Source organism: Heterocephalus glaber, unplaced genomic scaffold (genome assembly GCF_053883595.1).
Source record: "Heterocephalus glaber isolate CG9 unplaced genomic scaffold, H.glaber_assembly_v1.0 deba00001497, whole genome shotgun sequence".
Taxonomy (NCBI): domain Eukaryota; kingdom Metazoa; phylum Chordata; class Mammalia; order Rodentia; family Bathyergidae; genus Heterocephalus; species Heterocephalus glaber.
The window spans coordinates 63,583,700-63,655,788 of NW_028258320.1; the positions used below are offsets into that span (position 1 = coordinate 63,583,700).

The 72,089-nt window shown below is 36.6% G+C and overlaps 1 protein-coding gene and 1 long non-coding RNA gene across 4 annotated transcripts; both read right to left on the reverse strand.

The window, feature by feature from the left end:
• Window positions 1-1,679: 1,679 nt before the first annotated feature.
• On the reverse strand, window positions 1,680-57,530 carry Wdr11 (WD repeat domain 11). Of its 3 annotated transcripts, none has more exons than XM_087185209.1 (29): window positions 57,324-57,530; window positions 56,199-56,310; window positions 51,100-51,253; window positions 49,649-49,822; window positions 47,107-47,293; window positions 44,568-44,733; window positions 44,034-44,148; window positions 41,954-42,149; window positions 41,567-41,667; window positions 38,357-38,533; window positions 35,780-35,864; window positions 28,453-28,559; window positions 27,078-27,153; window positions 23,012-23,120; window positions 21,230-21,354; window positions 20,428-20,575; window positions 16,412-16,518; window positions 15,911-16,025; window positions 15,194-15,365; window positions 10,962-11,070; window positions 9,912-9,974; window positions 8,372-8,437; window positions 7,488-7,665; window positions 6,694-6,789; window positions 6,076-6,241; window positions 5,143-5,240; window positions 4,564-4,709; window positions 3,720-3,800; window positions 1,680-2,570 (listed from the first exon to the last, which is right to left on the reverse strand). In XM_087185209.1, exons 1-29 carry the CDS (start codon window positions 57,407-57,409, stop codon window positions 2,414-2,416), a joined length of 3,672 nt encoding a protein of 1,223 aa, XP_087041335.1. In that variant the 5' UTR covers window positions 57,410-57,530; the 3' UTR covers window positions 1,680-2,413. The 3 variants fall into 3 exon arrangements, 2 of the variants coding, with proteins under 2 accessions (XP_087041335.1, XP_087041334.1); XM_087185208.1 differs by having other exon boundaries at window positions 41,567-41,670; XR_002392667.2 differs by lacking the exons at window positions 1,680-2,570; window positions 3,720-3,800 and adding an exon at window positions 5,818-5,901 and having other exon boundaries at window positions 4,690-4,709; window positions 41,567-41,670.
• On the reverse strand, window positions 13,560-15,187 carry LOC147825723 (uncharacterized). The gene is made up of 2 exons (XR_015440443.1): window positions 14,129-15,187; window positions 13,560-14,029 (listed from the first exon to the last, which is right to left on the reverse strand). It is a non-coding gene; the product is annotated as an uncharacterized LOC147825723 (long non-coding RNA).
• Window positions 57,531-72,089: the final 14,559 nt, after the last annotated feature.

The following is a 72,089-nucleotide window of genomic DNA, read 5'->3' on the forward strand; positions in this document are numbered from 1 at the left end:
ATTATTTTAGAAGAATGAAATGTCCTGCTGCCACCTCCAAAGCAATGGGAAAACCTAAAGCAAACTCGGGTGAGACACCTCATCTTTGGCAGAATCATTCCCCAGCAACACAGCAGGGAAAACATCGCAGGAGCGACTGGCAGGAATGGCTCCGACAAGACCAGGCAAGAGGAGCACCTGGTGCTGGGCCTCTCTCCTGCAGGTGCCCCCACCTGCTGTTCCAGGTCTCCCAGCCTCCACCCAGGCTGTGGCAGAGGGAAGGGCTGCTGCCCTGAAGCCACTCTCCCTGTTCTCATTCTCAGTGCCAGCAGCTGGCATCGCATGAGAAGCCTTTTCTACTAATGCGTTGATGACAATGTTCTTAAAGATTCTTCCTGAGAAAATAAACTATGCTCAGAAAGACTGAATGTGAAAATAATTTGGCTTTGTTCTGCTCTTGACTTCTAATGCTTCAAACAGCTGAGTATAGCAACTTCAGCTTCATGCCCAAGATCATAAGGAGAGGAGCCACACGTTCCGGCTGAAGGGAACTTTCAGCTGTATCTTGACACAGACTTGGCTCTGATTACTACACTACCCAGCTGGCCTGGGACACAAACCAAGGCTCTTGGCCTTGTCTGCCCACTAGGTTCCTACCCAGCTGCTGTGTCTGATCCCACTTCTTCGTGTTCATGATCAGGCCATGAGGCATTCCAATTCAAAAAATGTGTAATTTTCAAGATACACTACTTTGGAATAAAACATTTTCTTTTCTCTCTCTGCTCCTTAAGCTTGGCATTTTGTTTCTTTAGCTAGTTGATGGTGGTTTACTGCTGATAGTATTTGGAGCTAGGGCTTTGGGAAATGATTAGGCTTAAATCAGTTTCGATTTACATTAGTTTAGATGAGGGTGTGAAATACATGATGAGGTCTGTACCTTTTAAGGATGGGAAGACACAGAAATCTCACTCTCTTCATGTGCATGCAGAGAAAGGCCAAGTGAAGACACAGCAAGAAGTAAACCTTTTATAAGCCAGGAAACAGGCCCTCCCTCAGAAATCAAATCTGCCCATACCTCGATTAGACTTCCAGCATCCAGAAATATAAGAAATAAATGTCTGTTACTTAAGCCACCCAGTCTATGGTATCTGGCTATAGCACCATGAGCTAAGACAATGGCTGAATAAACAAAATACACCTAAACACTCATTTAAAATAATACACAATATAAAGAGAGTTTTTCCCATAGCCTTTAGAAATTCCAATGTAACATGGTTGGTGATGAAAAGAACTAGTGAAGTGAGCCAGGTACAGGATCAAGGAATGAATCTTAGATTTTTTTCTAGAGCTCTTAGCCAAAGCACTGGGCTGGAAACAAGCATTCCTGGGGAGGTCCTTCCTCTCTGTGCAGCTGTTTCTTGGCAGAGGGGTCAGACTGACCAATTTCTAAGAGTAGAAAGAGGCTGTAATTCTATCTAAAAATCATTTTTTCTGGTGGCCATGAGGCTATGTGTCACCCTGCAGGCCCAGGCCCTCACCTCCAAGAGCCATATTCGGAGTTACATGCCCCTCAGGACCTTGGGCAGCTGTGCCCTGGGTCAGTCTTGCTCTGTGCTGATGCTGGAGGCTGGGGAGCAGTATGACACCTTAGCAGCCAGCCCTTTACCCAGCCTCATGAACAACTCAGAGAATACAAAGGCCTCAGTGGAATTTTCTTTTTATTTATCATTTTTGTTAAGTTATAGACATTTAAATTTTCAGCAATAATTTATAACAGTTATATTCCATATATTCCAGCTACTGGAAAAACAGAAAGACAGAAAAATTAAAGTACAAAGAGAGACTTCAAAAATGAGGTTGCTATAATGCATCATAGAAGTTAAAATTTAAAACAGCAAAGACTCCACAAACTGTAACTCAAGATAAAGTTTAAAACCTTCCCATGGGCCTGCATCCCTAAAATTACAAAATTGGGCAACTTTCTACACTAACGAATCAACTATTTTCACGGTAAGAAAACAAAAAATGCTTTGGTAAGCTATCTTTAAATATTTCTCCCCATTTGTCCATTTGTATCTCGAATGATTGTATATAAACACAGGCACATCACATATTTGAGAATCAGCCTCACAAACTTTTCACTCTAGATTTCTCAAACATCTTTACATTTGGTCAATGACAAAAGAAATTCAGTTTCTTGGATTCTAGTTTAAAAAAATTATAAGTATTTCCAGAGATCTTAAAGCTCTCTCTTGCAAAGTATATAAAATAGTTCATACACTTTCAAACTCTGAAGCACTCACATTTTCTCTGACTTAATGCAGGATACAGACCTTCTGCATCAGTCTGGATCTTGACCATGACCATAACTACAGCCAGGTCAGTTCCCCCTCACACACTGCTTCCAACCTCAGATTCCCTGGCACATAACCTGTCACTCCTCAGTCAGTGACACCTTGGGGAATTCACGCTCCTTCAATAAATCTTTGCCAGCGTCACCAGCTTTTGATGCAAAAAGAACTGCTCCCTGTTTAAAACCGAGATTCTTCAAGCTTTGGGCATAGTCTGCATATATGGCAGTGATGAGTTTCTGTACACAGCAGTTAGGGAAAAGAGTGAACAGAAAGGGTGAGGTCAGTGCTCGACACAGGCTCTGGGGCCAGAAGAGCCTGCTCTGCTCCAGGGACCTGTGGGCAGTGTGGGATGAGTTCAGGTTCTCTGCTGGGCAAGTGCGGTCTCAATCTATGACACCATGGCACTTTGCACCAGCTGAGGCCAAAGCTGCTCCTCCCACAAGACCCAACCACCATCTTCCCAGAGTCCCCTACCACCTACACTCACCTGAAAACTGGAAAGAGAAAGACGGAGAAGAGAAACTTAACACAATCCACTCCACATGAAAGTCTCTGAGAGGGCAGGGGCTTAGGGGCAGATGTTTATTTTCTCAAGGAAAGAGCTCTACATATGTGGGTGCTGAGTTTTTAGATAGCTCTGTTCGTTATAGTCTCATATCTGAATTGGGCGCTTTGAACCAGTCAATTTCACCAGTAACTAGGAACATGATTTTGAGGAAACTCAGGCTTTAATTTAAAAAAAACTGTTTTGGTTTTTAGTTTTGAAAAGATATATACACAGAACCACATACCAGATATGCAGAAATGAGGCCAAATGTAGCAATTCAACAAAAAGTGCAATGATAAAAAGCAGGCTATGCAAACACATGGAACTGGGAAGAAAAAAGTGTGATGTGAGTGACACCTAAAAGAATCAAATGATCTTAGTTGTGGGTGGTCCACGGTGGCCTATCTATGTGACAACTCCCTTTGAAGGACTCCATCTTGTTCCATATCGCACTGTCACTATGGATAAATATATACAATTTACTGCATGGAATGCTTTGCTTTGAAAGAACACTATTTTAAAGTACTAGGCCTTTTTACCTCTCCCAAATTATTTCCTTCATCTTCCTTTTAAGTTCAAGGGAACATTACTAACCTTGGGCTCCTCCCTCTGCCACCCTCCCACCTCCTCTCCGTCCAGTCAGGGCTGACACCGAAGATGCAGTGACCTCCGCTGACTACTTCGCTACCCATTTCTCCTTCTCTCCTGGCTTTGGTGAAACAGAACTTGAGCTTTTCTCAGTACTATATGTTCCTGTCTTGTAGCACAACCAAGAGAAATTTCAAACCTCAATGATGTCACTTTCTTCCCCCTCATCATAAATGTCCTTGCAAAGGATATCTGTGTCTTCGCTGACTTCAAAAGCACCATACTGGAGACAAGCTTCCACAAACAAGGCCGCTCTATCAAAGTACCTCATGCTGCTCAACAGAACAAAGTAGGAGTTATTTATCCTTTGTGATTTATGTCCTTTTGGCCAGAATCAATTAAAGGTATATTTCAGTCTGAAGACTTGTACACATTTTCCCTGGAAACTGAGTGCTATGTGAGTCACTCTAGCATCTCTCTAAGCCCTGGTTTACAAAGGAAAGGAGAATACACATGTCCCCAACCCCAAGCTGTGTTACTGATACTTAAAAACACTATCAAATAACTGAAATACACAGAAATCCACGGCAGCATGACAAGGGCCACATACCGCTATCCAGATTTAACAAGTAACCTTTAGACCTATTGGCCTCAACCTTCCTCCTTTGGTCTCAACAAGTATGTTCCATGAGAAGCAATGGGTCCCCTTCTTCGAAAAGTTCAGATGGAACTTGCCACCGTACCATACTTTTGGTTCCCTCTTAGTACTCTGGGCTTCCTCTCTCAGTTGTTCTGCTCAAAGCTTAATTCTTCCCAATTCTCTGAAAACTTCTTTTATTTTCCTTTTAAATAGGCGCCTATTAGGTCTGACCAGTATACTGGTAAGAAAATACCATAACTCCTAGACCAAATGAAGAATGAATGAATACAGGCAGCTCAATTCTCCTTTAGGTTATTTTTCTTTTTTCAAGTAAACCTACAATATATACTCTTTTCCCTCTGCCTATTGAGTATTACCATTCATTAAAGCCTCAGCAAAGCTGAAGTGATTAATCCTGGGCAATACTGACTAGCCCATAGGCTCTCAGGGTATACCTGTGAAGCATCTCTGCCACGCTGGAAAAGCTGCCCAGGGATAGAAGGACCAGGAGCGCCTTTGACTTCTGATTAACTTGTGGAGAACAAAGGTGGTCAACCCACCGCTTCAGAACATCAGCACATTCTTCAGAATTTAAACGGACCTAAGAAAGATACCCATGTTAAAAACAAAACATCCCACACTCTAAAGAAACATAATTAAATCAAATTAAGATCTGTCCCTCTGAAATAAACACTCTGCTTTGCTTTGCTAACACACTGCCCCAAAACTACTGCTTACTGTGAATGTGAAGATGACTTGCGCCTGCAGGACTGTGAGGCCTAGCAACACGTCTGGGCTGCAGGCTGGATTAGACCCCAGCAGAGAGGAGACAGCTGCTTTCACGTACTTACTACTAATGTGAGCTCCACTTTTCAATAAGAAACATGGCTTGCAAAACACTGGAGGCAGGATAGTTTCAAGAAAACATTTGCAAAACAGCTTTGCAGGCCAAAAAAGGTTTCCAGATCATGGGTCAGAGGCTCAAGATCAAGCCATCTACCCCAAATGCTCAAGACACCTACTACATCACCAACCTTTGCAAGCCATGCCGCTCGATTCCACTCGCCATACGTCTGCAGGTAGCGGCAGGCATCTGCAGCTTTGTCTATCAGGCAGAGCAACTGAACGCCCTCTGGAAGACAGAAGCACAAGCCCCTCACAGGGTACCGCAGCACTCTCTTCGACAAGTCATTAGAAAGTAAAACGGCCACTTGACTTCATCTAGCCTTGTGCATTTTATAGAAGTTGAGCATTCTAATCTGAAAATCTAAAATCCAAAATGCTCCAAAGTTTGAAACTTCCTGGGCACTAACACGATACCACAAGTGAAATATTTCATATCAAGAAACTTTTTATTTCATGCACAAAGTTATTAAAAACACTTTGTAAAATGATCTTCAGGCTCTACGTATAGGTATATATGGAACACAAATTAATTTCATGGTCAGATTTAGGGGCTATTCCCCAAATATCTTATTATACATATGCAAATATTCCAAAATCTGAAAAAATCCACAATCTGAGATACTTGTGGTCCTAAGCATTTCAGATAAGGAACACTCAATCTGAATCAAAAAAAGTTATTTTTGACTTGAATTTAACAATAAAATATTAAAACAGAGTTCTATAACATTATCACTCAAATAGCCAGGGTAAAATAAGCACAAACACAGCCCAGAAAATAAGCAGGTAGAGCACATCTTACTCACAAGCTTTATCATTCTATTTTGTCCAGGATTGTCCGACTTATGCCCACTGTCTTGGCAATTATTAATAGTGTCTTCAAACATGTTCTGGTTTAAATTAATAAATTACAGTCATCTTATAAATAAGCTAGTAATAGCTTTTTTAGTTTTCTTCAACATACATAAGACAGAAAGACATGTCCTCAAGAATCAAGTATTTTGCTGAACACAATTCTGATTTTTCCATAGCATGGACAGATGCAGCCACAACATGTACCTTACCTGCCAACTTGCCATTGGCAATCATATTAGTTGCCACCAGCTTAATGGTGCTCTGAGAGGGGCCTGAGGAGGTGACAGTGGTGACCAAACAGGCTTTCAGTGAGTCACAATAATAATGCTGGTTGTCTGCACTTGTTTCTAGTAGCAACTGCACAGCTCTGTCTGTCTAATACAGAAACAGTTTTTATAATTACAAAACCACTTTCTATCAATAAAACCTTTTAAAATTTATAACATGGAACAACAGTCTATAGCTTAAGGAAGGTGTTCATTTAAAAAAATCCTCATGGATGTTTTGTTTACATAAAAATTAAATAAAGCATTGCACTTAACTGAGGCAAACAGAAAAACAGTCTGGTGGATAGGTGCTCAAGTAACTGCCTACTTTAGCATTGTACCAGTCACTTTAGAGACAAAAACCAAAGCAAACAGCCGCGTTTCATCCAACATTATGGAAGCCAAAATTACAAGCTGGCTAAGGGTATATTTGCACTTTCTCATAATGTATGTTGGTTTTATTTTTAAAGGAAGCCTAAATCTACAGGGAAGGAGATATAGTAAAGAGGGAAATACCAAGATAGAGAGACAACATGAAAAAAATTATAAAAACTGACATACTTGACCCAAGAGTAGTAGCTGGTCTGTACATTTCCTTGTGTGATCATAAGTTGACCGTTTTATTTCCTGCAGATTAACCCTTTCCAGTTGAAATTTCTAAAAGGGTGGGGGGGAGAAAAGTTGAGCCTGGATTTTAAGATTTTTGAATTATTTAAATTTGATTATCCTTAATAAAGTCATCTTAAGTATCATTGTTTTGAAACATATAGTTACTATATAAGGATGGAAATTCAACAATTTACTAAAAATTTGAAAGGAAAAAGTGTTGAAATGTACTCTCATTTGTGTGCATGTTTATCTGCTTACAGAAGCTGGGACCTGAATAGAACTGGATAAAAAATGCTTCTGGAGGTTAAAAAAAATTATGAAGCTACTTTTACATATTTTGAATAATAAATTTAAACCAAAGGAGTAAAATAATTTTTACTAACAGAAAATTGAGAGAACTAAAACTCTCTAAGTCAAAAACTAAGATTTTTTTTTTTTTTTTTTTTTTGGTACCGGAGATCAAACTTGGGTCCTTGTGCTTGCACAGCAGGCGGTGAAACCACTGAGCTAAATCCCTGGCCCAAAACTAAGATTTTAATAATAAAAATTTAATGTCTATTAAAAACTCAGTAAGTGTTTAAGAGCTTTGTAAGTCCAGAATCAGATATTTTTTAATGCAAATGTGCCATGGGATTTATTTCTATGATGTGGACTTTAACTTAGCGTGAAAGCTTCCCAAGTTTAAGGCATGCAAAAGACACAATCAAGATGGTAGCTTTTAAGACTACAGTACCTAGCAGTAATACCTGAAAATAGGCATTTTCACAGAGTACATCATAACACATATCCAGTGGATTGTTCAGCTTGTCCCAAGGTGTAGCTTCTTTGGTTGCCACCATGCTCCCTGACTTGGCCTGGGACAAGCTGTGCAAGTAGTGAGCTGCCACGGTCCAGAAGTGCAGCTCCGACTCATCACCATAAAGCCTGAGAAGGGTGAAACCCAGATTACAACTCACCGAGCAAGCCTGGGCCTAGACAGGATTCTGCAGGTGGCCTAAAGTATTGGGAATACAATACTCTCACCTCAATGTCCATCGGGACACTGTCATGGATCCTGGCAGGGGAGGGACAAATTCTCCAGCTACTGGGTCTCCAATAGACTCCAGTATCTCTGCTCTGTGTTAAGATCAATTTTATACCTGGTTTGCCATGAGCACACCATTTAGGCCATGGCTTTACAGTAGGAAGTTCCTTTGGAATACCTTGGTAGATAAAGTGTGAAAATCATTTTTTATTTACTCTCTAGAGCATGGAGGAAAAGGTCTTTTTTTTTTTCAAGATGTGACAACTCTACTGTCCAGTAAGAAAGTACAGGTTACTGCTTCTGAATATAACTTACCAGTATATTTAAGTACCTGCTATATGTATCTGACATTTTAAAACATTTTAGAAAGCTGTTAGAAAAGAGTCCTTTCAATACATTAGGCCTACATCTCATGATTAAAATGTAGTTTGATTTTCCCTTGTTTGTATTATTACTCTTAAACTCTAAGTCAATTCTAAAGCAGGATCTCATTGTTCTTTTATATCATATGAGTTCGGTCATAACTTTTACAAAGTTCTTTAAGTAGAGAAATCAGTTTATTTGAAATTCTCTGTCTCTTACATAAAATACTTCAAACAGTGTTACCTGGAAATAAGGAGGCATCTCTGCAAGAGAGTGAATTCTGGATCAAGCAAGAGTTTCTTTATGTCACTGCAGACAGAATCCAGAGAGGTAAGACAAACATTGAATCAAACAATACAGCAAGGAGATAATATATGTTTGAAATGGAAAATTCTACTCAAAGGATATGTTTACATCTCACAAAAGGAGAGTTACTTTGTCATGACTGAGATTACAAAAGCTGAACAAACTAAGAATGCTCCTAGGCCTGAATAAGCAGTACCTCGGGCTGGGGTCTCTGATTCTACTTCGGAGGTTTGTCATAGTTCAACTTACGCTTTCAAAAATATGAACAGTTGTCTAATGTTATGGATTGTATCTAGATGTCCCCCCAGAGTTTCATGTGCTCACAGGTGGGGCTTTTCGGAGCTGGCTGGATCTAGGCAGATGACACTGGGATTGAGGGTGTGCAGTACTAAATTAGTCCACTGATTGGTTTAGCATAACTCTGAGTGTCAATAATGGGAAGGTCCATCCTAGGTTGTAGGCCCACTCGAAGGGCTTGTAGCCTGGATGGGATAAAAAGGAAAGGGAAGCTTGCTGTTGCCGCTTTCTGTCTGTCACCCCATGGACTGTTTCTCCTCTGCCTTGCCACCGTCTTGGAGCCAGCTAACTATGGACTGAAACCTCTACGAACTGTGAGCTGAAATAAACCTTTCCTTCTCCAACTTTGAGTGTTGAATATTTTGTCTCAGCAATGAGAAAAGTAACCAAGACACCTAATTATAGGAAGAAGAGTGGCATTGTTGATAAAAATTATTTTGCTAATCATCAGAAATAGTGTATACTTTAGAGAAGGCATTTAGAATTTATTTTGAAACTATATTTAAGAAAGAATGGCTACCATTTTTATAAATCGATGTTTTTAAAATGGCCAAATATGGAAATGTTTAAAATCAAGAGAAAGATTAAAGATAAATGTTCATCTTTGGATAGAGGAAACAATAAATAATTGTTTTATTTTGCTACCAAAACATTCTTTAATGCATAATTTGTTAAAATTATCTTTTGAATTACATCATACCAAAAACTCCTTGTAAACCTATATATATCTCCTTCCTTTGAAATATTATTCTCAATACATATGGGATCCCAGGGAACATATGACTTTCTTAACCAGTACTGTATACACCCAATACCTGATCACAGAACTCATTTTTGAAGAGGAAAGCGGATACTAAAGAACTGCTTGTGCGTGTTCACAGCATGCAGCTTCACAGGGAATTTGTGGTGGAGATAGGTAAACTAGAAAGATCTTGTACTGCTGATCTTAGTTCTTGCCCTAATATGAGATCAGAACACTCTGGTAAACTTGGTGAAGAAAGATGCTCTATTCCTATGACTATTAAATAGCTCCTGTTACTACAAAACAAAAATTCTAAAGGGAAATAAACCTCTGAACAGAATGGTCTCTTTTTGGGCCGTTAATATTTTCTAAAACAAATTATTTTGATTTTTAAAATTCTCAATTAGTTTTTTTTTCTTCTAGTAAAAGAGCACTTACTTTGACAGTGAATTCAACTGCTCTTGAAGGAGATTCTTTATTTCTTCATTTTCTGGATAATCACTGTAAAAAATTTTTTGGAATGAATTCATTATTTCTTCATTTACAACCATGTTATTTTCTTCCCCCCGCCAAAAAATCTGTTTTAATCTAGAAATAACCTCTTTGTGGCCCTTGGTTAAAAACCTGGCTATAGACCAAAACAGCAACAAAGCCCTGAGGACTCACCAATCATCTTTAAGGTCTGCTTATTGAGTCAAAACAGAGAAATGAGTAAACAAAGTCTTTGGCTTCCAAGAGACCAGAAAATTTATTAGCAGCTTCTAAAATCTATTAGGTTTAGATTTCTTTTAGTAAAGAACCTACATAACTAAAGTAATTTGTTCTTCCCTAGACAATGGCCATTTGTTTCTCTAAGAATTGCTCTTCAGCAATAAACATTGCATCATATGTAAAAAAAAAAAAAAAAAAATCCTTCACTCCATACCTACTTGTCCCCTCCACATGGCATAAGCTCAGGAATATTTTTAGACTTAATGAGTAACCACTGATAATCTCTGTGACTTTTCTTTTTTGCAATGAGGTAGATACTGGCATTTATAAATATGATACCTCTGAAGCAAACCCACTGATTCTGCTTTGAAAATGAAGGCCTGGCTCCAAATCCCAAGCCTCATCAGTGCTCTTCACACTTTTCCCTTTGTTCACAATGCACCTATGGTCAGATCATAAGACAACTACCCAGGCATGTGAGAGCAGCCTACAAATTCACAGCTGCTCACCAAGCCACACTTCCACAGAGGCCCCACAGGGGTGCAAATGAAAGGCAGACTAGAGATCCTTTCAGTGCTACTGCCTTCTCTTAGACTGGCTTTAAGGCTCCATTCCTTTACAGCTCTGGTGTATAGCCCATGGCTGATTTTCATGGGTGTCCCTCAAGTTGAAGTACATTATGAAAGGGGAAAAAAAAAATAAAAAACAAGAAGAAAGAAAGAAGGAAAGAAAGAAAGAAAGAAAAAAAGCAAGCAAGCAAGCAAGCAAGGTACTTACACATGAGAAATATCCAAAGAATACTGCCCATTCCACGGCTGGTGTAATAAGAAGGCTTTCAGACCAAGGGAGGCCCTCGGAACAAGGAGATATGGACACCACACAGGCTCTATAAAAGAAAAAACATTTTTAAAAAAACAAATTTTACACTACAATGAAGCTTCAGCTATAGACATTTACAGAGAAATTAGCAGAGAACAGTGCATAAATCTGGTGCAACAGGGAGAGTGTATCAATGTACTCACTGCCTGGGAAACAGGCTAAGAACAGGGAGATTCCCTGTGCTCAAGTCTGATCAGTATAGACTCTGTCCCCTTCTTTTTTGTTTGGTTTTTTTGAGACAGGGTCTCATTATTAATTCACTCTGGGCCTGAACTATGTAGCCCAGGTTGGCCTCGAACTCACTGTGATCCGGTGGCCTCAGCCTCCCCCGAGTGCTGGGATTATAGGCATGAGCCACCACGCCCCCAGTCTGTTCACTTCTTGAAATTTAAGTGTTCTGTGTGGTACAAAACTGCTATTACTTGAACGAAAGAATTAATGGACTGATTCAACAGACACTAATACAACTCATTAAAAAACATTAAACATAATTTTATTTATCTGTATCTCTTAAACCACTTGATATCTATGCTTTCCTGAGACTATTAAACTTACATGGCTTATCAACTTCAAGCTTGTCATTGAAGGGATCAGGTGACCTCTGATCACTGGACTTCCCAGGAATCACTCACAAAGGCAGTGCTAGCACAAGGGGCTACCTTCCTAGACCTGGAGTCCTAGCATTCCTCACATTCAGGGGCTGGTTTACTGAGGACACTAACAAACAAGAATTGCCTATTTTTCAACATGTTCCAGGGAAAAGAAATAGAGGACCCAAAGACTCCAATGCCCAGCAACTATGCTCTGCCACCCTTACTCCAACAGATTCCCAACCTCTGATCCAGTGTCAGGGGCCCACTGATGTTACAGCTCAGCCTCACCACCCCTCTAGTTCCTGCAGAGCCTTCATTTCATGATCCTATGAATAGTTACTTAAAATGGCCCAAATCCATTCATGGTGTTCCCTTCCTTAAATGACATACACACACCTCAGACTATACTACTTAATACCACAGCCACTAGTCCTATGTGGCTGCTAAGCACTCAAAAGATGGTTAGGACAATGAAGGAAATTAATGTTTATTTTATTTAATATAAATTTAAAAACTGATACTTGATTCAGTCATAACTTTAAGTATGTTTGGATCAACCTGAATACATAGCTACTTTTTCAACTGAAAGTTGGGTAAATCTGAATAGAATTCAAATATTTTCACTGAAAATCTGAATTCAGAAAACCAATTTACTTTATAATAAATATAAAATACTAGATTTTGAGGACTGAGTTTTTAAAAATGTAAAATATCAGTAATTTTGAATCCTGATTATATATTGAAATGATAAAGTTGTGGGTATACTGATTAAAATACAATCTATCAAAATTAGTTTCATCTTTCTTTTTACTTTCTTAAATGTGATTACTAGAAATTTCAGCTTATATATGGCTCATATTATGTTTCTATTAAGCAACGATGCTTTATAAAACTTCATTCCATGTAGTTCAAAAAAATGAAATCATAGTTAAAATATTTAATTTTCAACGTAACAGAAAGTGGTCAGAATTATTTCTAATACTACATTTTTTACACCCAAGAATTCTACTACTGATTCAAAAAAATCACTTAAAATGCAGCCTATATTCAAAAGTCTTTGGTTATTCTCCAAATATACCAATAGCTATTTTCAGTTCAAAAATCTAGGATGCTAGGTTTGCGGCTCAGTGGTACAGTGCATGCTCAGCATGCACAAGATAATGAGATCCATCCCTAGCTTTGAGGGACTGAGGTTGGTGGGAGGTGGGAGGTGGGAGGTGGGAGGTAGGGGTGGGTGGGTGGGTGTGGGTGGGTGTGTGTGTGGGTGTGTGTGTGTGTCTAAAATCTAGTCAAGGATCCTTTCTGTATGTGCTCACTAGGAAAAATGCTCTCAGCAGGAACCCTTAAAAGTTGCGAAGGTCATTGCTTTTAATAGTCCGACAGTAGCCCATATAATTGTATGGAAACTGCATCATACTAGAGTATTATTAAGCACATTTCATATTTTTGCATTCCTTTTAAATGCTGCTAAAAGGAGTTAAGATTTATTTTTATGCCATTCGATGTCCCTGATAAATGAAGCAGATAACAAAGATCCCAGTCTTCTAAATCTGTCAGACTGCCTCCTCTCCCTGATGGAAATAGAAGGCTTATCAAAGCTTTTCTAACAGAGTATTTTACATTATTCCCTACTTGTTATCAAGGAAAGCTTAAGAAAATATATAAAATATCGATGTATCAATGTATATGTCCTAAAATGATTTTATTTTTATCCTACATCAATAATCCAGAATGAAAAAACATTAGTCTTTTATTTCCAAGATCATGTCTACTATGTATACAGTGAAAAATAGATATCTTTTACTTAAGTCCACATTTAAAATACCATCAGCTTTTATTCTTTAACCTTTACTGAATGTTATTCTCAGTTTAAAATTCAATCAATCTGTACAATGTATACATAACTTTATTGACCTTTCTCCATTACTATTTACAACTTTTTCCTTATTCTTCCTAAGGTGTACCATTAGAGACTGGACATTAGAAAATTTTTAAAAGAAAATGCAATCTAAAATCTGGCTGCAAACCAGATATTCAAGTAAGGTATTAAACTTGGGTTAATATCATGGAATCCATGTCAAGAGTCAGTTTAATTTAAGAACAAGTTGCCATGGCTTTGGAGATTTTCAGACTATAATTTTAAATTAAAGGTGAAAGAAATGCTTTTCAAACGTTTATATTTCTCCATTTCTTTACCTAAAACTAGTAACTAAATTTTAAAAAAACCAGAAATCCCATGAAGTTCCCCCCAGTTTCCTTAACTTCAGGCTTAAGATCTGCTTGGCCTTCCCTGGGAGGTCCTGACAGTTCTGCACAGCTGGCAAATGATCCAAGATCAAGTGTGGGATTGCAATGCTTGACTTCTGGTTTCATCTGATGGCAGTCAGAGTAAGTCTTACTTCCTTCACAGTGAGAAGTACTGGCACCCAATACATTGGGCAGGGGTGGGGCAGGGACAAAAACCACACTTACATTACAGGCAGCCCAACCAACACCAGCAGCAACTTGGTGGTGCCTTGAACATGACCATACAGAAAAAGAAAAAGGGCAGGCATTTAAAACTTTACTGTTCTGAAAGCGCCAAAATATCGACTCAACAAAGTCACATATTCTGGAGTTGACTCAGTAAATGACAAATGAGTTTCTCAAGAAATTTTCTACAAATCAGAGTCTGAAGCGTGTACCAAATGTATGAGAGTACACAATGCCAGAAGTCCCTCCTCTGCTCCAATTAGGATTAGACTACAGTTGCCTCCCTCTAAAAGCATCTATCAAGGACGAACATTGCACTTTGTAAAACAAAAGCTGCCCTTTAAACTGATGGATGATGCATTCTTCTTAATAAGTCGCATATGGAGTTATTTTACTATTGTATTTTTAATTCTGGTGAAAAACACACCACCCCACCCATCACCCCCACCAAACTCTCAAAACAACCAGGACACTGCAATCACCAATTATGCTTTGACTGGTCATGTAACAAGTCATGGGCATCAAAATTCATGTTAATCAGAACATACTTTTCAATGATATATTGGTTGCAAAAGATATAAGGCTCATTATTAAAAAGCCAGTAGCTACATCATTCAGAGAAGGGTCAAAAAGGGCTGCTTCCCCAACCTGAGTTGGGAATGACTGACACCTGCAATTACAGTGAATAAGTGTCTCAGCAGTAATAAATACTCAAGCTTTAACATATTCACTATGGGGCCATAATTCCCATGTCTTATTGCCGGGCAGCTTGAACCAATGGTAGTACATGCTGGACTGTCTCACTGGGCTGCTTTTTATTAATTTTATTAGTAAAAAGATCGATAAAAGTGATAGATCCATTTGCACCATCAGTGGTACAAGCCACTCAATGAATCAGTCAGGCATGAACCACCGGTGGTTCAAACCAGCAGGAACATGTTATTTCTTAAATTCAGATTCTTGGAAAATATGACTGAAGTGAACAAGTAGCAGCTCTCACTTTAGAAGAGGGTAGCTTGTGACAAAATACCGGCTTCAGAGCATCCTTTCATGAGAACCCCATACCAGTTAACTCCTGTTCATCCATCCTAAAGCATGTAGACTTCATAGACATCTCTAGGACTCTGATGCACCCATCATCAGATGCCAAGATCACTTTATCTGAAGTGCACCAGTCCACATCCAAGATCCGAAAGGTCACATTTCTTCCACTTCTTAGACTGCTCACCATCTGAACCTGTGAATGAATATTGTCATCACTGTCAGACAGAAAAAGAAGATGTTTATCTATTATTCTGGATTAAATGGTCATAGGAGAGTGTGCTGTGGCAAAGGCCCAAACCAAATATAGAACTGCACTGCCTCTGAAAGCCTATTTTCCGCATGCAAATTGTGTTTTAAAGGTCTCAATCATAGCAATAACATTAGAGAATCAATGAATCACCTGTGAAGCTGTCACCTTTAGAACAGAAATACTGAAAAATAAAAACTTTTAAAACAAAATTTGTTATAAGAAGCTTCATGAACTTACAGTTTTTTGGCAGTTTATTTTTCTTATTATTTTGCAGTACATAATGATTACATTCATCGTGGAGAACTGGTACATGTACATAACACATCTTACTTCTTTTTACATCCTCTGCCCCTTTGTTCTCTGCCCCTCCCTCTATTTCTTGGTCCTAGTATACAGTTTTCATTTCCAAGTCAGGAAGAGGAAAAACAAAACCAGTTTCTGTGACCACCAGCCTCATTTATGTCTCATCCTCACAGTGCTGGGCCTACCTCTTTAGTATCCCACACTTCAGCACCATCATTGTACATTGCTATGAGTTTTTGGTTTCCTTTGCCAGGGGCAAATCGAATCTTCCTCACCCAACTTCTGTGTGTAGGTATTCCTCTGAGGACAAACAAAAACAAAAACACCAATATTAGACAGAATGAATGTAGTTAGCAGGAACTAGGTCCAACATCTCTGCCTAGTTCTGTTTCTAATAAGGTCTGATGATGGGACAACCACTTTACATCCTGGGAAATCTGACAGAGGGTCCTGTCTTTTTACATGCACTAGAGTAACATCCCAGGGTTTCTGCACGGGCCACTTACAGGGAAAGGTTTACTGAAAAGGGTCCAGAACTTGGCTCAATTCCCTTCTTCCCTAATCAAGTGACCAGGGACCCAAGGCTCAAAGCTACATTTGGCTATATTTACTGGTCTTGCTTACAAATCACAAGCCTCCAATTATTCTGTTAAACAAAAATTTCATTCTTGGATCAACAGTCATACCTGCATACTCTGCCTTTCAAATCCCAAAAATTTAGGTTTCCATCTATATCTCCAAGCACTAATGTATCACCTTTCCAAGCAATGCAGGTAATACTACCCATACTTCCCTGGAAAACAACAGCAACAAAAAGACACATAAATTTCACTACTGATATTACATCAGAATAGAGAAATATTTTTATTTAATGGTCACAATGAAATAAAAAATATTTAATAAAGCTTAATTATAAAGGATTTTACTTTATTATGAATGCCATTGAATTTTAAAATACAGACTTCAGAAACTAATAGCTACACAGTACATCACTTTCAATTATGAAGGTATAAGAGATTTCAGTTTGATAGACTGAGCTAGGTTATCAATTAAGTTTTTTTTTTTGAGACAGGATCTTGCTATGTAGTTCAGGCTGACCTTGAACTCACTATGTAGCCCAGGCTGGCCTCAAACTCACAGCAATTCTCCTGACTCAGTCTCCCAAGTGCTGGGATTACAGGTGTGCACCCCCACGCCTGGTTCAGAGCTAGAGTTTTAGAGAAGGGATGTCTTTTAAGGAAGAAACGTCTTGGAAAAAAGAAAACTAAAAGAAGAAGAAAAAAAGAAATAAAGGACAAGAAAGTCTTTTCAGAGGGCTAACTTATCCCACACCATAAAAGGATAAAGGAAACTCAATTAGTTCCGGAACTAACTGCTGTAATTTTTCTATTGAAAAAGATGACCCAGAGTTTTACTGATATCTTCTGCAAACTTCTGGAGTAATGAAAGGGAAAATATATGGTTTATTAAAGACTATAGTTTGGATATACAGGAAGCTCTGCAAATAAGTTACATATAGAAACAGAACTGTAAGAATGAGATACTATTGTGATACATCCAAAGTGCAGGAAGAGAATTTGCATTTCCAGCAGATAAACAGAGAGGTGGTGCCATTGAGACCTTAACACCCCAGGCTCTGGAGTCACATGGTCAGGGGTTGAGACCTAGCTTTACCACTTAGACTGGTGTGGGACTTGGGGCACATTTATTTCACCTTTCTGTGCCTTGCATTTATCATTAATAGAGTAAGATAAGCTTATGAAACTTGAGGAGTTGGTATTACAGTCAATAAGCTCATAAAGGTACAGGCTGTAAAGCAGTGCCTGCCACGCTGCAAAAATTCAGTACAATGTTAGCTATTAAATAATATCACTGCTCAATTACTTTTTCTACTTATTACAAAAAATCTTGTTTTTTCATTTATGACACAATATAAAAATATATGTGGCATCTATGGTTAAGAGTAGGAAAAGTGTCAATGTTTGACAAACTGACACTATTAACAGACTGGCACCCATATGAAATACTGCAGAATCCTAGTAGCAAGTCCCCCAGAAAAGAAAAACTGAATTAAAATATCAATATTATAATCAGTTTGATAATAAAAAATTTAGTTATACTAAATGAAATTCTGTATAATATGAAGCAATACTCTCAGATTTTATTTCTATTTTCCTAACCATACTAATAGAATGTTTAAGAATTTGCTATTCAATTTAGTTTTCAAATTTTACATACCACTTTTTAACTTTGAAAAACTAGAGTACTAGTTTATTAGTCTAGAAATCATGGTTACTAGCTTAGACCAACATTAACACAACTGTACAGACAACCAGACTTTCCACTTCAGAGAGCTGATGGGACACATGCCACGTGGAGATGCCAAGGTGCTCTGCGAGGATGTGCTGCACAAATACTGTGTGGCTTTAAATAATCACAAGGGAACCAAAGCAAAACCCAATGTCCAGAGGATACTAGTCACATATAGAGCATGTGTTCCCTACATTTAAGACAGGACATCTGGATGGTCAGAAGTAAGGCCGGCACAAGTCAGAGATACACTCTCATTTGCTCCAGTTTCCTAAAAATAGCAATCAACTACATATTCTCCACATACACATAATTTAGAATATATCACATTTTCTCCTTTCTTTTACCATTTTTATCTACTCTACAATTTGGGGGCCAAAATATAGAGGGAATCTTTCAACTCAAAACAAATGTTTAATACTTTACATTTGAGAGAATGGTAAGATAAATATTGGATTAAAATAAACAAAACCTCTATCTACATTTTACATTAGTCACTGGAAAACATTAATTCCAAAAAGTAAAAATAATAAACCAAAACAATTTCTCGCATACTATACAGATGTTAATTCCCTTTCCCCAAAAGTAATATTCTCTAAAATATGTACTAATTTCACGGGAGGGCTGGATCCTTATTAAGCTGGTCATTGCTGCAGAGCTGTATCTAGTGGAGGAAAAAAAATACCTAGCAGGACAGAGACTTGGTATATCCTGACTGCAGGCCTCCACAAAAAGAGGTAAAATCTTAAAAGCTGTGTGGTACAATTACCATCCTGAAAAGTGCATTTATAAAAAGGAATATTCATATGTCTAATTTCAAAAGTTTAAAACTTATTTGGGGGTAGCTGAGGGAACTGGCATCTCAAAAATTATCTGGTTCAGATAATTTCTGCTTTCAATTTTAAGTATGCAGTAATGAAAAAGCTGAGAGACTGGGTTGTTTGTGTGTGGCACTGAAAGAGCTGAGACAGGGGTCTTCTTTGGGGCTCTAGAAGAGGAACTGCCACATAAAGAGTGCTGTGAAAGCAGATTGAGTTTCCAAAGAATTCAGTGTTACATGGAATTTGTATGTCTGAACTCTAAAGAAGTTGTTCTTTCTACATATTTAAATTTCTTTCCAATTATAACTACTAAACATCAAACTTCTATGTTTACATTCTTATTTCCTACCTTTCAAAATTCTGAAAATGACTTGCAATACTAGATACTACTGACTCAGATGTGATTTATTCATATAATAGTAAAAATTAAATTACAATGTGAAAAGTTCTCTCACTTGTTACCTCCAATATTTTGGGGAAGAATGCCCTCAATTTTTCTATGGCTATTAATATAGATTTGTTAGTCATCCTTTAAGAGAGCCTCATTAATTCTTCCTTTTTTGGTATTCACGGTCCTTGGCAGTCACCTCCCACAAGGAGTAAAGCTGATGTGAAAACCAACAGCACACTGACAAGATGAGGGAGTGTGACTTCTGTAACTAGGTTATTTAGGACACCATAGTTTCCTTCTTGCTCCCTTTTGGATCACTCACTCTGGGGGAAGCCAGCTACCAAGTCCTGAAAAGACTCAAGCAGTCCTGCGGAAAGGGCCCCAGGAGGAAGAACCAAGGCTTCTCCCCATGGCCAGCATTAACTTGGAGCAGCCATGTGAATAAGCCGTCTCGGAAGCACATCTGTCTGCCCCCTTTACCTTAAATGACTCCTGCAGCCAACACCTTGACTGCAGCATGTGACCCTAAGTCTTATGTAGGGCTGGGGATTGGCTTTCTACTAGAACATTCTCTTTTTAGATGGCAATTTTAAATATATATAGATACTTCTAAAAACCCTCTCATATCTCCACTTAACCATTTTCTTAATCCATCTATTAAATACAACCTGTGACACACATGTTGATGCAATTAACTATCAAACTTTAGTTAAGGGATTCCACAAAGCCAAAAAAGGGGACATAGATGAAGTAGTAAATATCAATACTATTATATCTACAACTTGATTGTTACCCAAAAATACCACACTGTAAGTCAAATCTTTCAGGGAAATACTTGAAATGGAAAAAGGACAGATAGTGAAGTCAGAGAGACTTAAATTTTAAACACCATTCCACCATATAAAAGAGCCAGGTAACCTTGAGAAAGTTACTTATTCTCCCTTGTGGACTATCACGGGGATAAACATGAGTAGTACAAAGTAAATATTTAATCAAAATAATTATAATACTATTCTCTAGCAGTAAGGGGCAAGTTTATTTAGTAATAATGCCTCCTTAAATACTAAAACTTATTTATATCAAGCTTTTCTGAAGAACTTTTCCCACTTAACTATGCTTTCCCTGGGTATGGATGAACAAAATGCTTGATCAGGGAGATTTAACCAAGGGTCAGACTCACATCTGGTGGGATCCGAGCACTATCTTTCACAGAGTTTCCTTCAACAGTGAGATGATAAACTTGGCCATCATTGTCTGTAAATAAGAAATGCTCCCGAGCAGAGATGTTCTGACTGAGTTCCGATTTACTTTCTGCCTCCTGCAATAAGCTTTGGGATAGAGAAAAATTAGATAAAGATGTTTCTTTTCCGAGTGATACCCATAATTAATTAACCCACCCACAGGATACATGCATTAACAGGAGGTTCAAAACCATTTTGGAAAGTCTGAAATGAATCTTGCCCAGTTAATAATGTAAAAATATAAATCACTCCCAATCATAAATGGGAGGAAGTTTACCTGGTACAGTGGGGGAAGGGGGTTGATGTAAATGTAACACAAGCTCTTTTTGCTGCAGAACTCAACACAGACAGGAATCACATTGATTTACTATTGTAGCTGAAGCTTTTTATTTGTAAACTGGTATGGCTGGGGGATAGTACATAAATTTAGAATTCCCAAAACATTTTTCCTGGTGCGCACAAATGATAATATGATCTTTGTTTATCCTATGTTCATTTGTGCTTCAGAAGCTCAAGTAAATGGGACAGAAAGGCATTTCGCTGACCATATTCACTGATGGATGCTGATGAGTGGACAGTACTGCATATGTTATTGATTATACCAAGCAATACAATAAACTTCAATAATTTGGGTATGTACTGAAACATGAAAGAAAAGCTTTTGTGTTTTGGATGACACGTCAAATTCTCAGCTATTATACTGACGGTGCAAATGATACTGGCAGGAACAGCAAACTCTACCTGATCACAGATAACTCAACAATACTCAGCTCCGTGTCCGAGACCACAGTCTGGCGGGCCATGGCCTCTCGGGTAGCAAGCTGTTTTTTTCTCAGGCTCTTCAAGTTGTGAGATGGCGACCACTCCTGTGAAGCAGACAGACAAACCTAGAAGTGCTAGGGTTCCTTCTTTCAACACATCCTTCCAGAACAGAAGGGCAGATTCACCATTGCCTGGCACTATTTACTATTACTGCACATGAATTGTTTAGAGTTTACCTATTTACAGAAAAGCTGAATGAATGTACTTTATACCTTAAGGTAAAAAAAATTAATGGAAAACTTACAAGAGGAAGTATTGACACTTTTTATTTTTTACAAACTGAAAAGAAGGAATTCAATTACTACATCTCCTATCCCCCATCTCCTTGTCTTACCTCTTACCTGTACAGGGAAAAAGAACTATGCTCCTCCAATCAGGAAGCATTATCAGGTTTAGACTCACCCCAAACCATTTATTCTTTTATATTAGAACCTATTCCAATGTATTTAATTCATTGTTGATTAATAATCCAATCTTTCTCGTGCAGAAGTTCTCAATATATAGTTACTAAGTTTTTAACATGTACTTTAAATTTATGTAAGTAGCACTGGGCTTATGTATCATCCTGTTTCTTTGTCTGTTCATTGTTTTTAATGTATTTTAAGTCCTCTCCCTATTGTTTGTGCATGGTATGTAACACTCCACACATATATTTAACAATTTTTAATCTGTTCTCTCAGCAAAGGATACTCAGCCTTATATTCTACCCACTCTTGATGCTGTTTCCCTAACTTTTATTAGTCTAAAATATATACGATGTTTATTTTACTTTGTGCAACTCTGAAACTGATGAGTCAAGCACTTTTATATGCTTGTTAGCCTTTCAGGATTCTCCCTCACTCACTAATACTCACACTTTGTTCATTTTCCCACCGGTGTTCCTATTTTTTCACTGTTACTTTGAAGAAGTGCCTTGTTATTTTTTAGATATTGGAAGATTTATAAGACAACAGCACCCTTCATTGAACATAAATCATTCATTGTGATATAATCAATTTTTTTCTTGGTTTGAGCTTCTGACATCCACTTTTGCACCTAGGTCACAAAAATATTCTCTTAAATTATATTATTAAGTTATATTAAATTTTATAGCTTTCTTTTTTACATTTAGGTCTTTAACCCTGTGGAGACCACTTTTGTAAGTGGTGTTAGTTAAGATACAGTATTTTTTTCCAGAAGGTGAGACAATTCTCCCAATACTGTCTCCTAAACAGTCTGTCTCACTGATTTGTGTGTTGCTCTTCTAAATATTCATGATGTTTCTGAGCTCTTTATTAGATTAGTCCATTTTCTATTTTTGTGTCAATACAACACTAATATTGTTTCCACAGTTTGTAGTATGTCCTAATATTAGTAGTGTAAGCCACCCCCAGTCTCATCTGCACCTAGCACATTTACTCCTCTTCTTTTCAAGAGTGACTTAGCTAGATAGGGCCTTTATTCTTTTATAAACATTCTAGAATATGTTTATCATGTTCCTCAAAGTACTCAAATGAAATTTTAGCAAGAATTGCACTAATACTAAATTGATCCATCTAAGAGTTACATCCATTTATTTAGATCACCTTCTTTGAATACACATTTTTAATAAGAAAACACATGGCGGTAATGATGTCAATTTTAAAAAAGACAATTTTTAAAGAAAAACATTCACTACATACATATATACTTAGATCATCCAGTTCTTAAACTATAACTTACCAAAGCTGTTACTGTAGGAAAGCTTTTAGACATTTCTCTAAGAAGGGTACAGGTCCTAACATCCCATAATTCCAGGGGTTTATCTTTGAAAACAACTGCCAAATACTGCCTAAAATAAACAACAAAAAATAGAAATAAACAAAATTACTAAGTAAGCCCGTTTTTTGCAAAAATTTCATCAAGACTTAGTATAAACAAGATGCTTGGCAAATTAAGAAAAACTCAGATGACACATTCCAAGCACAGACAATTTAAACTACCATTCAGGTCCTATGATTAATACTCATAAGAACGTAAAGCTCTCAGGTAACCTTTGAAAGCATGTACAGATCAAATCAGATGAGGAGATTGGTCAAAAGGGTGGCCTGGGTTCCAATCCTGGTGCCACAACTCACTTTAACTCTCCTGAGGCTCAATTTCCCCTATCTGACATGCAAATACTACCATCTATACCAATGAATTGGTATGCAGATTATGGTAACACTTAAATAAAAAGTAGGTAAATTTTCTAACACCCTACCACAGTAAGTATACAACAAATGGTATTTTTTACTCACTTTCTGTTAAGCCTGGAAGTACATAATGAATCAACAAATGCAATTCAAGAAAGGTGAACTGAGCACTGATACCTCAGTAACCAGTAAGGAACTAAAACAATATTCATAAGCATTAGCTAACATCAAGAAAACACAATAGAGCAAGAAGATTCCAGAACTCAATATATTAAAGGACTTAGATGCTTCTGCTCAGGACCATATTTACCACTTGATAATCATGGGACTTCAGAAAAACTATGTAACCTTTTTGAGTTTTACTCCATGTTTAAAATGGTATTAATACCAGCCATGTCTTCCTCACAAAATGCTGGATTAATTTAAAGGATAAGGACAACACACACCATGACAGATTATACAAGTACTATGTGCTATACTGTTTATTACATCTCATATAAAGGCATCTATGTATAAGCAAAGAATGTTAAATGCTATAAAGATTCACTATGAAAAAGATTAATTTTGACAACAGGGAAATGAAATTCCAGACACAATTACAGATGTGACAAATGACAGGACAGGGAAGGACATAATGCACTGGAGACTATGCTTCCTTATACACAGTGTGTGGGAACAATCATAAAAAGGAGACTAAAAGGTAAATTTTGGATCACGTTATAAAGATCTTAAATACTGTGCTAGCTTATGCAGGGGTTTATTCCACAGAAAACAATGAATCATACTAAAAGTTTTGAAGTAGGGGATACTGAGATCAGTTGTTTTAGATGTATGAATTCAGCAGGAATATGCAGAGTTGCGACTGAAAACAGAACAGAATGGAGTCGCATTAGACTTCAAAGAACTCTTGTTTATGTGAATTACAGCAAAGGAAATGAATAAACTAAAAAACTATTATTTTAAAATTAAAACATAGAAAATATAAAACAAGTAGCAAGATGATAGGTTCAAACACAAGCCATACTGATAATTACACTATATCAATAATTTAAACACTTCAGGGCCGGGGATTTAGCTCAGTGGTTTTGCGGCCTTCTGCACAAGTGCAAGGACCTGAGTTCGATCCCCGGTACCAAAAAACAAAAAAATTTAAACACTTCAATGACAAGGCTGAGATTATGACTAGAAACAAAAACAAGCTCCTATTATATGCTGTTTATAAGAAGCCAACTTCATAAAGACACAGCTAGATTAAAAGTATGAAAATGGAAAAAATATACGATGCAAGTACTATCCAAGAGAAAGCTGAAGTGACTAATATTAGACAAATCAGACATTTCCTAAGAAGAGTAATAAAAAGGATATTTCACAATAGTAAGGAAATCAATGAATTGAAAGGACATAACAATCCTAAATATGTATGTACCTAACAGCAGAGTTTCAAAATACTCAAAGCAAGAACTTGAGTTTCTGAAAAGCAAAATATATAAATTAACCAAAGTCAGATATTAAAACATTCACCTCTCAGTAATTCATAGACTACAGAGGCAGAAAATCAGTAAGTATATAAAACACTCCAATAACAATATCAATCAACTAGAATTGACAGTTATGAACATTCTAATCAACACCAGTGAATACACAACATCTATATTCTGGGTCAAAAGACAGATCATATGAAATTTTAAAAGACTGAAATAATGTAAAACATGCTCTCTTGTCGAAACAGTAACTAGAAAATTAACAGAAAGATGTATCTGGAAAACACTAAATAGTTAAAAAAATACTCCCACAAATACCTTGTGGAAATATTAAAATACTATGAAGTAAAATGAAAACACTACATCAAAACTCATAGGTTACAGGAAAAATAATGCTTCTATAGCATTAAATATTTATATTAAATTCCTAGGATTTAAGATCCTGGAACAAAGCAAATACATAAGCTCTCACCACTCATATTCAACATTTACTAGTTATATTCAGTGAGGCAAAGCAAGAAACAAAGGTGTACATATATGAAAGAAAGAAGTAAAAGTAAATTCATCAGCAAGTAACAAGACTGTCTACAGAGAAAATCCTAAGGAATCTACAAAATTGTTATTAGAATAATTAAGTTTTACATGGTCACAAGGTACAAGGCCAGTATCAAAAAAGTAACTGTATTTTAGTATACAAATTATGAATAACTGGCAATTGACAATGAGAAAAGAAAAAAAATTTTTTAATGGCATCAAAGAAAACACTCAAAAATAATTAACATGACTGTTATGGCTTGTATCTAGATGTCCCCTCAAAGCCTCATGCAGTCATAGGTGGGGCTTTTTCAGAGGTGCTTGAATCTAGAGTGTGTGATGCTGGGACTAAGGGTGTGTGATTACTAAATCCCACTCATCGGTTTGGCATGTTCTGGGGAGGATTAAGGGTACCTACCCTGGGTATGAGTGCTACGCGCCCTAAGGGCAGGTGGCCTGGATAAGATACAAGGGACAGGAAGAGGGTCACTGCTTGCTGCTTGTCACTTGTAGCTTGCTGCCTTCTGCTTGCCATGAACTGTTTCTCCTCTGTGATGCCCTCTGCCGTGACACCCTGCCTTGGAGCCAGCCAAGTATGGACTGAAACTTCTACAAACTGTGAGACAAAATAAACCTTTTCCCCTTTAACTTTGGATATCCAGTATTTTGTCGCAGCAATGAGAAAGGGAACCAAGACAATGATACATTAAGGCTTATACACTGAAAGCTACAAAATATTGCTAAAACAAATTAAAGAAAACTTAAGTGGAGAGACACAGCTTGCTCATGAATTGCAAAATCTATTAAAATGTCAATTCTTTTCCACTCTGACATGGACTCAATGCAATCTCTTTTTCTTTTCTCTTTTTGTTTCAGCACTGAGGTCACAAGGATTTTTAATTTTAATTTGTATTATTTTGAGGCAGAGTCTTACTAAATCGCTAAGTTGCCCAGGTTGGGCTTGAATTTGCACAATCTTCTTTAATCAAAGATCCAGGAAGACCTTTTGGTAAAACTGATAACGCTGATTCTAAAATTTATATGGAAATATAAAAGGCTAAAAAAGCCAAAACAATTGCAAAAAATTATTAGAAAGCATTCTCTTTCTTTATTCCTTTGATAGTTTTTTATTCAGTTTCTATTTTTAAGAATCCTGCTTTACATATAGTTCCCCTTGGAACAAAAATTCAAAACAATTTCTGGAAGTAATTGAGTCCAAATTATAAATAAGGAAAATGAGTTATTTCACTCAGCAGCCCCATGTTTATCGGAAATAAAAAGAATTTTGTAAGATAATTGTTTAAAGTACGTTGAAAGTGCTTATATCAATTTAGTTATCACAGAACAAAACTGGGTCGCTGGTTTTACCAATCTAATAAAATGCTAAGATTCCCAAAAATTACTTACTCCTTTTTAGAAGTGAGATAAAAGTGATACCAATTTAATTTTGTAGTTAGATATTTGCTTTAATATAGCTGCATATCATCATTTGCTATTATTAAGAAACTGTTTGCATATTTCCATCATCTTAATTTTCTTTTTTTAAGTCATGAGATTCCATTACGGTAACACCATAGATTTCTTTAGGTTGACACTTACTTCAAATGAGATACTTTAATCATTTCGATGGGTGATTCGTCATTGCCTCGTTCACCACGAAAAGCAATGCTCCTACCTTTAATTACAAATATGAAAGAAAATGTGAAAAAAAACACATAAGAAACAAGAAGCCATATCAATGTAATTTGATTAGTCTTATTTTTTACCCTCTTAATCACTATTACATTTACTTCTAAGCTGTTTGTGATAATTTTTAAAAATTCTCAAAATACAAGTTAATAATAATATATTGCTTATATTTAAATGTTTTATAAAATGCATTTTCATTTCTTGTAGTTTCCTAAATCCCATAACTCAATTTTAGAAATTTAGAGATGTCATTTTCTAAATTTTAAGATGTCTATGGTAAAGCAATTATCCACTGTAAAAACTACTTATATATTTAAAGAAAGATAAAACATTCCCATATTTCCAAATACTAACTAGTTTGGAAAAAACTCTTGATACAGGTATCTAGGATTTTCTGTCCCATGTGCCAAATACTACCTAAAGTATTTTGAACATGTTCCTACCAAAATATCCCTATACACTGACATTAGGAAACAATGACTACAATGTTTATGCATGCTGTACAAGAATTAGTTTCCTACCCAAAGAAGGAAAATGTTTTTCTATGAATAAAAAGATAAATTCTACCTTATATCTGAACAAATATATTTTAATATCTTTTATTTTTATTCACAGTGAATAAAAGAGAATACAGTCAGTTCAAAGATAACTAAATGTCTTTCTGCTAAATGCCATCAAATGGAATCCACTGTCTGTTATTTGAAATTGTCACCCTTTTATATTTTCAATTTCTTTATTTTGAAACTCACTGGGTTATAAATTTTAAATAATTCTGAAGAAGTTATTTTACTGAAATATATTCTATTGAAGCCTTCAAACTCCTAAATTAAGTTTCCCTATTTAGTTAGCCAGAGACTAACACGTGCTCTAAATTTGAACATTTAAAAACCACCCTTAATCTATAAGGCTTTTAAGAGCTTCCTATAAAGGTTCAAACTTTAAACAGACTCTAAAAGTCTAACTACAAAGAATTATTTTAAAATTGATCTTTTGTTTATATATAACAATGTACTTAAATAGACTGAGTTATCATATTTTTTATGAATCTATCTGTTCAGGCTAATGTCATCCATTTTAGCACCTATCTGTGTTAATATTTCCATACAAACAATGCTAAGACTTTTCTAGGGTAATTATTATAGAACAAAAAATGGATATGTAAATACAGAATATAAGAAAGACTCCAAGGTGAAAGAAAGTACTTGGAATACTTTTATAAACAGCAGAATCTTTGATCAATATGATAAAATTATTTTGAATCTCTTACCAGTCTAAATACACAAACCTGTTGGAAGATCAACCAGCTGGAGTTCATTTCTCACTAAACCCATATTGTTTGGTGTTGAGGTAGCAAAGGAAAGAAAACCTGTCAAACTTGTCCATTCAATACCCCTGGAAAATAAACAAATATTAATTTAATATCTTTTCTTGTTTGAAAAGTTTATTTGAAAAAAAAGGTTTTCTTAAGACCTAATTTTATCACATACTTTAAAATATTACCTTTTATTGAGACTATATCACCACATATTTCTAAAACACAGAAAATTATTTCTAATTACTACTATCTCCTAATGTGATGACCAGACAGCAGTTATCAGGATTCATACCATCATTACAATGACAGGGAAATTCACATTTGGTTAGGAAAAGTCATTATCACAACAATTTCTATGAATTCTAACTGCTTTTGAAAAAAAGTACTACAGAAACATTGTGAGCTTAAAATATTTTCAGCTTAAAGTTTAGGAATTTTATCAACATTCCTAGTTGATTAGGAAACAGAAATTCTTTTTTAAAAAATTACTATATGTTTGCAATTCATGCAGTTTATAATTATCCTGGGGAGGAGTGTATGTACATATTACAGCTTGTTTCTCTCTCTCTCTCTCTCTCTCTCTCTCTCTTTTTGGTACTGAGGATCAAACTTGGATCCTTGCGCTTTTCAGACAGGCGGCAGAACCACTGAGCTAAATCCCCAGGCCTTGTTTCTTTTTTTAAATCCCATTCCCTCACTTCCCCTCTCCTCCTCCAGTCCCCCTATTCCCTTTTTCATTCTTGTTGATATCATTTGTCTTAGCTCATGTTATGGCATATAGTGTTTACAGTGCAGTTATTAGGTTCCTAAACATGGCATATTTTTCTTCTTCTTATTTCCCCTTTCTGTCCTCCTCACTCCTTGCCCTTGAGGAAGCAGAAATTCTTAAAGTAAAGAATATGAACTGAGCTGTTAGATCTGGAAGTAGATGAAAGCTCCAAACGGGATACCAATTAGAGAAAAGCACAAAGCAAGTCTCAAAAAGAAAGACATGTCTGACCAGACAGCCACCCATAAACTGAAAACCCTTGGAATTCCATTAACAAGGGATGTGACAGTAGGTGATGACACATCTTTTTTCCACTAACAAAATTGGACAGTGTACACCATCACAATGTATAAGAATGGAAAAGTGAAAGGGGCTCAGGACAACAGACTCCTTGGAGTTACAAGTATTGCTTACACGGAGTAGAGGCTGGCTGAAAAGGAAAGCTAAACCTTGGTTCTATTAATATGTAGTTGCTCATCAGCATTTATAAGACAGCCATTTAAAAAAAACACATATTGTCCACGGCTACTCTATAATGCAAGGGCTAAGCTGTTATGGCAGTGGTTTTGTGACCTAAAATTCTAAGCCTAAAATATTTACTATCAAGTCTGTTATGGCTTGTGTCTAGATGTCCCCAAAGCCTCATGCAGTCATAGGTGGGGGCTTTTTCAGAGGTGGCTGAATCTAGAGTGTGTGATGTTGGGACTAAGTGTGTGTGATCACTAAATCAGTCCACTGATTAGTTTGGCACCACCTTAATCCCTGCAGCCTAGAGATAATATAAAAAGGGGCAGAAAAAAGCTGCTAAGGTTACTTGTTGGTTTTCTTGCTTGCTCGCTACCTCCTGTCCATCATGAACTGTTTCTCCTCTGAGATGCTTGTCCGCCATGTCACCATGACTTGGAGCCAGCTGACTATGGACTGAAACCTCTACAAACTGTGAGCCAAATAAACCTTTCCTTCATTAACTTTGGGTGTTGGGTATTTTGTCTCAGCAATGAGAAAAGTAACTAAAACAAGGTCTTTGACAGAAAATGTTTAGTGATCCCAGATCTACTTTCTCCATTTTTGCACTGATCTGCATAGAACTTCTACACTTAACATGAAGGACTGCCTCTCTAATTTGTCCAAGCATATAAAATGGATTCACGTATCATATCTAAATTCCTTTATGTGGCTTTACATATCATCCAGCCATTTGCTTCACCCTACCTGACTGAGCTCACCAGGCAGTCATCTGAACCTTGTCTGCTATTTTAGCTCAAAGAATCTTGGTCACTTAATCCATTTGTACACTCCTACGTGTCTTTTGCAGAGGGACAAACGTAACCCAAAAAGAACTAAAAGCACTATTTCCAACAGAAGGCCACTGGTGTAGTCATCAAGCATTATGACTCTTTCAACATATAGTCTATGTGTTGAGACACATACACTAATGGCTGCTTAAAAGTCAGTTCTCTGGGTCAGTGGTCTCCACCTTTTTCTGGAAGACAGTTATTCCATGCATAGGGATAGGTGGATCGAGGGAGTGGGGAAATATGTTTTCAGGATAATTCAAAGGCATGGGCATCTCTAGCATGTGTAGTTCACAGTAGGAGGCATGCTCCCGTGAGAATCTAAAGTCGATGTTGATTGACAGGAGGAGCTCAAATGGTAATACAAGAGATGGAGAGTGGCTGTAAATACAGACAAAGCTTCACTCCCTACTGTGATAAAGGTGCTCACCTACTGTGTGACCTGGTTATTAACAGGATCCCTACTCTAGGTAATATCCATACTTTGATTGCTCTCTTCACTCTTCAAATATTACCGGAGTTAGGTCCTGGTTCTAGCACTAACTAGCTCTGGAATCTCTGCATCTCAGTTTCTTTGTGATGCAAGGAAAATAGTGCAAACACAAGTACTGATCCTATCATAAGTGCTACAGATATGTATTGGTAATTACTATCATCATGATTATTATTCTTATTTTGAGAGCTAACGAAAGCCTTATTTTCTTCATCAGCCCTCCTGATTCACTAAACTCAAATCACAACCACAATGAATACTGTAGAATTTGGTTAATTATTCACTAGAAAAGCTCCTTCCTCTTGTTTCTTTTTGCTTTTCATAACAGGTAACAGTAACCACTAATTTTTCTAATTAGAGTAAACAGCAGAAGAGCAGAGTCATTTGTGTCATATTCTAATCTCTGTAAGTCTTTTAGATTCAGTCAGCTCTGTCTGTCCACAGAAATCCTAAGGCTCACCCTCCAAGTCTTGTTGTTAGTCATAAGATTAGATTAGCAGGCCTGGAGACAGGCAGCTGTGGGATAACAAATGCAAACAAGATGTATTTTTTTTCTGCTTTCTAATTACTAGCTACCAATAAAATCCACACGAGCTTGTAGTTGGAAACTTCAGCTCAAGAGATTGTAACATCCTCTGAATGAGCTAAGGTCCAGGCCTGTAAAAAGTTCAGACGTGTGAGGGGTTAAAAAAAAAAAACCCCTCAAGGTCACAAAACAAACTAAAGGAAGACATCCCCTAAGGAGTAAACAGGGAGCTACTTCTCTCTGAAATAGGTAAACATAGTTCATTTTATTTGTACAAGACTTCAGAAAAAAGAAAGGATTACTTAAAAGACCCAGTTAATAATACACAGTAAATGTAATCTGAGACCTCATTCAGTACAACTGCCATTTTGGACACTGCTCACCTTCATCCCTGAAAGTGTATTCTCTTTCTCTCTCTGAAAAAAATCTATCATTTTTCCAATAAACTCCATCTATTCTCTATACAATGCCCTACATGACTTGTCTGAAATCTTCTGTCAGGCACAAAGAATCAAGGTGTGTTGTCAGTTCCTTGAAACGTTAAGGCCTGGCCCGGTTAGGACCTTTTTCCCTACTAACACTGCTGCTAGCAATCCAAATTAACCAATTGGCATCACCATCTCTAGACGCTAGGAATTCTGTCCTTCTATCCCTCCCTATTTTCTTTTCTTTTTTTTTTTTTATCCCTCCCTATTTTCAAAAATATATTGGTTAAGCACCAAGTATAAGCTCATGACTTTTTAAGCACTGGGTGGAATACAACCATAAACGAGTCCTTCTGAAGCTTGCACTCTAGCAGAGAAGAGACTTTATGGAAGTACATTCTGTATTATCTATGACAAAACAGACTGATTCAGATTTTAATAGGAGCTGTTTGAGAGTCTCCCATAATCTGGTCTCAGGGGGTAGGCAGGACTTCCTGGAGAAACTATTAGAGCTGAGACTCAAAGGGCAAATAGGGTTTGAACCTAAGCCTGTACTACTGAGACAACACAGTAAGTGACTGAGAAACATTGTTAGATTGCACTCTCTTTGAAAGGAGGTAGGTACCATGTCACATCTCCCCAAGCATGTGATAGCACTCAGGAATTTTGTTAGAGTAAATGAATGATGTCCAAGAAAAGCCCAGCACTCCTCCTTGTGTTTTAGTGTCATGCATATTCACAGAAATGTGTCCCCTCTATTTAAGATGTCCTGCAGTACAGGATATAACAGAATATGAGGTGGGTGCTTATGTTCTGTAATCTATACTATGAGCATGTTGCCTTTGAACATTACAGCAGCAGCTTAAATATACCATTCCTACTGAAGAAAATAAAAATCAAGTTGAACTTCAAAGTGGATTAGATAAGGAGGGGATTATTACTCAGAAGAATGAAAATTCTTGTCAAACATAGCTAAGCTCTACTTCCCTCAGGATTAGAATATTGTTGTCTAGGTTTAACTACATCTTAGGGCTCTAAAAGACTAGAACAGCAGCTCATTTTCTGTTCTAGAATTTCTTTTTATTTTCCAGATTCCTAACCACTGAACAACTGTAACTTCTGAATTTATCAGCAGGTATCCGGGGTTCTCACTCTCATGGGTTCCCACACTCGGCCTGTTGTCCATCTACTGAGTACACCACAGAGGCCACTCTCAACATGGACGGTTAGCGGGGGACCCACACTTCTGAAAAGTCTTAAAGCTTTAAGATTCTTCTGCAAATTTATAGACTGACAAAACAGAGATCATTTTACTTTCTACAAATAATCTAATCAAAGCAATACTGGGTCAAACAATGGTCTAATAGTCAAACAAAATACTATTAATAATTTTTGACATCCAAAATAGTATCAGGCTATATCATTTTAAATTCAGCCTATAAAAAAAGACACAAACTAATAATCTAAGAATATTAACATGTACCACTCCACTTTGTTTACTTCTACGTATCGTTCACTAAATTATAAGCATCAAAGTCTTTGTTTAGAAGATGCTTAATAGATATATGTATCACTAGTTAAAACATCATGGTTTTTAAAACACGTGCACACACACACACACACACACACACACACACACACACACACACACACACGAGCACCTGTATCTATCTGTAGTTACATAGCCCCTGGCCACATATATCCACAAGATTCATGTACAAGGGAAAAAAACAACTTTCTAAAAGTTAGCCTTAATTTGTGTATAAAAGTCTAGAATGTGTTGGGTTTATTGCTAATCAGTTCTGAATTTTTTATAACACATCTGTGAAATCTTCATAATGGCTTTTAATTGTAGTACTAAAACTACATTAATTGAAACACAAAGACAGCAGGATTTTAGCATCCTCTTGAGTAGCATCTCTGAATATAAAATGAGTTATCTTCAAAATGGGAATTAAAAAATGGAAATTCATATGCAAAATGGAACACTTGTGTATGATCGATCATTCACAATGCTAATCTGTGCGAGTAGCACATCCCTTAGAGTGCTAGGTATCCAATTCACATTTTATAAACAACTGGAGTGTTACTCAATCATAAATACAGTAGTGACATCTACAACCTGACTGACTCAGGTTAACAAATCTTACTTAACACTAATACTTTGCTGATAAACTAGCTATTGAAGGTTTCAGTACTCAAAAACAAAAGGACAATGTGCTTGATTTTCCAGAAGCATGTGTTAAATTCTTAGCATGAATCTTGGCTCAGGTACTATTTTTATTTTTATTGTCACCATGATTCCTACTGATCTACGGACATTTTTAATAGATCTTGCACATGTACTGTAAGAGCTCAAGCTCTGAAACCTACCCATTAGCAGTATAATGGGGATTCAGTGAAGTGATGCATGCAAAGTATTAACATAATCCTTGGGACAATACTGATTAAATGAAGAGTTCTGACTGGTTGGTGTTAGCCATAAAAGAAGACACCACGTAGGAATGGCAAGGGTGAAGGAAATATCAAGGACAGAAATGTAGACAGGAAAGAAATGGAGAGAGAAGATATGAACAGTGGCAGCAACAACTACTGGAGGAAGTGCGTACCAGAGTGGAAAGCTGCAGATTCTGTTTCAAAGGAGAAAGAAGATAAAAGCCTAGAAGAAGCTGAAGAGATATCTTTGTTGCAGTACCCCTAAAGTGTAATGCTTTTGAAGACATTACCACTCTTTGTAAACGTATTTCTGAAGATACTGGAGAAGTACAGCATAAGGTGGCAATAAACAGGCACCAAACATTACAAAACAATTCACTTGAAAGAATAAAGCAATGTAAGCCTTCAGGGATTTCCAATACAAAAGCTGTGATTCTCAAAGGATTAACTCTTCTGTATCCAGAAAATGCATTTAGAGTAGTGCATTCACTAAAGGTTCACTAAGAATCTTGATATACACGAGACCTATGATTATATAATGTACAGAAGACAGAAAATGCCCTTTCGGGCCGGGGATTTAGCTCAGTGGTTCCGCCAACTGCCTCGCAAGCGCAAGGTACTGAGTTCGATTACTGGTACCAAAAAAAAAAGAAAAAAAAAGAAAAAGAAAATGGCTTTTCTTATATTTTCATTTAAAGATCACTGAAAAATACTGGAAACTGATATCATATTGTTATGTAACTATAACCTATCACTGATAAGGCAAAAGAGGAAAACAGCCTTGCATTCAGCAGAATAATGTTATGGAGCAGGTATGCACACATTTTAAAGCAGAAACAAGAGGCACTTTTCTGTCATTTTAGGCTTCTCTCATACATATATGCAAATGCAGCATTCATACCCAGATCACGCAAAATTAAAGAATAAATGCTATACAATTTTTTGCCTTTTCTGATGGTGTCTATACAAAAGAATATGGTTAGTTAATAATTAAAATGACTTTATTCAAGTTTGTCATTAGCAATCCTAATGATCAATCTTCATCAAACTGGAAAATAACTCCTAAACAAGGCGACACAGTGATTTTGGATGAAAAAGTAACTTGGACCTCAGGAGAAATAAATAACAGGCAGCAATAAAAGATTTCATTTCTTATGTAGTTTACAAAGCAAGCAGTTAGTACTCTTCTTGATTAACACAGCTATTAGCTGGACATGAATATTTATTATTCAAACTTTTCAAATAATCACTGCTGGAGACAGCATTATAAAGTATTCGATGCAGCAGTCCAATAGGAATTTTTTTCTGATACTTCCTATGTTTTTAATCTCAAAGTCACAAGGGCATACTCACTTTACTTCGCATGAGTGGATGCTTAATTCCTTGTGCAGCAGGCCACTGGTGAGGTGATACACCAGGACAGAACCATTACTTGTACCTACCAAAATAATGGAACAGAAGAGTACTAATTTAGTGATTATTTCAATTCTTTCCAACAAGCAACAAGTCTCTTCTCAAAATTTTAATCATTTCACATTTATCTTCTATGAAAGTGACCCAACTTTTGCTTACAAAATGCATTTCTCTGACCTCTTCTATATCAAAAATGGGCCTAGTTGCATGTACACTGAAATTTTGCCAACTCTAGGGATAGATTTCCACAAAAAGATTTTAAAGGACTAAACTGGTACACATAACTATTTCAAGTAGCACTTCCTTAAGCTTTTCTATACATGGGAGTTATGTTTATGGGAGAATGTTTATTATTGCTGGTCCTCATAAACCATAACCTAACAAAGCTCATTAACTAGATCTTTTGTTTTGTTTTTTGACAAAGTTATTTTTGTTCTGCCTCATGTTAAATAAATCATGACAAGATAGTAAGGCATGGTGGTTAAATGTGTTTTTGTAGTTAAAGCCTGAGTTCAAGGTCTGGCTCTATATTCTTGGGTAAGTTACTTGGCCAACACTAAATCTATGTTTTTACCTCTTTTAGACAAGAATAAAAGAAAATCCATTTATTAGCAATTAAATGAGAAAATTATGCAAAGCACAGCATTTCACAGACAGTAAATATTGGGTTAACTAGTATTAACTTGGTTAGTTAGTATTTGTTATCCTTGCTTCTAAAGCTTTCTGTGGTCTCAGACAGTACAACTACAGAGAAAAAGACATGGACATTCTTGAACAAGTTTTAGCCTCTAAAGTGTTTTTATAAATTAAACGAGAAACACAAAAAGTATAATTGAACAATCATTTTCTTAATGTATATTAAAGAATTAATGTATCCAACAAAGCAATAGAATGGAAGTAAATTCCACTCTTATTTGCTGAATAAAGCTCTAGAAATCTTCTACATAACTATTCTAGAAAAAAATACCATATGATTGCCTATATTTATCAACTATTTCATAATAATAACTTTCAGTACACAGCAGCTGAATACTGAAATTTTTCAATTATCAAACTTCCTAATAGTCAAATGATTTCTACATTCTGTAAGTTTTGATGATGCTGCACCTATGATCTAACCCTCTAAGGACACAGCTAGAAGTTATTCCATAGCCGAACTCTGCTTATCATCCCTAGTGACAGTGCAGCACTGCAGGCATTTATTTTATATTTTTTGTTTTTACTTTGTTATACTAAGTTTAATAAATGATGACATTCACTGTATGCTAGTATAGTATGACATATTCAACAATGGAACTCTCAGAACTTGACATAGTTCTTATATAGCTGTAACAAGAAATAATTTTCCAAAAAATTGATAAAATTCCAATTGACAAATTAGGTATATTGACACTGTACATACATGTACATGTAATGAACATTGATTAGTCCTAGTTAAAATCTCTATAAAATGTTAAGTATGAATGGTTTCTAAAGCAAAAATTAAACACTTTGCATTTATATAAATCTGGACACATGTACACAAAAGTTATTTAATATTCAAATTCAAATAACTTTCAAAAGATAGCCACAAAAAAACAAAAGAAAATACCCAAAGAAGCCATTAGTACTCACAAGTTAGCTGTTAAGCCACATAAGACACACTGGCCACAAAACACATGGCCAGGTTTTAATTTAGAAAAGAAGAAAAGGAATCACAAGTCACATGTTTATAAGACTTGGGAAGAAAGAAGTCAACCTACAGTATCATAAGATAAAATGTTAATTGTTTAAAAAAATTTTTTTTTAATTTTTGGAAAAATGTATTTTAACTTAACTTTACATATGGAAGGGTTTTTTCCCCTCATTTTCTCTGTAAATGAAACTGGGTTCATCCTGTTACTACGAATAAATGTGACAGCAAGTTGAAGCCCAGACGTATTTTTCTGTTTATAAAATAAAAACCTGAAATTTCAAGCCAAAAAGCAAATTTGATTTTATGGAAATCAAAGTCTCTTTAAACAATGATTAATACACAATTCCTAGCAAATGAAGATGACTCCTATCATTAAATTACCATAATTAACTCTGGCTACATTATTACTTAACAAAGACTCAATACAAAATAGTAAGCACTGGGCTGATCTATAAACAGACAAGGAGTCCTGGATTCTCATCATACAGGGACTATCCCTTGATGTTTCAGAGAGGCATTGATACTACCAGAGACTTGATGGTGTAGTCTCAGGTGGATGAACTGTAGTGAGATCAAAAATAAGGCACCTGGAGTAAAAGGAGAAAAAGAGAAAAAGAAAGAAAGAAAGGAAGAAAGAAAGGAAGGAAGGAAGGAAGAAAGGAAGGGCGAAAGAGAGAGAGAAAGAAAGGAAGGAAGGGAGAAGTTTCAAGGTGAGTATTTAGACAACTTCACTTAACCTGTTTATCTTTTAAAACCATCCTTAAAGAAAATAAAGGATTTGCGAGAAATTTGAAAACTAAACATCTTAAGAGTTTTACAAAAACAGCAGGTCAAATCCTCACCAACAGCAAGCAGTGGCTGATACATCCTGATGTTTTTTGTAGTCAGAGGTGGGCACATACGGATGGCGAACTGTGGGGAGGGCAGTCCTGAAAGCAATCCTGTTAGCAGGAATTTCAGGTGTACTTCCTGCAGAATAGAGCCTTTGGGATGTTCTTCCCCAGCAATTGCACTTTGCCCTAATTTATATAAAAAAGATATATTAATTATAAAGTATGCTGACCTTAAAACTTAAAGAAACTTTTTAGTGGAGACAGTTCTGGAAGCAAAGATGTGATGTAGCACTCTAGAGGCTGCAGCTAGCAGCTCTGCCCTTGGCTCTGCACTTGGCTGTGGAACTTAACTCACATCAGCTTACACTTCAAAGGATAGATTATTACATAGTACTGCTATCCAGAATTCAGAAGCTAGGTCTTCTAAGAAATAGTTTCAGCGAAAATTCCTGGTATGAGGGTCCTAAACAGAATTCAGAACACATCAAGAGAACCTGGGATAGAGAAAACTTCCTGTGGAGTGGGATGCTACAAAATAGTCCCATCTTGCTACCTTTGTAAAGCGCTATTTTTTAATATGAGGCACTCTAAAGTCAACGTAAAAACTCATTTAAGATACCTAATATGAAGCTTTAATGTGTCAATGAAGTTATAAAGTATAAGCTCATAATTAAATATTATAAATACAAATATGTAATCTATAAAATTATTAATACAATATATATAAAGTCACTAATAAGAGTTCAATCATATTATTTTCAAATTGTTTGTACTTAGGTTATAAAGCCTCAAATTAAAAAGATGATTCCAATAAAAACCATTCTAAGAAAATGTGAATATAACGAGTACAGTAAAATCAAGACTGTTCACCTAAAAAGGTATACACTTTTTCCTATAAACTACTATCGAATATTGGGATTGACTTGCCAAAAATACATAATAAAGAATACACGCGAATACATAGACAACATACACAAACATGTATATGCTGGGAAAGGCAAGTGGGTGATGGGGCTATGAATATAATCCTTTGAGGCTATAAAGCCTTCTAGTAATAATATTATTTTAAAATCTTTAAAATAAATAGAAAAAGCAATCAATTTAATCCAAATAAAATGATTCCTTAGATTGGCAATACAATGGATATGCACTTACTTAGTAACAACAAATGGGATGTTAAGGAAAGGAAAGTTCAACAGGTAGGTACGATGTATACCAACACTACTGGCTTAGAGCTGACACCTGGGAACTGCCACATTTTTCAAGTGTTTTCCTTAAGAGGTAATTCACAAGGTATGGCAGATTAGGCCTTAAAAAGCAGCTGCCATTATCCAATGAATATAAATCAGCCTCTGTATTTAACTGAATTGCTTTCAATTATCTCCAAGTACACAGTGAATTTCAAATTAAAAGTTTAATTAAAAGTTTTAATTAAAATGTTTTCAAGTGATAAAGCTTTATTTGTTTAATACTTTTAAATCAGCTGCATTCTCAAGAACTGCTATACAATCCGTATCCTTTTGTTTCTTAAATATTGTAATTTATATCACTTAGATACTTAACTAGCATAAAACTTCAAACTCCTACAGGATTATGATTACTGGTTAGTTCTGTTCATGTGTATTTATAATTCTTTTCACTTTAATATTTTATATTAAAAACAAACAAGGTCAATTAACTCAGAAAATTGTGTTACTGATAAAATGAATTCTGCAAAATTAGTAAATGTCCAATTTCCCCATATGGATTTATGTCTGGATGGTAGATGGAATTTTAGATATAAAGGTTGGTGTCACTAAGCAAAGAATTCTATAGCTGGTGGGAATCATGACAAAATCAAGGCCCTGCAAGGTCCTGGTCTTGCCCCAAATGACAGTGGTGCAGCCAGAACTGGAGACCACACCGTGGAGCCAGCCCCAGAGGCTTGGGGACTGGGATCCCATTTTGGTTCTTCCATCTAGTGCTAGGGTGTGGTTTGGGACAAGTTTTTGAATCGCTCTGGGCCACAGTCCTCATATATATTAAATGGAGATAATATCATCTACTTTACAGGGTTGGAGTGAGATATTATGTAGGATATTTATAATAGCAGTTAAGGCAGAATCAAGTACTCAATGTCATTTCATTAATACAATTAAAGTAATGCTGTTTGTATTTAATATAATACCTTATAGCATTTAAACAAAACACCCACTCAATAATATCATTCTCAATTTCACTATGGAAGAATAAACTTTATAAACCATACAATTTCAAAAGAATTTGATGTCAAAATTATTTAGCATATTTACAAAGTCTTATAGTTTTAACTTGCATAATACTTGGAGTCAGAAATCTTCATTCTTCAATATATATATAGGCCCATAATTAAATAAATGAATATTCTATCTGAAACAAATATATGCTGAATCCCCAGTCAAGAAATTTTAAAAGTTCATACCACAAAGTTAAAATAATTTTTCTTATATTTCTCAGCTATTTTATTCTTCTAGCCAATATTAACTACACATCTATACTACATAAGGCTCTGTGCAGAGTGCTTAAGGATACAAAATTGAATCAAACACCGTCCCACCTTTGTAGAGTATATAATTTGTTGGAGGAAAGAAAAGTTTAAAAAAACTACACAATTACAAAATAGCTGATAACTCTTTGAGGCTACACTGAAATTATGCCGAAGAGATTACAGGAAGCAACACTTGAGTTAAATTTTGAATTAGGAGCATCAGAAAGGAAGAGAGAAAAGGCATGCATTTAATTCCTAGCCAAGGGGCCAGTGAGCTGTAGGACCTGAGGAGGTGGGTGCTGCTCAGCAAGACTTCTAAATCCAGAATCCAGTTGCCTGCTATCATGTTTCATTTCAATCAGTTTCTCAGGAATGAACATTTTCTAGTCCCAACAACCATAATGGCTATCTATGCCACTTTAGGCACTTTCATACTTAAATATTTCACACCTTTCTGATTTATTTAAGAAAGAATAATTCTCCATTTTATTTTCTCAACTTTTAACTTTGACTTTATCAGAATTGCAAGTCAGTGACTCTATTAATTTTTCCTTTTAGGGGCCGGGGATTTGGCTCAGTGGTTTCGCCGCCTGCTGCGCAAGCGCAAGGACCCGAGTTCGATTCCCCAGTACCAAAAAAAAAAAAAAAATTTTTCCTTTTAAAAAAAATATGCAACATGAAAGTTAGAGAAAAAAGAAGAAAAAAAACCTTACCAATCATATTATCTAGGGAAAGATCTGGAAGTTTATTTTGTAGTACTCCTACAGGAATTCCACAGAAAGACATTGGTGAATACAAAGGTGACACTCCAGAACTACTGTGAAGACATAATAATTAGATGGTTTCACATATTTAAAACCAGCATTCCATATGAAAAACCCAAATTATTAATTCCAGATCATGGTATTTTACTTTTATTAATCTTTGCCATAGGTCAAAGAGCTCTGGTAGGTTTATATAATTATATAATAATCTAAATCCTTAATTACCTATTTCAAATATTTTTATAGAAAAATGGTCCTATTTTTATATAATTTTGGAAAATTACCAAAAAAAAAAAGGTAACAGAAAACAAAAATACAATCCCATTGGCCATTTACCTGTTTCTTGAATTTCGACTGCACACAGCAGATCTGAGTTCCCATATCATGACCCTGCCATCACTCACTATGAGAGCAGCCGAATTCTCATTGACAGGACAGCATACCATACTGAAGGGACGGACAGTTTTTGTCACCCTGATTGCATCACACTGGCTTCGTAAATCATAGGTAAGCTCCTGAACAGGATCTGGATCTTAACATAAAATTATTTTAAGTATCAAAATCACTTTTATTTGTTGCAACATAAATAAAACCTCAAGTAAAAGGAAATTATTCCTTTACTAGTGAAAACTCTTAATAACTTCACCTTTTATAATTACTAATTTCTTCAAATATAAAAATAATTCACCTAATGACTGCATACAACTTTAATCTCTAAAACAACTACAATGAAGATATCCTATTTTTAAATATTTTTAAAATAAAATACTTTGAAAAAAGATCACCAGTGATAGTTGGTTAAGCAATGAATAGTACACTACAGACTATCAAAAGTGTACTGTAGACTACTAGTGGTCTACAGTAATCTGAAAATACCTATTCTTTATGGAAGATGTGAAAATTGCTTTCCCTTTACATAGCATCATTTCACAAAAACATCATTTCTATTCTCCAAAAATAACACTCATCAGACAGTTCAATGCCCTGGAGACTTACTAACATTTACAAGGGACACCCCTGAAGCAGAAAAGTCAAGGGGGTATAATGCTAAAGGTACACAAGTTTGGACTTGGATCGGAAATAAGATTTAAAAAGGGTAACATCTACTTTTGTCCATGGACACAATCAAGAATGAATTACAAAATATCAGTCTCTATGTTGTATATATACGAGGTACACTGTTGTTAACATTAAAAGATTGATCTTGGGCTTGTACTTTTTTCTCAATGTGAGAAAATATTTCTTTATTGCTTTATCACTCAATCTCAGTCATGTACCAACATCACTGTGTATTTCACCAGTTAAATTGATAGCCCTTGTGAGTCACAGCCCATGGTGTCTACCAGTGAGTCATGCTTTTGTATGAGCCCCTCTCCTTAAGGGCAGGCAGAACCTCTAACTTGCTTCTATCAACAGAATATGGGAAAGACTGTTGAAGAGTCAAGCCCTTGACTAGATTACACTACACAATGTATAATCAAAATATACACTGAATGTTTAAATTTTAAAACATTTGTTACAGTAAAAGACACATTGTCATTAATCTTCCTCTAAAATATTTCCCCTCATTTCCAAACACACTCATTCAATCGTTCTTGCCACTTTCTGAAGCAGTTCTGAAAGTCCTCTTTCATATCTTTACATAGTGTGATGAAAAATACACTAAATGCTTGGTGCTGAGTGCCATCCAATGTAAAGGCAGGCTCATAAAAACATTATGATGTGTCCTCATCCACTTTATTTACTAGAACTAGCACCATGCAACTTTTGGCTTTTCCTGAGTCAAAATGACCATGAAAGGTAAATGTTTTGAACTGATTCAGGACATCGAGACAGCATGACAGCGCAACTAAAAACACTCACAAAAGAGGACTTCCAACTGCTTCAGAAAGCAGCAAGAATGGTGGGATAAGTTGAAAGCAAAGGGGAGTATTTAGAGGGAGATTAATGGCAATATGTCTTTTTATTGTAATAATTTTTAAAAATTTAAACGTTCACTATATTTTTCCATCATTCCTTATATAAACTCTATGTTAACTGTCTGAGTCTCCTACAAATCTTGAAGAAGTGAGCTGTCATGTTATAAGATTGCCACATGAATTACAGGTGGCCTCTATGAGCAAAGACTAGATCTGAGTTACAGCAAGGAAACAGAACTTCAGTTCAACAACCACAAGGAAGTAAGTTGTCAAGTAACTACATGAGCTGCCAACAACTAGAGGGACCAAGCTCTAGAACCCAGCTATGGCTCATATGCTGTTTATACTGGGCTTGTACTTTTTATGCCTCAAGTTATAACCATATTCTAACACTTCCTTAAGGCAAGAATTGCTTTGGCTGGCATTTGCCACAAGAAGCTTTATAAAATAATTCTGAAGAAAAATATAATTAACATCACTGTATGATCTAAACCCACCTGGTTCGTCATTTGAAGTAGTCACAATGGTATTATAAGATCTTCTAACACGTAAGGTTATGCAACCATTTTCATGTAGGCAAAATAAGCCATCACGCTGAAAGCAGGGTATTACCTTTAAAAAGGTGACATATTTATTTTTAAAAACACAATAGATTATTGAAGTACATACTGTGAAACTTAAAAACTTGTATTTAGAAAATACAGGCAAAAAAAGAAACAAATGAAAATATACACATAATCCCAAAGCTTTAAAACAAAATGAACATTTTAAAAATCCATGACTAATTCTAAAAAAACCCTATCTTTATCCATGTAACTTAAATAGGTTAGCAAACATCTCAGGATCAATGAGAAGAATCTGTAGGGCAAACCAAACCAATTAAAAGTGCAGAAAAATAAGAAATACAAAATATCACCATTATTCCTTCAATAAACTAAAAAGTGGAACTAATCACTTTTGCAAGATTACAGTTTTTCTCTAAACAAAATTCATAATAACTTTCAGAGATGTAATTTGTAAACTGTAGATACCTGCAGAAATGGAACTCCTGTTCGTTCTATTGCAATTACACCCACTGTTTGATTCACCTCAAGGTCAAGGATTAAAATCTCTCGAGGATAGAGCAACAACATGTGATTCCTTTTTGAAGGCAGGTATGCCAACTGGAGACAATCATTGAGAGTTATGAATTCAGCACTGAAAAAAGTATCAAGATAAATTGGTATCAATATCAGTATTTAATTTACATCAAAAAGACTTAATAAAGGATTTAATTTTGTACTCTCCACATAAAAGCTGTCAGTGAGAATGTACAACTATTTCCTGAAATGAGCAACATGGGTTAGCATTTAAAACTTGGATTTCTACTAAGAACCAGAATCCAAATTATGACAATACTGAGTAGATACCATTGTTTCTAAATGTCTGATATAATTATTGTGAAACAAGTGACAATACTATACCAACATTTGTAAGATAGTTTTATTTGATTTTTATTTTGCAAACAAAAGCCCAGACTGTTGAAATTAAGACTCAGGATTAAAACATAAACATTTAGGGAAGCTAGAACCACGGCACCAGAATTACTGAACTTATCAAATGACTGGATCTTTAGGACCAATAGTAAGTCACCTTCCTGACCTTCACTTTTTTTTTTTTTTTTTTTGGCAGTGCTGGGGATTGAACTCAGGTCCTAACACATACATGCTAGGCAAGAAATGTACCACTGAGCGACATCCTCAACCGACCTCACTCACTTTCAAGTTGTCTTAAATCTCTTTTCAAACAAATTAGGGTACTGAACTCATTTATATAATACCAGTTCCTTTTGTGTAAATATTAGAAGGATTGTAAAAAACAATTAGAGACAAAAATTCATTTTAGCAACTTGTGATCAGTGCATCTATTTAATTACAACCTTTTATATAAAACATATTTCAATATAAATAGACATAGTAAAGCACTATTTTCTTTTTTTTTTTTGGTACAGGAGTCAAACTCAGGGCCTTGTGCTTGCCAGGAAGGAGCTACACTGCTGAGCTACATCCCCAACCCAGCACTATTTTATTTTTACATAGTAGTTTTATTGAAAAGTTTTGATATTTAAAATAGTTCAGAAAACCAGAAGGATTTGTATTGTACTAAAATTCTGACTGTCATCTCCTACTTCAGTAAGCTTGAGTAGTGAATTTAAAACAATATAGGACTAAGGTTTCCTCATCTATGAAATGGGAAAGATGCTGGGCATGGTGGCACACCCCTGTAATCCCAGGACTCAGGAGGCTGAGGCAGGAAGATTGCCGCAAATTTGAGGCCAGCCTGGGCTACATAATGAGTTCAAGGTCAGCCTGAAGTATATAATGAGACCTTGTCTCAAAAAAGGGGGGTGGGGGGAAGATACTTCTACCCAGGGCTGAAATAAGAGTACATGATTTAATGGATAATGAAAGTACCTAGACCAATTCTATTTGAAGGGATAAATAATGTACATATAATTCAAGACGCACACATAACTCACATAACAGAAAACGTAACAGTCATAAACTTTAAAACTATTCCTCCTGCCAAGTAATTATTTATGATAGGGAATGCACGAAATATAGAAAAGTCTAGAAAGATACTTAAGAATCATTCATAAATTAGCAGAGTAGGAAATAAATTAACTAGTAAATTTAACCAGGGCTTAATATATGAAAGTAATATTTATCCACAAATTCAGAATATATTTGTAATATAATTTGTTTTTTACCATATATGTTAAGTAATTATCCACAAGTCTAGTTAGAATAATCTGAGCATGTTAAAGATAAAAGCTATTTTAAAGGGAAAAAAAAAAGCCCAAGCAGTAAAAATATGGTAGCAGTAGGAAAGACGGAAATCTATTTCTAAAGCATAAATTAGTTACTTGAAATTTCATTCAGTTGCAATTCCTTAAACAGTAATAGCTCATATTTTCTAAACGAGTGGTTACAAAGTATCAACCACTACAGTAAGTACATTACTTATGTTACTATATCTGTTAATTTTTATAACAATCCTATGAAATACTTTAAAGCCCTACTTTAGAGATGGGAGACTAAAATTTGCACAAGATTAAGGGAATCTATTCAGAGTCACACAACTACGGCTAATCCCAGAACCTGGTTCTTCAGTAGGATAGGAAACATCTTCACCTACATAAGAAAGATACCTATATTTTACTGGCTAATAAGACTGCACAGAACTTAAATCAAGAAAATGTACTGAAATGAAAATCCAGCTTTTGCTTTTTAATTTTTTATGTATTCAATGACCACAACTTTATAATCATCTTATATTTTCAGTACGAAAAATCAGAAGTGAAAAATTGTACTCTATGAAATTCAGTGGGAGAGTTTAAGCAGACAGTGGAAGCAAAGGGACTATGTTAAATAAATGAATCTCCTAAAAGAGAAGATAAAAGAATATTTTTCCTCTAATAAATTTAAAATTGGAAATGAGAAAAGATGAGATTTATCTTGGTATAACTTCAAAAATGATGATTTCATATGAAATAGATGAATGTTGTTAGTCTTACACTTGTTAACTTACCTAGGTTTCTCTTGAGTAATTAAAATTTTCACTTTATTAAGAGCCTTCTTGGCTCCTGTGGCTGCAGCCAGCTTGTTATGAGCTGGGCTGGAATGTGGGCTAGAGATGTACACTTTTTTCCCGGGGCCTGAGGGAGGCTTGGATGGAGAGAAGTCTGAGATGAATACAATGCCCTCACTGGTAAGCACTATATTGAGAGAAGCAAAACTCTGATTAAAATTTAATCAAGTTAGCATAGAGTTTTATTCCAATACAATTTGAGAACAAGATAATGATAATTTTAACAATGCAGAAGTGGCAATGTTACACAGTCAGAATATGATGGGAATACTGTCCAAGTTGAAGAGAAACAAGTGGTCCACTAGAATTCAAAAGTTTCTAAGTTCAGAATTCTAAATTACATCTCATATTAAAATGATACTAGAAGGTTATTGGCAGAAAGAATAAATGTTTGTCTTGCCAGTAAAGTCCATGCATAGACTTTCATTAAAAACCTTTACTCTTAGCTCATAATTTCAAAATACACTTTTCAGAATATAAGATTCATACAGGAAGAAAAAAATATTTCTTACGTAAGAGGTTCTGCATATCACAATTAAAAGTTCAAACATTTGATTTGATGACATTAAACTTTTCAGGATTATCATGAACTACTCAATCTAAATATATTTTCTTTTCCTTTTCAAGCATCAGACTGAACCTCAGGATGAAGAAAGAGTATTCTTTTCCCATTATATTGAAAGAGACTGCCAATAAAGGCTTATTAAGTGTCCATGAAATAAATATATTTCAACATCATATTTAGCAGTATAAATTATCTTTTGATAACTGAAAAAATAATCTCCCTCAATACCAGGCTGACTTGCTACTGGGATACAAGGCAGGAAAACCTCATCCACCCTGAGTCCCAGCACTTAGTGAGGCTGCCGTAGGCACAGAGACCAAAGAAGCATTCAGGATTATGACAACCTGAGCTCACTCTGAATAAAAAGGTTAGGGCAACAGATGCTTTGAAATATAGTGTTTTCAGTCACAGAAATGTAGAGCTGACATAATCAAGTTAGCCTAAAGCCTTGTTTCTTTTTCAGGTCTCAGGACTCATCCTTCAAGGACCCCCTGCCTTCCCTTCTTTTGTGATGCCTCCTCTCCCTGCCTGCTCTAAGCCAGATTTCCTCTGTGTTTCCACAGCAGAGCATTCATGTCAGCAAACTGATGAGTGCGAAGGTGTATGTCTGCACAAACTCACACAAACACTAACATACAAAGGCCCAAACACACTACTGTATTGCAGTTATTTTGGTAGTCAAGTTTCCCGTTTTAACTTCTACTTGTACTTTTCTTCCTTCAACACAGAGCAAACACACACACACACACACACACACACACACACCTTCCGTAAGTGTTGATGGATAAAAGCTAGAATTTTAACTAAAATAAAAGTAAAAACCAGCTAATAACCACAGCTGACCACAGCTAATTCCCCTACCTCTTTCAAGTTTCTGATTATCATCAAAATATAGCCAACTTTAACCATTCTATCTAATACGTGACCGTGTGATCCCCCATTCCTCTCTATGCTCTTTATGGTATTTTATTTTTTATATCACTTATCATACGTCTTAATATATCAGAACATATTAATTAAGTTCATAGTTTATAATCTGATTCTGTCACTAGAATGTTAACTCTTTGAAGGAAGAAATCTTTGTCTCAGTTCCCAAAACAGTAGTAATAACTCAAATATCTGTTGGGTAACTGAAGAAAGAATATTTTCTAAATAAGCCACAAAAATATCTGTCTAAAAAAACTCCTCAGTTTTAGATCACTTGATCAATAAAACATCAAAAATATCAAACACACAGGGCCGGGGATTTAGCTCAGTGGTTCCACCGCCTGCCTTGCAAGCGCAAGGTCCCAAGTTCGATCCCTGGTACAAAAAAAAAAAGTTTCAAACACTAGCAAAAAACATCTCTACAAGGAAAAAAAATCCCCATGGGCTTATTCTGTTCTTTACATGCTTCTGTTCAGGGCACTCAAAGTGAGTGGCCTTAATTAGGATTTTTTTTTATTTTTTATTTTTGGTACTGGGGATCGAACTTGGGACCTTACGCTTGCAAGGCAGGTGCCAGAACCACTGAGCTAAATCCCCAGCCCCTAGGATATTTTTTTTAAAAGCAAGAACTTAATTTGATCACAGACTAATTGAAACCCTTGATTCAAGTTCTTTCAATGTTCACAGAAAATCAAATTTAATTAAGCCTGAAATTGAATATCACAGTAACTTTCTGTCCTCAGCTGTACTAATACTATTCACAAATTCAACATAATAAAGGCAAAGTTTACTGGGCTTAAATTCTAAACTATGAAGATATGTGCAAACAATATAGGGTTAAGATACAGAATTTAGGACCTGCAGATATATGGGCAAGATGTGCTTTTCCAATTTCTCAGTCATTTTAACATTACAGATGTGCGTACTGTATCTATAGAGCATTATTACTAGTACCTCATTCAACTCATTCCAAAAGCAATCATGACTTACAAGTTAAATGCGAGGGATCAAAGGGGTCAAAAGAAAATGAAAGAATGTTATCTGCATAGCTTTTCTTCCACAGTTTGGTGCCAGTATCTGCATTCCAGAGCACAATGTAATTTGGTGGGTGGATAGCAAGCAGTAAATCTCGGGAAGCATCTTGATTCCATAGCCACTGAACATCTGTAAAGGCCAGATAAAGGCAAAACTCAGAAAGCACCTACTTCAAAACATTTGGCTCACTTTTCCTCGGTACTTGGTATTTTATTTAAATATAACCCTTAAAATATTAGCCTCTCCCATGTGATATACATGTTTTTTTCAAGATTAAAGAGGAAAAATAATTTTGTATGAAAATAAGTTATCTGTGCTGGGTTCAGTGGCATATCTGTCATCTCAGCTACTTCTGAGGGAGAGGCAGGAAAATTGGGAGTTTGAAGCCAGCCTAGGCAATTTAGTGAGACTCCCATCTGAAAATAAAAATATAAATAAAAACAAAAAAAAATTTTAATGAATTCTTTGGTTAAAATCTCAAGTATTATCTAAAATATAACTAAAGAAAACAAAAGACAACTTGTTCTACTGGTAATCACTACTTAAAAGTATAAAAATCAGGGGATGGGAGTGTGGTTCAGTGGTAGAGCCCATACCTAACACGTACAAGGCCCTGGGTTCCTCCCCAGCACAGAAAAAAAAGAACGAAAAAAGAAAACACTATAAAAATCAATATCTAAGACTCTCTCAGCCATGATTAAGATGTCACACTCCTCCAACATTTTGTGGAATTACTTAATAATACAATGCAGTTTTTCACAGTTTTTCAAAATAATAACTAGAATAAAGATGTAGCCTAGTACCTAGCAGATAGTAAGTACTCAAACAAATATTTATTTTTTTGGTACTGGGGATCAAACCAGGGTCCTTGTGCTTGTGAGGCAGGCACCAGAACCACTGAGCTAAATCCCAGGCCCCTCAAACAAATATTTTTAAAATTGTCATTTAAAAATTCATTTAGTCAAGAGAGCTTCTCAAAGACTAGTGTCTAAAGAATATCATATTATTTCTAGGAGAGTAACAAAAGAAATGATCAATCTATATGAAAATGGGAATAAAAATTTTGTTCATCTCTATTAATGTAAAGCAAGCACTGACAGCTACTTCACAATAGCATTTTAACAATGTTTAGTCATACCAGAGCTTAGACTTTCAGACTGTTTGTAGTGGCTTAATTTTCTCAGCAGGCTAGACTAAGACGGATAGTTTTACCAAAGCACAATTTCAGGAAATATACACAGAAGTGTACAGATAAGAAAAAGAAAGCTAGATTTAGATCTGTAGAATACTAAAAACATTTAATAGTTAACACTGGAAATGATGAAATGAAATCAGTGGGGAGGGGTTGGTTCACTCCCAGAGGAAGTGTATCAATAAAAGCTCTGAGCAGAGCACACTTTCCTCACCCTGAATAGGCTTGGCGTGCTCTTGGATCTCACACTGAGCAACTCCTGCTGCCACATCCCAAACGATGATCTTCCCACTGACATCAGCAGATGCTAAGCGCAAGCAATATGGCGAGCCAATGTTATGGTGATAGTTTTCCCTCGCCCACTTAACCTAGTATTAAAAAGAAATGAGATCAAGTAAATGGATAAAACTAAACATCATTATCACAAAACATCAACTAGAGCCCACATTACATGTATATTATTGAAATTTTGGCATGAATAAAATGGAAACTCATTTTGAAATTAAATGTTTATTACTTATGGTATTAAAAATATTGCATTTAAAATATTTTTGGAAACATCACAATGACCCTGCCTTTAAAATGTGAATATTGATGTGTAACCTTAATATTTTTGGAAATTCAGTTTTTTAAAAAGCCAGCCTTTTGGTAAAAAATAACAAGAATTTGGTAAAAAAAAAAAACCAGAAAACAACTCCACAGTATCTTAAAATGTAACTACATGTAAATGTAAATGTAATTGTGACAAAACATTTAAAATCATAAAATTGCTAAGGAGAATATTTTTCTGTATTTTATTCTCATAATTAAAAGGAGACAACTTAGAAAGAAACACACACACACACAAACTTGCACAGGAAATAAAGTAAATAAAAAACTCAAGCTGTGCCTCTTTCATTAAAATAATTTTTTTCCTCCCCCCAAAAAACTATGCTTCATGTCTCCAGAAACATTTAGAATTTTTAAAACAGAATTTTACCAGAACTTCAGGGCAAATCTGATTTAATCTTTGACTAATGAATACTCAGAGTAAGACACAAGTCACACACTGCTTATCTTTCTTTTGTCTCAGTACCCTGTTTATTTTCTTTAAAGCATTTTATTATACAGTGTGTAGTTATTTTACTTTTTTTTTAACTTATCATCAACCATGGACCATCAGTTCTATAGGATAGATCACAATGGCTCTGTTCATGTTTTTAGTCCCAGACTAGTATAATGCTCAGAGATGGTGCTTAGTTTAATAAATAAATACCATAAAATCTTTAAACACACATATACATATCAACATATACATATACATAAGCATGCTCATACACAATGCTACAGTAGAAAAGTACACTAACACTATTTATGAAAAAAATGCAAACAAAAATTTCCCCAACATCAATGTTACTAACTCTTAAGGTTTTACCATAACACTCTCCTCAGGAAAAAATCACTTTAATACAATGTATGCATGTGTGTCTATATGTATGTGTTCACATATGTATATATTTTAATGTGTGGATGGTTATGTGTGTGTATACTATATAGACAATTCTCATTATTTGCAGATTCTGCAAATGTGAGTTTTCCTACTCACTAATATTTATTTGTAATTTCAAAATTAGTATTTTCAGTACTTTTCCAGTCAAGCACAGGGTGGTAAAAAATTTGAGATATTCAATTGAGGGCAAATGAAACATTCTTATTTTAGCTCTCGTAGTGCACAGAAGTGTCCATTTCACATCTATTTCATATGGTGTTTCTTGCATCTTTGTGTTTTTTGTTGGTGACTTCCTTGTTTGAAATGGCCCCATGCCCAGTGTTGCCTACTCTTCCTAAGTGCAAAAGTTTAATGTGCCTTATAGAGAAAATTTGCATGACAGCTTAGCTCAGGGATGTGCTGTTGGCCATGAATTCAATGTTAATGAATCAGCAATATATATTAAATAAATTGTCTTTAAACAGAAACACATATAAAACAAAGTTATGTGTTAATCAGCTGATGAAAATGCTGTGACCAGAGGCTCATAGGAACCTAAATGCTAGGAGTAGACAATGTTTCCATACTCACTAATCCAGTGTTTACAGTGATTTTATAGACTATACCTACCTTAAATGACAAGAAATGGTGTATGCATCTGTGTGTGTATAAATTCCATTTATGTAAACTCCAAGAAATGTATATTTAAGAAAAAGAAGTCACCTCAACATCATAATCAAGCTGCTGAAAACTGAAGATGAGGAGAAAATCTTGAAGATACTCAAAGGAAGAAAAAAAAAAAGAAAAGAAAACTGCACACAAAGAAACCAAAAGGAGAATTTCTCATCAGAGATTATATAATCTAGAAGACAACTACTAGAGAACAAAACTGCCACCAGTATTCTACATCCTTTGGGAATATCTCTCAAAAACAAAAGTAAAGTACTTTCTCAGACAAATAAAGCTGAGAAAAATCAACGAAGATATGCACTTCAAGACCTTATAGTAGCAGGGCGTGGTGGTGCATGCCTGCAGTGCCAGCACTTGGGAGGCTAAAGTAGGAGGATTGCCATGGAGGCCAGCTTGAGCTACATAGTGAGTTCAAGGCTACCCTGAATTAGAGAGAGAGACCCTGTCTCAAAAAACTAAAAAGACCTTATAGTAAATCCTCAGGAAAAGAAAGTGTAATCCCAGTCTGAAACTTTACACAAAGAAATGAAAGTTTCAGAAATGCTAAGGTGGAAAAAAAAGAGACAAAGAAAATAAATATATATTTTCATAAATAAAAAACTCTACGCTGTGTCTTACATTGGACTTCATTGGAAAGAATGAATGCTTCCCCCTAAACATTTAGGAACAAAATGAAGATATCCTATCACCACTCCCATCCATTATAACATAGGTTCTGACCAATGCAATATAGCCAGAAAAAAACCCTGAAATACCAATTATCAACGAAAAAATCAAACTATAATAAGTTGCAGGTGAAATGATTATCTATGTATAAAAATTCACCCCCAAATTACTAGCTCTAATAAGTGAGTTTGGCAAGATCACAGGACACAAGTGAATATACAAATACAAAAATCAATTGTATTTTTCTGACCTCTTACCATACATAAAAATTAATTCAGAATGGATCAAAGACTTATATGAAAGAGCAAAACAGTAAAATTCTTGGAAGAAAAAATAAACTGCATTACATCAAAATTATTAACTTCCTGAATGGATACCATCAAGACAGTGAAAAGAAAACCCACAGAATGAGAAAATATTTGCAAAGCATTGGTGTGATATGGGATTTTTATTTATAATACAGAAAGAAACCTTACAACTCACTAAAAAGGCAAACAATACAATTTTAAAATGAGCAAAGGACCTGAATAGAGGTTTTTACAAAAAAGATATACAAATGGCCAGTAAGTACATGAAAAGATGTTCCACAATATTAGCCATCAAGGAAATGCAAATCAAAACCACAAGGAGAAACCACTTCATGGGCCGGGGATTTAGCTCAGTGGTTCCAGAGCCTGCCTCACAAGCACAAGGTCCCAAGTTCAATCCCCAGTACCAAAAAAAAAAAAAAGAGACCACTTCACACCCACTAGTATGGTTATAATCCAAGGACAGAGAACAATGTGTGTTGATGATGATTTGCAGAAAATGGAATTTTCACACACTGCTAATGAGAAAGTAAAACTTGGAATACAGTCTGGTAGTTCCTCAAAAAGTTAAACAGTTACCATGAGTAATTTCACTCTTAGATATATATCCAAGAGAAATAAAAACATGAGCTCATACAAAAACTTATACAGGACTGTTCAAAGCTGCGTTATTCATAACAGCTCAAACTGGAAGATACCCAAATGCTCATCAATAAAGTCAATGTGATATGTCCTTACAATGGGATACTATTGAGCAATAAAAATGAAAGAGAGGGCCGCGGATTTAGCTCAGTGGTTCTGCCCCCTGCCTTGTAAGCACAAGGTCCCAAGTTCGATCCCCAGTACCAAAAAAAAAAGAGCACCAATACATGCCCCAACATTAGTAAACATCTTACTAAGCACAAAAAAGCCAGACGTTATACGATTACATTTACATGAAATTTCCAGAACAGGCAAATCTAGAGACAGAAAGGAGACTCATGGTTGTCAGAGATGAAGGGAATGGGGAAAATGGGAGGTGACTGCTAACGGGTACAGGGTAGCTTTTGGAGGTGATGAGACTGATTACAGAGACAGCTATTAAAAATCATAGAACTGTGTGCTTTAAATGGGTGAATTATATGGTCTATTTTAATACAGCTATTTTTTTTTAAAAGATCTCAAATGTGTATCTCTAATCCTGACCTCTCTTAAACTTCAGATTATAATAAAATATATAAGCATCTCAAACCTTAAATTTAAACTCCCTGCCTCCACTTGTACTCATAATTGCAAACACTGTTACTCTGTTACTCAGAATCTCAGAGTCCTTCTATTCTGACTCTCCTTTATATTGATCACATAAAGGCCCTTCGTTTACCTCTTACGCAGCTCCTAAAGATGATTCCTTCATGCCTCCCTCAGCCTTTTCTTAAAACCTTAGAATTTCCTGCCAAAATTACTGCAAAAGTCTCCTAAATGATTTCACTGCTTCTAGTCTTGCCTTTCTCCAACAGATCCTCCACTGCTGCTAGAGTTTTTCTGAAATGCAAATACAGTTATGTCAATCTCTGATGTAAACAGCCAAACTTCCCTCTAATCTTATAAAATTCTCAAGATAGACAGCATTATCTCTTGGGCTGCCTCCTCTTCTATCAGTTCTACAAGTGCCATTTTTTAGCCATCTTTTACTTTACTACTTAGATCTGTGTAAATTCTTCATTTCCTCTGCAAAAATTTTCCCTGATTTTTCATTTGGCTGTTTACTAGTCCCTAAATGGAAAGATTTCTGTGACCCTACCCTCTGAAACTAGGGGACATGTAGCTCCTTTTTTACCTACACCATCCTAAACAAATCATACTGTGCTATAAATCTTCCATACAAGACAATGAATCGCCTAAGGGTTTTCATCTTTATATCCTTAGTACAGTACATGCTAAGTGCTCAAAAGTAAAGAATGAGTGGCCCCAAAAATGGCAGAATTGGTATGTTTCCCCACAGCTTTAACACGACCTAAGACTAGCATTTAATAACTCATCCTGAATTGACATTAAGTCATATACATGGAAAAGGCAGGCTAGCCCAAATAGGTTATTATATTTAAAAGCTATTCAACATTTATACATATGATTTAATGAGAACCTAATGATGTATTAAACTTTAGACGGTGTGTTCTGGGGTCAAAGTGGGATTTCACTTACCTTAACAACATCAGCTTTATGCTTTTCTAAAACCTGAAGAGTTTGGGCAGTATTGGCATCAATCACTACCACAAGCGAATGACATCCATAAGCAATTAAACCTTGCCAGCCCCTAGGAAAACAGCAATGTTAAACTTAAACACAAAACAAAGCAAGTCTCAACTTCTCTCTTGCCAATCTGAAATAATGATAAATCTAATTCATATGTAATACCATTAATAAAATTATTATTTAAGCCCAAAGGCCCAAATGTAACATTCCATTTAAATAAAAGTTCTAGCTAAGCTTACAAATACTTGCTGAAATTGTTTCCATGTGGATAAAAAAAATTATAAGGAATATGTATGTGGAGCTATGAGGATGTATAAAGCAACTTATGCTGATTGTAGGCATGTGCCATGTCTTATTTTTTATTCAGCTTCCAGTGCTTAGAATCCACAGTATGCCTAGGATAAGTATTTGTGACAAGTCCTGGGTCTTCTAACCACGTTAAAAAGCACACGCAAGGGACAGGAGGTTTCAGTCTTCTTGGCAATCTTCCCAGCGACTTGGCTTCTGAATTTTGTTTTACATTAGTCTAATTATTAGTCTTCAGAGGTGCTGTATTATTTTACAGTGGGGAGAGAACGAGTAATAGGGATGACCTGTTGTGGACAGGAACGTCTTCCAGGAGCAGCCAGAAAAAGATAAAGGTGAGGAAAGGTGAAAGAACAGGTAGATGCCTAGAACAGGGTCTGGCACGTTGTTAAATGAAAATAAGTGAGAACAGGGATATGAGAAGGAGTGGGAAAGGGTGAGAAAGAGAAAGAGGACAGAGACTTGTGAGTGGATGGAGAAAGCCTGGAGGCTGGAGAACAGAACGACATGGTAAAGGAATGAGGCGCAGAGGGAAAAAAGAAACACAAGAGAACGCGGACGAATGTATTTGCACGGTGAATGTCCCACAAGGGCATTTGCTACTTTTATAACGACAACAAAAATGCCTCTTCTAACAGAAAATACAGTAGTAGAGTGAGGGCGGCACCCTGTCTCCGCCAGGCCAATCTAACCAGGGAGGGAAAGCTCTTGACCCCTCCCCTTGCCCTGACAAACTCCGGGCCGATCCTGCCGGCCTGGCGCCCTCACCAGTCCACCGCCGCCTTGTTGTGGCCGCTGAGGGCGCCCGTAAGGGTGCGTGCAGACACTTTGAAGTTCACGGTGTACGGTAACATCGCGGCGGCAACCACCGCCCTCCGTGGAGACCGACAAGCAGGAAGCGGCGGACAAAGCGCTTCCCTTCCAGAGTCCGGGTTCCAGAGTCCGGGTAGCCCCGTAGGCGCGGCTGTCAGGTTCCGCCAGAGACGAGGTTCCTCCATCCATAGCTTCCGCCGCCCTCAGGTTCTATTGCTTTCAGGTTCCACCGCGCCTGGGTTGCATCTCCTCCAGAATTCCGCAGCCCAGACAGTTCTAGGTTTAGAAGAAGAGGTACTGTCTCCAGTCATATCTGTTTTCGTCAGGTTGAGGAACAGATTGCTGGAAATCGTGAAAAGCGAAGGATAAATGTCCCAATTTGCTTCACTGCTTTTGATCAGTTATTTAAGACAATTACCAGTGTCAGGTATTGTACGCCCTGGAGCTGAAGATGAAGAAGACCACAAAGTCTCAGAGAATAAATGGATGAATGACATTAACTAAATGAAATAGAGAAAATGGGTAAAGTGAATTTCCAAATGTAAACGATTTCCAAATACAGAAAACACTCCCTATCTGGTCTTGGAAATATTCCCCTTGCACTTGACAAGAAGTGCAGTGACCATTTACCTGTTTTGGAGTGCTAGCTTTCCTTTGTAGTTTCTCCTCCTTCGAGTTAGACCCATTCCTTCCCTTCTTTGTAGTCAGCACTTGGTTTATTATACCATAGTACTTAATGCAGTGATTTCTTCCCAGTGTTAACCTAAATAAAAACAGTAAGACAGATTCTTCAAAGGACACTGACATGACATTATTTTGGAATAGCAAAGCACCTCAATGGGAATATGCATGTCATAGTAAACTACAGAAATATTCAAAGAAGTTGATGAAAAGGCAAAAATAAAGAAGATTACATCAGGTATGTAGAAGCTGTAATCACGAACCACAATTATTAATACCAAGAGTAGTGTCAGTCTGAGGTTGAACAATTGCTGAACAGATTTCTTTTAGAAGTATTTTTGTGTAAAGTTCTAGTGGCCTCTGTCCAAGCATGTAATTCTGGCAGTCTTCTGTGACAGTTACTATCAGGCAACCATGCAAAGTACCTTTTCTTTATAATCTGCAGGCATTATTCAATTTTTCCGTATTTATTTTTGGTTAGAATTGACACAAGCAACTACATGTTCATTTTGACAGCTTTCAGATTTGTTTCACATCAGCACTGATATCTACAGATGTTTGTTTTCCCCCAATACGTACTACTTAGCTTTTTGATCAACAAAAGAGACAAAATATTGTTAATTTCTTCGTGTTTATCTTATCACTCTTGGAAATTAGCTTTCTCAAAAATCACTTCCAATATTCTCTTAATTGATAAAGCCAGTGAGTGTATTTTGGTTCTTAATTGGAGACCAGCAACCAGTAAAAATAGTCACTGTTACTGCTTGCCTTTTTCTGCCTTGCCCCATATTTTTCTCTACTGATGCTTTTAGAGCCATAACAGATGCCCATAAGCACAGATCTGAATTTATGAATCCCTTATTAAAAATTCCTGAGGCCTCTTCTAACGGCAATTAATTGGCTTCCCAAATTCATTTCTCTTCTTTCATATGAACAGAACAGCAATTTTTATCTGGGCACATTGTCATTCCATTAAATGAGTACATTTATCCACTTTCCTTACAACTGGGCCAGGCCATGAAACTAAATTCTTGCCAATTAAGTGTAAGCGGAATTTTGTGTACTAACCTCTAATAATCACTTTTCTGTGTTCTTCTTTGTTATTTAAATATTTACACCCTACATTATTCTTATATACAGATATCCGTGTCTCATTGAGGAGGCCAATACATTTTTAGGTAACGATAAATATAAGGGAATAAACATACTCTGGTGGACAAAGAACTCCTCTCATAAAGGAACCAAACCCTCCTTTTCCTTTCTAACTAGTACCTAGCACCCTTCTTGGCATAGAACTGATCCTCAATAAATAATGAATTATGCAGGGGTTTCAAATGCCAATTAAGCACAAGGTCAAAGAGGCACAAGGTCAAAAAGGCACAAAGTGACAATAAGAATTCCATCCAGGAGCTTACAGATGGCATGGGCAGCAGATAACCAGACTTCTCATCCTCCTGGTGATAAAAATCCTCTTGGAGGAAGAGGGATTAATTAGTTTAAATCTATAAGCCATTTTGAGGATATGAATGCTGAATATTCAGAGTATGAACCAGCTAGGGTTGGGACAGCAATATGTCTCCCATGTTAAAAGAATCCACAATTAAGTATGTTCGTGCTTTTTTATGGCCTTCTGTGAAGCATCTGTCTTGTCCAGGGTGGAAGATAGAATATTGGACACACTGAAAAGTTGATTTCTTTAATAGGACAGAAGTATGCTTCTTTTTAATGGCTGAAAAACTACCATGCCCAATGTCTTGAACTCCAAACCCAGATAATGTGGGTTCAGACATCCTACCACCACTAAATCATACACATCTCTAAAATGGGACAAATTTTCCCCCTTTCTTTTAAAGTTGGTGGAAATAAAAAAAATATGTGTATTTCCAAGTCCTATTCTGACTGGGTAGAGGAAAGCAGAAGAAATGGTGAAGAGATAAATAATATATATCCAGATAAATAACAAAGAAACTTTCCAGGTCCCTCAGAGACAGCATTGACAAATAGGTTTGAGCATGGGTAGATATATGGAAGATGAGGATAATGAGGTCAATGCCCTACCACTGAGCAGTCGCAAGATGCTGATTACTATATCAAATACTTTACCTGCGTCATCTAATGTACTCAAAATAAAAAGACTATTACCACAAATACCCTACATATGACAAATTCAAGAATTAAGAGTTCCTCAAGGTCAGATGGCTAAGAAAAGGTGTGTCCAGTGTTGGCCTGGAATCAGCAGGTAATTCTGGAACTCTTGCCTTTGACCTCTAATAGCACCACATTTCCCTCCACGTCACAATCTACTCCACAGCCCAAATGGAATAAACTCCAGCTGCCTGGGAAGCTGAGATTTAAAAACAATGACAGCTTTATGAAGACATAATTCATGTACTATATAATTCATCTACATATTTAGTAGTACGGTGTGTAGTATTCTAGTATATTCACAGTTTTGTGGTCATCATCATCATCAATTTTAGAACATTCATCACTGCTAAGAAAATCCTTAGCACTCACCATTTCCTCACATCCCCATCCCTGCCTCAGCCATAAGCAACCATAGATGTACTTTCAACCTCTATATATTAGCCTGTTCTGACATTCCATATAAATGGAATCATACAATATGGTGACCTTTTGTGCCTGGCTTCTTCTACGTAGTATAATGCTTTCAGGTTCCGTCCATGTCGTACTATGTATCTATACTCTATTCATTTTTATTGATGAATAATATTTTGATTTGACCCTTTATTTATTCATTCATCAAGTTTATGGACATTCGAGTTGTTTTCTACTTCGGGGCTATTAGGAATACAGTACTGCAAGGCTGCTATGCATATTCCTGTACATTTTCTGTGTGAACTTGGTGTCTAATTTCTCTTGAGTATGTACCTAAGGACATAATTACTGGTCCGTATGGTAACTCTATATTTAACTTTTGAGGAACTTCCAACCTGTTTTCTAACCACCACTTAGCCCTCCTAGTAGCAGTGTATGGAGACAATTTCTCACCCACACTTCTTATTCTCTGTCTTTGTGATAACAGCCATTCTCGCTGCTGTTGTTTGGATAAATGTCTTCTAAGAGCCCATGTGCTAAAGGCTTGGACCCAGCCATGGCACTATTGGGAGTTTGTAGAGCTTCTAGGAGATGGGGCCTAGAAGGAGGTTTTAGGTCACAAGGAGGCCTCCAAGAGAACTGTGTCATCCCAGTTCTCTCTTTTTCAACATGCACATGAGGTGAAAGGCTTTGCCATGTGCTCCCTTGCATGGGCCCAAAAGCAATGGCGCCAAACAATCATGGACCAAAATCTCTAAAAGTGTGAACTCCAATAAACCTTTTCTCTTTATAAGCTTATTATCTCAGGTATTTGTAAGTGATGGAAAGCTGACTGATAATGAAGTGATTCTCCTTGGGATTTTGATTTGCATTTTCCTGATGGCTAACGATGTTGAACACCTTTTCATGTACACACTGACCATTTGTGTATATTCTTCGTAAATATACTCAGGCCCTTTGCTAATCTGCAATTGGTCTGTGTGTTTTTTAAATACCGAGTTATAAGGGTTATTGGTTTATTCTAAATTCAAGTTATTTTTCAAATATATGCTTTATAAAATATTTCTCCCGTTCTTTAGGTTGCATCATAGACTTTGAGCCACTTCATGAGCAAACATTCCCAGTGAGATGAAGGGGTGTGTTCAAGGTTTTATTCCCAAAACTAACAAAGATAATGCTGGTTTGGTTGTGGTCTGATTGTGGAAAGAAAAAGGAAGATGATTCTGATGCTGAGACATTGTGTATAAGAACAGAGTACACTCCCTGAAATAATGAAATGAGTCAAAGGGGAAAATAGTGTATTGTTTTAAAAGGTATTTTACTATTTTATAGCATTTACTTGTATTTTTGTTTTGATTTATTTACCTGAAGTTGAAAGATGTTGGGCAACTTCAGGCACACTGTTGATGGTCCCGCTCAATGCCTGCATGTGTGAAAATTGATGTGAACTTCACAATGTCCAAATATCTTCTATGGAATCATGGAAGGTTGGCCCTCGTAATAGAAGAGTATTCACAGTGACTTCACACAGGCTACTTGACCTTGTTAAGCCTTCCTTCCTTTTTCATTTCTGGGGGGAGAGGAGTAACTGTTCCTGAATGAGTAAATGCATTAGGTTAAATAATGTATTAGGAAGACCTTAACCTGGCATTTTGTTTTCTACAGTACCTTATTATTTACTGATCTTAGAGCTAGGACAAAATTCGTGGCCTCCTGTTTTCATAGATAGCACTGACCTCTCTGAGCTTTGCTCCCTTGAATTTGAAGAAAGATCTTTGCTCTTTAAGGTGTGACTGAAAAGGGTAGACGTAATAAGGATTTGGGTAAAAATAGAGTTTATTATTCTTGTGAATCACCAAGACCCCGAAAACTCTGCAGCCAGCTGTAAATGAAGGGTTAGGGGATCCTAAGAGTGTACACGTCCCATCCTTTGGGAAATCACTACCGATATTACCCCAGAGGGGCTAACTTGGCCCTTCCTATGAGGTAAGGCTGTCTTCACACACAGCCAGGCAGGTCCACCCAGTGCCCTGTTAGAGCCATGGGCAGGGACAACCACTCAGCAAGTCACATCCTTCTGCTGACTTCAGCACACGATACAGGGGGCTGACTTCTGCTGACTGTCAGGATAACTCTTAAAGGAGAGCGGTTGCCACTTATGCACTTTTTGGCATGATGTTGACTCATCTCTTCACAGTTTGGTTCCCACTAAGTCTCCCTTCCCAGGTCTTGTCTGCACCAAAGACCTTCTGCCAGTGCTTGATGCTCACATTCACACCAACTCTAGTACCAAAGAGTGTCAAGATATTTACTGCACTTATTAGTCTAGTAGTCAATTCCTTATGATTTGAGCAAAAGCATATGCATGTTAAGACAACTCTATTTTGCCAGTGGTGAACATCACCAGTTCCATTGTCTAGATGAAGAAACTCAGCCTTAGAAAGGCTTAGAGACTTCTCTTTCCTCATGTTTGTCTTTAAACACCTTTCTCTCACTCCTTACTTCACTAATTATTAATCTCTTTATGTCTCTACATATTACAGGCAATAATTACAGTATGCACAATAGATCAGTTGCTGCACTTTATGACATGGTAACTGAACTAAATATTAAATGAAATATTATATGTAAGGTACAAACCTAAAGTCAGTAACTGACAAAATGCAGTTTAGATAAAGTAGAAACTGAGGCAGGAGGATCACTGGAAGATCCAGGCTAGCCTGGGCTACATAGTGAATTCAAGTCCAGCCTGAAATGCACAGCTAGACCCTTCCCCCCAAAAAACAAAACAAAAAACTCTAAAAACAAGAACAAACAAACCAAAAAATGGGATCCAAGTGACATGGGCACTAGGTCAAGAGAGTTCGCACTTGCTGTGAGATTTTGGAAAAGCAACTCAGCCTTACTAAGCTTCAGTTTTCTCATCTGAAGAATGGGGCTGATCATTCTCCACCTGGTGAAATTGTTGGGTGGATTAAGTGAGGTAATGTAGGTTAACAGAGATAGAGGCCAAGCGCGCAGTCAATGTTTTTACTCTGGTCATGGACACAGAGCCCAGCCCTGATCTCTAGGCCATTTGCTTCTGTGGCCTGGGCCTGGTACTGAGGACTGAGCCTTGCGTCTGACAGCAAGAACTGAGCCCAAATCCCTCAGCCATGAGTGGGAATCCCCACATGCCTCATTCCTGGAGGTACGTAGGTTCCTTTGGTGTACGTTTTTCCAGTTATTGGCTGTTTTTAAATGGCAAGTAAGCTGGGGGAGCTCTTATTTGATTTCTTAATCAGAGTTAAGATAAAAAACTGTGCTCTTGGAATAACAGTTCACACATTAGATTAAACTAATGTATTTAGTGTGTGATCATGATTTCTGAGGGGGAAATATATTGATTTCTCATTGTTAACAAGCTGAACCTTGATGGAAATGATCTGTGAGACACTCTAACAGGATTAAGAATTTGATGATGTTGGTACCTTCATAGAATCCTCTGAGTGTTGCGATTAAAAATAAATGACAATTTAGCACCGTCTCTTTGAATCTGAGTGTCACTCTTATGCTACCACTCAGAGTAAGATTAAGCTGACTTGTCATTCTAAGTCTGTCCTGTAATCAGATGGGAGTGTGGAGAGACTGAAGGACGAGACCTCAAAGTCACTGCTTATTGGCCACTGCTGGTGTCTTATGTTGCTCTGACCTATACTGACTACCTCGTTTCATTCTTGTGAATAAATATAAATATTTTGTGTGCATCTGTGGTGATGGGAATTAAGCTAGGGTTTTGCACATGTCCAGCAAGCACTTTACCACGGACCTATACCCACAGCCCTAACAAACTTTTAAAAGGAAAAAAATGTATTCAAAATCTTCATTTCCTAAGGCATTTATTTTTCTATTTCCATATATTTTCCTGGTTCTTGACCAAATAGGTGGGTTTTTTTGTTTTTTGTTTTGGTGCCAGGGATCAAACTCGGGACCTTGTGCTTGAAATAGATGTATTTTATATAGTTGTATAATATGCATACATCTTGTTAATCTTTTTCTTCTAACATTCTTTCATAGTTATATTCATAATCTTTATATCATCATCATAGTTGTCACTGAAATGATTTGACAATATTTGGTGGAATGGATATGCAATAACTTATTTAGCTGCTGTACTATTAAGTAACATTTAAGTTATTTATAATTTTTAAGTAATAAAGATAAAGCCACAGTAAATATCTTTATGCTTATAGTTGCTATAACTTTAGTATTTCCTTATGATAAATTCTCAGTTGTGAGTATAGCTATTTTTCTTTAATTGAAAGTTTCTAAATTAAAGAATAAATAAATGTTTAATTGTAGAAAACAGAAGTCTCCAGAACAAAAACACAAAAGCTCCTTTTTAAAGCAAGTATACATCTTCCTTTAAAATGCATAAATGGGGCCAGGGATTTAGCTCAGTGACACTGCACCTGCCTCACAAGCACAAGGTCCTGAGTTCAATCCCTGGTACCAAAAAAAAAAAAAAAAAAAAGCATGAGTGAATTATTTTTATGAATTGAGTTTATACAACTAATAATTTTTACTCACTTCTTTTCACTCGATAAGCTGATACAATCATTTGGAATATTTACCATTTGTCCTTTATTTTGTGGTATTTTTGAAATTCAGAATTGTAACACTTTTAATGGAAAAAAGGCACTGCCCTTTGCTTCAGCATGCCTTTCATCACTTGAATACCAGACTACTATTTGACAAGAGTGTTTTATATTTGTGATAATATCTCTGACTATAATTCAGGGGTCAGTCACAGAAGCTAAAGGAAAAACTTTCTGAAGGTCCAAGTGATTCCAAATCTTGGAGCCCAGGTAATTCCAAATTTGAGCTGAGCCAGGTACCAGGCCCTGGAGGTGTCATCCTCCATCCCTCTGACCATTCCCCTCCCTGGCCTGTTCTCTTTGGCATGGGTACACCGCTGCAGGGGCTGCTCCCTCAGAATCTGTACTCACAATGTGGTGGGCCCGGAAGGGACCCAAAGCTTCACGGAGCCCCTTGCCTGCACTGGTGTCTTATTACAGTTACTTACCCCAATACTTGGGTGACTGCTCCAGGCTGTTCCAGAGAGCCACCAAACCCATTCATCTGTCTCATGGCATTCAAGCCCCAGTATATAGCTGCCAAACAAGCCAATTATTGAGAATTGGCTCCTACCTGTGAAAGATGGTCTTTGAAGGTGAAGTGTAATGCCTAAGGGCTTCCAGCTAAATTAATCAAGGAAGTCATACCTGACCTTAGTTCCTTACAGTTGTGTCATTACCAACCAGGGTTTTGATAGAAACTAGAGAGGTAAAACAGTAATTAATCTTTCTCATTAATGGCAGAATGTAGTGGTTATTCAAATCAATTCTCTGTGGGGAATTAAATTTTGCTTATGTCCTTTAAAGGGAAAACCATTAAGATTCTTGCATAATTGTAGAAAAGGACATCCCGTGAAACTTGATGAGGGTTGGGGATTTAGCTCAGTGGTTCTGCCGCCTGTCCCACAAGCGCAAGGACCTGAGTTCGATCCCTGGTACCAAAAATAAAACAAAAAACCAAACTTGGTGAGCTGAATAACAATACCATATTTGGGGAAGTGGCACAATAAATGAAAATTTCCATTTGTGATCATATATTTAACATATTATATATTTTGTACTTATGTACATACAAATTATATAGTTATGTGTGTCTCTACACATAAGATACGTAAATGTATATATACAATCACATATATAAAAACTACATATAAATGTTTTAGTTCTTTCTGTAACTTACTTTCAGTAAAATAACAGTGAAGTTAAAATGTTTTTATTTCAAAAGTCTTGCCTTTCCTAGCTGAGTACCCTCGGGGGGCTCTGGAAGTAGAGGATGTGAGTTACTACTCAGAATTAGAACAGAACAGGCCAATAGAGCAGACATTATTGAAGACATTTATGGTGCCTGTGATTAAGGAACCCATTGGTACTCTGCTTTATTTAGCCCAGAAGAGTGTCTTTACATGGTAATATGTTCATGTCTGAGGTATATGGGTATTGCAGAATTTGCCTTAGGACTCATTAATCTGTAACAGGAGGTAGGAGGTGCCTTGAGCTTTAGTGATTCAAAAGGGAGATGATTATGCAACATCAATTTTCAACTCTGGGGAAATTTTCCACCCTTGAGTGGTACCTATTTTAAAACAGAGAAGTGTCTGATAAAGTAAAAATTTATTTTAGCTCTGAAAACCATGGTGACTCCCAAGGGCCTCCAGGATCAAATGGCGCTCTTCTGGAGCACTGCCTGTCCCCTCCCCCTGCCCCCATCCATCTTCATTCCGTGTCACACAAGCCAGGGAATGGCTGTTGTGTCCCTGCAGACCCTTCTGTTGCGCACACGTCTGTCAGTGAATAGTGAGAGGACAGCACTGATGCAGGCAGACGTGGAGGCAGCTTTGTGGACCCCATATCAACCAGCACAGTGCCTCTATTCTCCATTTCTGGGCCAGCTCTTTATGCCACTTCCTCAGCCTGGAATATCTTTTTGTCTTTCTTGATTCACTCTTCCTCTGCTACAACTAAGATTTTCTGGGAGGTCTTTCTAAAACCTTCAGATTAAAATTAAACGCCAGTAGTTTTTGGTACTGTCATATTCTTTGCTTCCAATTTTTATTTATTATACATGTTTGTAGTACATAATGATTACCTTCCTCGTGGGGAGTTGGTATATGTACATAGCATACCGCACTTCTTTTCTCATCCCCTTCTGCTCTCCTCCTGTCCCCTCCCTCCAGCTCCTGGCCCCCTTGCCCTTTGGAAAAGATCTTCCTATTTTTTTATTATCTTTTATTTTGCTCTTTATTCATATTTTGGATTTCTCATGTAAAAGAAACCATGTGATATTTAAGCTCATGTGTCTGATTTATTTTACTGAACATGGTCTCTAGGTGAATCTGTTTTCCTATAAATGACTAAAGTTTTCATTATGACAGAATAGTACTTCATTGTGTACTCCTCAGAAGTACAAATGACCAATAAATACATGAAAAATGTTCAACATCTCTGGCCATGAGAGAAATGCAGGTTAATACAACTCTGAATCCCATCATATTCCAAGCAGAATGTCATCGTCAAGAAATCACATAATAACAAATGCTGGTGAGCCTTCAGGGAAAAATGAACCCTTCTACACTGTTAGTGGAAAAGTACTGGCATATTCTTTTTTTCTTAAAAAAGTATATTTTCTATGTTCTTCTTATATATTACCATGTGTTTATGAATGAAATTTTGTGTAAATTTTAAAATGTATCATTAAGATATTGTCAAGCATTAAAATGTGTAAAAGAGAAAAATAACCTAGTAATCCCATTGAATAGCAGCTGTTGTGCTTATATGTATTATTTAAAAAATATATTTTCAGAACCGGGGATTTAGCTCAGTGGTGCTGCCGCCTGCTTCGCAAGCACAATGTCCCAAGTTCAATCCCCGGTACAAAAAAAAAAAATATATATATATATATATTTAAATTTTCATGTACCTATTCTTTCTGCAGACTTCTTAGAGACACATATTCATGTCATATTTGTCTCTAGCTCTGAACTTGTCATCCATTAGGCCCTCAATACGTGTTTGTTGAACTAAACCAGACCAATTCACTTAAATAATTTTAAAACCACAAAAAAGAAGTCTGGGTGTGGTGGAACATGACTGTAATCCCAACACTTGGGAGGTTGAGGTAGGAGAATCACTACTAGCTCAAGGCGAGCCTGGACTACATAGTGAGACCCTGTCTTTAAAAAAACAGAAAAATGGGCCAGGGATTTAGCTCAGTGGTTCCGGCTCCTGCCTCACAAGCACAGGGTCCCGAGTTTGATCCCCTGTACAAAAAAAATAAATAAATAACAGAGGGCCGGGGATTTAGCTCAGTGGTTTCGCCACCTGCTGCGCAAGCACAAGGACCCAAGTTCAATCCCCGGTACCAAAAAAAACCCCCAAAAAGCAAAAACTACAACAAAGAGAAAAAAATGATGAAATTAAAATTTTTAATGTTAGAAAAGAAATACATGTAATAAATGCAAAAAAGAAATTATTTATAAGAAGAGTATAATTAATAAATTATATTATTCTTTTGAAATGTACTACCTTCTGGCATACATTTTTAAAAAAAAGAAAAATTCAGGGCTGGGAATTTAGCTCAGTGGTTCCACAGCCTGCCTTGCAAGAACAAGGTCCTGAGTTCGATCCCCGGTACCAAAAAAGAAAAAGAAAAATCCACAAATAATACTTAGAAATGTGAAGGAATTATATCAATAGAAACATTAAAAAGTTTATTGTACCATACAGAGCTGTATATTATATGTTTGAAGGACTAAGTGAAATTGATAAGTTTTTCAAAAAATACAATAAACTTTTTAAAAATATGAAAACCTATAACTAAGCAAAATGAGTCAAAATAATACATCTGCCTCCTTTCCACCTTGCTGCCCACTTCTGGCCTTGGTTGTAAATTCGTGGTGTATTTATTAATTTTTTTACTGTGAATTCTTCTACTGTCAGAAAATGATAAATACCATCATATAAAAGCCATTGTAAATCTGTGGTGTATTTATTAATGTTTTGAGTTGCACACAACAAAACCTACTTTCATTAGCTTAACCAAAATGTTTATTCCAAGAGGGTTTGAAAGTGGTTCACTCAATGGGAGAACTGGAAAACTAGGTTTAAGCAGGAACGAAAAGGAGGTGGGCCATAACCAAGTTCACTTCAGGAATTTATTCTCAGGATTGCTCCAGGACCCTACTGCTCCCCAGTGGCATTGGCTTCTGCTGGCACACTTCCTTTCCAGCTGCAAGGCACATCCCCACACCACTGCACTCTACAGTACCATGAAAAGTATTTCTGACTGCCTCCCTCCTTCCAGCTTCGAAGTTCCAAGCAGAAGCACCTGCTTGCCCACGCTTGATCATGAGTTTGGCATTCCCACAATGTAGAAAGTATGCTTGGATTCTAGACCTTAAAAAAAAGAGAAATATCTTCTACAGTCTGTTTTTTCAGGTATGATCCTTCCTACTTTTCCTTCCAGATAAACACTCTTGCCTAAGACTTTTACTCATGACCAAAGATTTACTAGGAGAGGCTCTAATCTAGAAAAGGCTCATCAAAATCCACCAACTATTGGATTGAATCATATAAAACTTCCATTTTTGTAGGTCAAGAAAGTATGTCCATCAGTAGAACCTTTGCCCTCCACTCCATCACCATCATTGAGAGTCCCCATCACCCTGGGCACATTTTGCTGAGAATTCTCAGGTGGCACAAGTATTCTCACATTCTGAATCAAATCACAGAGGCACCTTCATATCTCTATCCTGATTCTCCTTGAGACACTATCTCAATATTTATTAAGAAAGTGAAAAAAAAAAAGAATGTGAGTGAACTATATTTTTTTCTCATATGGTAGCAAGAAACAGCACTCAATACTGTAGAGCAGTAGGAGCCCTAGATGAAACTGGAATGGAACTTCTGTTAACCATCACATACTGAGTCCCTTCCCTCATTTGTCGCTAATTCTTAGATTAATCTTTCAGAACTTGCCTGAAGATACATTTACTTCAAGGAAAATTTCTTTTTTGATGCTTGTTGTAGGTTGAGTTTTCCTGAATCAGATGCTGAAATAGGGCTGGGAGTTCTGTTATCAGAGACCAACACTTGCATAAAGGAGTAAGAGGAAGCAGGACTAGACAATGGGAAAAGTTTAATTGTGCTGAGGGCACAATAATGACTTCTACGCTCATGCATAGCCCACTGTCCCAGATGCCTGCCATGGCTGAACACAGATGCTCAAGAAATAACCTGGCTCCAAGAGGGCACAGTTTCCTCCCAGAGGATGAAAACTAGGTTTCTCAGCCTAAATGAAGCTGACTGCAGAGCCTATGGCCCAAGAGAGAAAAGGAAGCACACAGGAGTTACCAAGGCACTGTTGGCCCAGGTGGGGCCCTAGGGTACTGTTTTCTATACACGATCTCTCATTTTGAGCAGGAGTGAAAGGGAGGTGGAGCATAATCAAGCTTACATCAGGAATTTATTCTCAGGATTACACGAGGGCCCTACTGCACCCCAGTGGCCACTGGCTTCTGCTGGCACATCTTAAAAGAGCCTCCTTTCTCACAGCCACATCTATAACCTTCAACTTAATAGTGGGACTCACATACACAGTTTTTCAAATATTTATCATTCAGTAGTTTTTGTCTGACTTTTGTAAGACCCAGAATGACCACGGGATAGAAGGCGCCTGAAAGAGGTGAGGGGAAGGGCACACAGTGGAGTCTGCTCCCTGTTCAAGTCTCCCAGGTAGGACTCAGTATCCTCAGAGCCTACACAGTAGAATCATTTTCTCTCAGTCAGGCCCGAGGAGACCACTGACTGCATAGTGTTCACTAGTAACCCACAGCAAGCAGAGCCGACAAAATTCAAGATGGATGTCAGAAAATTTTGCATAATTGAAACCTTTCTCTACCTGTATTTACATCAACTTGCTATTCACTCAGTCAGAGATAAATTTAAGCTAGTTTTTAGGTAAAGGCTATGCTTTCTTAATTACCTCTCACAATGGCTACTAGCATGGATTGGACATATAGCATATCTGGGCACTTCCATTGTTAGGTATGGGGGAAGGGAGGCCCTATGAAATGTGTAGGACTTCATGTGACCTGCTTTGTACTTTGCTATAAGCATCCTTGTGGTGTAGTGTTAAGAATGCATATCCTGGAGCCAGAGAGACCTAAGTCTGGGGCACTGCTCTACCACTTATTATGTAACCTTGAGATAAACACATTATCTTTTTAAACCTGTTTATTAATTTGAAATGTGAGAAAAATATTAACAGTGTTATTGTAAGGACTTCGATATGTTTCTGATAGTATCTGGTGTATGATCTTGGAGAAAGTGAAAGATTGGCCCTTCTGGTCATCAGACTGTCATGCTCCTAACACAAGATAAACATTGTTTCCAATGCAGAGACAAGGACACATGGACAGTGCTTCTAGAGCTAACCGCAGCAGCAAGAAATGGCAATCAGTCCTCTCTGATCCCTTTTTACCAGTGTTATCCTCTGCCAGCCTTCACTCCTCAAGCTGGCCTCAGACTGGATGAGGTATGGATGGAAAGGATAGAAAGAACAAGGAGAGGTAAGGCAGTACATGAGAGTGAGACAGAGCTGGGTCTCTTTAATCACTGACTAGCTACGTGACCTTGGGTCTGTCTGAAATTCAGTTTCCTCATTGGAAGAGTGGAATAATAGTACAGCCATAAAAATAGGGCCACCGTGAATATTACAGGAGATAATGTATACAAAGGGCTTAGGATGGTCTCTGGCAGGTCATAATCCTTCAATAACTGTTGTTTTCCTGTGTTCAAAGGTCTTATATCTGAATAGAGAAAACAAGACAAAAAGTTACATGGACCTCAAAAGTTAATTTTTAAGACT

Bases quoted from the DNA above. Each gene is read 5' to 3' on its own strand.
- Wdr11 (XM_087185208.1), bottom strand. From the start codon at position 57,409: ATGTTACCGTACACCGTGAACTTCAAAGTGTCTGCACGCACCCTTACG. The intron at 44,149-44,567 runs GTATCTACAGTT...ACCTTTTTAAAG, and splicing joins CAGGAGTTCCATTTCTGCAG to GTAATACCCTGCTTTCAGCG. The intron at 23,121-27,077 runs GTAAGTGTCAAC...TGTTTATTTTAG, and splicing joins ATTAAAGTATCTCATTTGAA to GCAGTATTTGGCAGTTGTTT.